The 72,089-nt window shown below is 41.8% G+C and overlaps 1 protein-coding gene across 2 annotated transcripts; it reads right to left on the minus strand.

Moving 5' to 3' along the window:
* Positions 1-2,602: 2,602 nt before the first annotated feature.
* Positions 2,603-28,349, minus strand: LOC147624404 (protein SHOU4-like). 2 transcript variants are annotated; one of them, XM_086819391.1, is made up of 5 exons: positions 28,094-28,344; positions 26,803-27,865; positions 4,208-4,363; positions 3,419-3,630; positions 2,603-3,285 (listed from the first exon to the last, which is right to left on the minus strand). In XM_086819391.1, the coding sequence occupies exons 2-5, from the start codon at positions 27,763-27,765 to the stop codon at positions 3,093-3,095; spliced, it is 1,524 nt and encodes a 507-aa protein (XP_086675517.1). In that variant the 5' UTR covers positions 27,766-27,865; positions 28,094-28,344; the 3' UTR covers positions 2,603-3,092. The 2 variants fall into 2 exon arrangements, with proteins under 2 accessions (XP_086675517.1, XP_086675516.1); XM_086819390.1 differs by having other exon boundaries at positions 26,803-28,349.
* Positions 28,350-72,089: the final 43,740 nt, after the last annotated feature.

Consider the following 72,089-nt stretch of genomic DNA (forward strand, 5'->3'; position numbering starts at 1 on the left):
AAGCGAGCAAGGTAGAATATACTACCTCATTGTCATGCAATTGGTGATGTTGGTGGCAATGATGGGAGCCTCCATGTAGTGGGGAGCATGGGTTGACACTTTACTTGATGGATTATCGAAGCGATATCCTACTTAGGGGAGGCTTTTGGAGGCTTTTGGGCTCGACAAGAAGAGAGTTGAAAAGTTTGAACTAAATCTTCATCTCATTTTTATGTGTTACCTCCAACTCTTTTGCTTTTTTCATTTCCTCTAGCACTTATGCTTTCTTTGACTCTTTTAAGATTTCTCTTTGGGCCTATTACAATAGTTGAAGAGTCACCTTAAAAGGTTGAAATCAGGATAGGGACCAGTGTTCACATAACCCCATTTGTAGTGTAATTTTAAATTCAGAAATCCCAGTTTAAATTCGACATCGCCTTTAATTCTAATGGATAAAAGTTGTACATTTTAGTTATAAATCCCAACATTTGTATAGTTTCTAGTGATTTTCAAGTCTACAACCGGTCAATTTTGAAGGGCTATAGTTATGTTCCATGACCAAGGAGATGAGGAGGAGGAGGAGGGGGGGGGAGGAAGGAGATGAGGAGGAGGAGGAGGGGGGGAGGGGGAGAGGGAGAGGAAGGGAGGGAGGGAGGTATTGGGGACTGGGGGAGAAGAAGTGGGGCCCTTCAATGCCTTCATTCTACAAGGTAAAAGGAGGGTTCTGAAATGTTGAGAATACACTTACACGCAAGAAAAGGGAAAGGTGCATTGGAAGGAGTGAGTGCATGTGCAGAAGTGAGTGAAAAAAGAATAGTGAATAGACTTACACACAAGAAAAGGGAAAGGTGCATTGCAAGGAGTGAGTGCATGGCAGCAATGATGTGACTCTACTAGGGTAGCCATGGTGAGGAAGGGGTAAAATTGACGGGTGTATAGACGCAAAAAGATCTCCATCACTCCCTTTCACTACCTACCATTTCCATCCTTAGTAGAGGCAGTTGAGCATTCAAGTCCTTTCCCTTATGGAAGGTTGGGAATTAAACATGAGGGGGAGATATTCGATTTATTTGGGAGAGGAGGAGGTCTCTTGGAGTCAAAAGGAGGAGGTCTCTTCTTAGAGCTAGAGATAATGGAATCAAAAGGGAAGTCAATTGATGGGGAGTGGATTTGGCTATTGCAATAAGGATGACACGAAAGTGATGGAAAGTGGCAAGGGAGAAAAGGAGATCCTTAGGTAATTTATTTAATCAAAACAAGGAAAGAAAAGAGCCTAGCTTATAGAGTACTGACACCAAAGAAGCTTTTAATCCTTAATTAAGGATGAACCATAAGGCATGGTCAATCCATAGGATGGAAGATGGAAGTTTTGCATTGCTTGTTTGAACCTTTAGAAGTACAAGAACATGAAAGTCTTTGGGATTAGACGGGGAGTCACTTCTCCCATCTCCTTTGGTTCAAAAGAAGACTACATTGAGTGACATCAATAAGCTTCAAAGTACGAGACTAAATGGCCTTAGTATCATGGAAAGAGACTAAATAAAGCCTGGAATTTAAGATCATTAATGTAAAGCTAGAATAGCTTGAGTGGCAATAGGAGGGGTTGAAGGGTTAGAGATTTTTTTGCAAAGCTAGAATTCATGTTCAAGGGCTACATTGTAAGCCAAGCAATGCTAAGTTGAGGACGGTGAAAAACAAGATCTACAGGAGGATCTTGAGCCTAAGCCAAACAGGGGGGAAAAAATATGTAGGGAAAAAAAAGATATGAAGAATTAGCAATAGCCAGGGAGTTGGTCCATTAAAAGAAGCCGACCTTTAAACTTTGGGTTTTTTGGCATTGGGCCAATGACCACTAGCTGAGAGTCTGCAACCTCAAGTAAATTTTGTTAAGTGATGAGCTTGAAGGCCAAGGTACCATGTAGGCCATCAGTTTTGAGGCCCAGGGCAGAGTTGCAAATTCTAGTCTTGCATTCTCCTACTTGCTAAGCATTTTGTAACATATTTTTAATCAGAGTAGATGTTTCATAAAGTTCAGCACATACTACGCCAGCTATTAAATTCTTGCCATGTATGTATTCGTTGAGTGCACCGGTTAGGGGTTACAAACCTTTATTGAATAAAACTGGTGAAAGACTGTGTGGGAATGGGAAATTTATGAGGCTGGAGTAAAAGAGAGAGAGGGAGGGAAGTATCAGAATTGTCCTTTTTTATTAAGTTAACAGTGAGTATAAGAGTGGACTAGCACGTGCTGTGTCGTATCTTGTGTACAATATTCGATTTATCATGTGATATCTGCATGAGAGTAGACACTCAAATTCAGATCATGTGTCGTATCCATAGCAAGCAAAAGTTGTGTATGTCAAGGCCTTGATTGCTACATGTTATCCCTGCCTTCCACCAGTTGTTTAAACGCTGCTCTTCACCTGACTAATGGGTGGCCACCACGTCTATAGCCAACAATGCTAGCAGCAACATCTAGATGCCCATGTGAGCAGCATTTAGCCTCCACAAGATTGACGAAAAGAAGACCGATCATGGTGAGATGCGCACACACACACACAGAGCAATCATAAGCAATCAAACAGCATCATATTGTACTCAAAGCTTTTTACCATCGTAATGTAGTCACAAAAAGTATACTCATTAACAAACCATTTTGCCAGTACATATATGTTACAACTATCTTTGCACATATGTTACAGTTATCTTTCCACATACAATGAGGTAGCCCATGCCTGTGGTATTTCCACCTATCATACAGCTCCAAGATGGTAAAATCATGGTTTTTACTCTCTCTCTGTACAACAATTATCACAGAGAATAAGCTTTCTTAGACTAGAAGCAATTCATGATTGTCTTCAGTTTTGTGTAATCTAGGACCCTCGCAAACCTGAAAAACTGTTGGCCCTGTTACAAGCTTATTTGGAGGAGCTGGGCAACTATCAAAAATCTGCCGAAGTTGCAGTTGATGATATGATGGTATGTCCACTCCACCAAATATACTGCAACCTACTAAGTAAGAATCCGTTAGTAGCACTGTGCTGAAGGAAACCATGGAGAAAAAGCTTAGACTAAACAATAAAATACGGTGGCGATCAGAAATTAGCTGCACTTCAAACTGGTATTACTTCAGCTTTTGAAGTATCTTCACAGCTCAAGACTATTCCCTCCATAGTAGCAGGCAGAAAGCATCTACCCCATTGATAACCAGTAGATACAGGCTCTGAAGGAGGCACAATCATCAACACATTCTCGTTTCTTTGCACAACCCCCATGACAGTTACTGTAAATCCTTCCTTGATATACCTGTCCTCCACCCATACCCATATAACGCATTAGTCTGCATTCTCAGAAGGCACAAACGCATTACTCTGCATTCTCGGAAGGCACAACAGCGGACAAACTGACATTTGAGACTAAGGGAAATTCAGGAGCATACCCTTCCTTAAGTCTCATCACTCGATCATCACTGGATAGATTACGGTCTGTGAGCCAGCGCAAGAAATGTGGAGGGATTTCTCTGTTTGTTTTGGTAATGTCCACAATTGTATTCTCCTCCACATAAGTTGTTACTGTAGCACCATAGCCAGCCTTAACCAATGCTCTCAATCCTGATTGAAAGTCCGAGATGTAGAAGTCAACTGCATGGCGCTGCATGAAAAAGAAATATCTTAGGTCTCATCTGCATTACTAAGGAGAATCAAAGAGAGATTCTACTCGTGTATGTACATACATATGCAAACATGTGTGTACAGAAGTACACATATATACACATATCTTAGTTCATCTGCATTACTAAGGAGAATCAAAGACAGATTCTACTCGTGTATGTACATACATATGCAAACATGTGTGTACAGAAGTACACATATATACACATATCTTAGTTCATCTGCATTACTAAGGAGAATCAAAGAGAGATTCTACTCGTGATGTACATACATATGTAAACATGCATGTACAGAAGTACACATATATACACATACGCATATACAGGAATGTATGTAAATACATGCATACATGCATATACACATACACGTATGTAGACGTGAACCCAAAATGGTGCATGTATGCACATGTGAGCCCAAATTGGTGGTTGTGAAGCCTATTGCCTGACTAAAAGAGAGAGGGGAGCTACAAATGATTGTTAAGTTTCATACAGAAACAAGCTTGGACCTCAAAACCAACTCTTTTAAGCTTTTATGGAAAGGCATAACAATGTACTTGCCTCTAAAAATCGCAATCCCCAAGTAAAGGTTCGATGTTTTGGTCTAGCAGGCTTTGCTTTGAAAGCTCTGTACTCATAGAGTCCAGAGGATGTATAGACGCATCTAGATACTCTCTGATAGGATGTTTCCAGAGGCACACTCCCACATGTGACAACCTGAAAAACAAGGACGAATGTATTATGCAAGATCGTTCAGGACATGCCTAGCAACACAACAATAGTTTCAACTAAAAAATCACCAACTCATCCAAAACAGACTAAGCATTCACACACCTGCATACAACTACTTAGCTAAAAAATTACTTGTAAAGCATGTTCATCCCAAATCGGTCAACCAAAGTTGACCCTTGTCAACAACAGAGTCAACAAGTCAAACCCTAATCTGCTCGGTTAAACTTCAAGATTGGTCAAACTCTGCTTGAAACTTCTCAAGAATGGTCAAAATGGTGAGACAGGACCAAGGCTAAAAAATAGGCAAAAACTGGTCAAACACCAATAAGGGAGTCTATGAACAATGTCAAGTAACAACCCATGTGGAGAGACAAACTAAAGAAACATTCAAAGGCACCAAACCAGGAACATTTCAAACTTTTTGGTAGATTTAACAATCACAACTCCAGAACACATTAAAAGTTGTTTGGATGAACACCGCGCTAAGATGAAAGTTATTGTTCATGGCCTGAGTCAAGCACATGGCAGGAGACTGGAAACACACAGCGGAGGACGGCAAATGCATGGGCTGTAAAATACGATTTGTGCTCTCACACAAACAGCAGAATCTTCTGCGAGACAAAAAACTTGATGCAAGAGAGGGAGAATAATACTGATTACTGTTGCAAACCAAATTACAAACTGATGGTGTCTGCCAGCCTGTGCGCTTTGGCAAAGATCTTTGATGGCAATCTCGGTGGACTTTGAGACTGAGGATGTCATGCACTCACGGATGCAGAATGTCATGAAGATAGACCTCAACTCAATGATCTCAACATGCATCAATATATAATACCCAAGATTGGTCGTATCATAGATCGGCCCATGTTTGGGCCACCCTACAACTGGTCTAGATGGACGCCGACCACATCACCTCACTAGCACACCTTCCAAACCCAGCCAAGATTGTCTGTGTCCATTCGAGCCCTGCAACCCAGGGACAAGATGTCCCGAGAAAATCTCCTTCTGCCCCAAGGTGTGGTTTATCAATCCACACTTACATGCATCCTACTTGGTATGGTGCCAAGTCTACAAAAACTGTCTCACACCCATCCGATCACCTCTGGCCAACCCTAGTGTCTAAACTGGGCACTGTCGGTGCCCAGGCATGCTCAACACAAAACGGCTGCTCCTTTGTAACGGAGGCTTTACAAAATAGACAACCCATCACCCGCACAGTCACAATGACAAGGGTGGAGCATTGATTTCCAACACCCCCCTCCAATGCCAAGTTTTCCCCAAATCTCTCCCAAGAGCCTTTGTGAAGATATACGCACAATTCTTCATTTTTTTGGTGGGCAATAGACCAGCTTGACCTCTCCATCCATGATCAACTCACACACAAAGTGATGCTATATCTCGTGCATACCCTTGGATCTATTCTCCAAGGTACGTATGGACATGTCACGGTGTCCTTTTGTATGGCTCATTGCCTAAACAACCTCCTCAAGGACATCGGGGCATTACCATGGATCAGCCCGCTCATTGAGGAGGCCAACACCATGGTCTCCTTTGTCCTCAACCACCAAAGACTTTGGCATGAGTTCAACAAAAGGTCCTGTCTCTCTCTCCTCAAATATTCCGACACCCGGTTTGCCTACAACTTTCTCATGTTGGGTTGGTTGAAGGATTGTAGCAGTGCTTTGAGGGGGCTTTTCCTTAGCAACGAGTTTGTCGCCATGCAAGAGTCCCGTACAAACACTGTCCAAGAGTGTGGCGGATGACGCCTCTTGGTGGGAGCGTGTGAAGACCACAGATGCTATGGTGAGGCCTATAGTCCACCTATTGAGGATTATAGACGCTATGCAACCATGCATAGGCAAGGTCTACGAGGCCATGGATCGCATGATAGAGAAGTTGAAAGACTTCATGCCTGACGAAGACAGATAAAAGGAGATCCATGCCTTGTGTCTAGAAAGGTGGAATTCCTACTACTCTCCATTGCATGCAGCAGCTTATGTGGTGGACCCAGAATTCCAAGGCAACAAGCAAGAGAGCGACTGGGAGGTGAGTGCTGGATGGAGGATCATCTTGGATCGTCTTGTGCCTGATGCATCGGTTAGGCACAAGATCAGGGACCGCTTTCTATGTACAGGTCATTTCATGGCTCCTATGGTTGTCATGATGCACAGGTTAACCGCTCCAAAGTTGGTGCTGCTCTATGGTGGGAGGACTTTGGTTCGGATGGACCGGAGCTGCAGCAGCTTGCCATCCGCATGCTTAGCCAGGCCGTCAGCTCCTCTTGCTTGGAGCAACTTTGGAGTACCTACAGCCACATTGCCTCTAGGAAGAGGAACCGACTCGGGGTAGAGCGTGCCAATGACCTTGTCTTCGTCAGCGCGAACTTGCAAATGCTTTGCAAGAGCGTGACCAAGAAGGCAGATTCCTTCACCGAGTGGGAGATGAGTCAACAAGAAGAGCAACAAGAGGATGAGGTGCAGGAGCAGCATGCCAGTGAGGATGAGACTGAGGATGAGCTTGATGCTTCTTTGGCACAAGCTACCCATGACCATGAGACGAGCACTTCACGTGGATGATCATTCATGGATCATGATTCATGGGCCTTACTACTTAGCTCTAGCCTCTAGTCTTTAGCACTTTTTTGTCATTGACTCATTTGAGTCCGTCCATGTATTCTGCCTCCTTAAGGCTTAGTCCTGACTCTTGAGGCATGACTCATTTTGTATCTACTTAATTATTAATATGACTCAAAAGCTCACCATTTTAGTGTAAATTTGTGCTCATTTTGATATATTTCCAAAGTAGAATAAGTGTAGAGTAGAATTTATTTTTTTTTTAAAGTATTTTTTGAGTGCCGTTCCCTCCCCCGTCCCCGTTTCCTTCTTATGGCCATCCCCCGTCCCCCGTCCCCGTCCCTCGTCCCTTGTGACTATGATAGTATGAAAGACCAATATGTCGACTCCCTTGAGTTTGGTACTCAATACAGTTTGGCCCTCAATTCTGAGCCAAGCCATTATTCAGTCCAGAACGGTTGGTTGTTCTTCAAGAACCGCCTCTGTGTCACTCGGGAAAAGCGTTCCGCTCTTCTCCATGATGCCCATGACTCCTTAGTTGGAGGACAAAGGGGTATCAACAGTACCCTCGAGAAATTAGAATGGTCCTTTTATTGACCAAAGATGAGGCGTGATGTCTATGCACATGTACAAACCTGTAAGATTTGTCAAAAAGTAAAGGTTCCACATACAAAGAAGACTAGTTTACTTCAGCCTTTGTCTATCCCCGAAACGGACCTTTCATCGACATATCTATGGACTTTGTAGGGCCTCTACCAGCATCCACTAGATCCCGTAACACTCAGTGTTTCACCATTGTGAATCGCTTTAGTAAATTCTACATGCTCATCCCATGCAAGCATACGGCCACAGCCGAGGACGTAGCCCATCTGTTTCTCAAGCATTGGTACCTAGTTTGTGGTTTGCCTAGCACCATTACATCAAATAGAGATTCCAAGTTTACCTCGCATTTCTGGAGGTTTGAAAACTTTGGAACCAAGTTGCAGTTGTCTAGTGCATTCCATCCACAGACAGATGGCCAAACAGAAATTTATAACCAGTTGGCCTTTGATGTTCTCAAGTCATATTGTCATGACCAACAGTCCAAATGGGAACATTATCTTCCATTGGTCCAGGCTATCTTGAACGACACTCATTCATCCAGTGTCGGACGGACTCCATATGAAGCAGCCTTTGGTCGCCGTTTCTCTTCTCTTTTGACGAGATTGGTGTCTCCATCTCTAGAGGCTAATAAAACCACGGACGCATTTTCCGAGATCATTGAGTCGGTCAAGGACCGCTTGACCAAAGCACAGGAAGCATATAGCAGACAGGCGAATAAGTCTAGACCAGAGGTCCACTTCAAGGAAGGGGATTGGGTCTATTTGCGTATCATGAAACAAAGATTAAAGTTGTCCCAAGCTTTCATTGGCGTCATGATCATGGCTGCCTACATGACCAGTCTGAAAGGTAGTGGCATCATCCTCTGGGCTCTGTTGTGTCTCCACCTGCTCATTTTCCTCCTCCTGCTCCATCTCCCACTGAGTAAAGGGATCTGCCTTTGGAGTCGCACCCTTGCAAAGCATTCGCAAGTTTGCGCTTACTAAGACAAGATCATTGGCCTTTTCTACACCAAGGCGGTTCCTCTTCTTTGATGCAATATGTCTGTAAGAACTCCAAAGCTGCTCCAAACAAGAGGAGCTTACAGCTTGGCTGAGAATGCGGACAGCCAAGTGTTGCAGCTCAGGCCCAGCTGGACCATAGTCTTCCCACAACAAAGCAGCCCCAACCTTCAACCTATCCTCCTGGGCATCCGCACAACCAAAAGCACTACGAAAGGACCTATATGCAGCAAGCTGGTCTCTGATTTTGCGCCTAATGCCTCCATCTGGCACTAGACGATCCAAGATACGCCTCCAACCACCACTGACCTCTCTGTCACCCTCCTGTCCATTACCCTCAAACTCAAGGTCCACCATATATGCAGCTGCATGCATAGGAAAGACATAGAAGTTCCACCTCGTCACACATAAGGAACGAATCTCCTCGTATCTGTCCTCATCGGGCTCTAACTCTTGCAACTTCTCTATCAGTCTATCCATTGCCTCATACACCTTCCCGATGCATGGCTGCATAGCATCTACAAGCCTCAACAAGTGGACAATAGGCCTCACCATAGCATCAATGTGTTTCACATCCTTCCAAAAGGAAGTGTTCTCTGCATGCTCCCTGCATAATATGCCTATGACTGTTGAAGCCAATGCAGAAGTGGTGAACTCGTTGCTGATGAAGAGCTGCCTCAATGCACCACTGCACTCCCTCAAGCGGGCCAGCATCAAGAAGTTGAAGGCAAATCGGATGTCTGAGTATTTGAGAAGTGAGAGCCTTGATTCTTGGAGAACTCGTGGCAGAGGAACTGGAGGTTCAAGACAAATGTGACGATTTGATTGGCCTCCTGAATGATTGGCTCAATCCATGACTGCTTTCCAATATCCTTTAAAAGATTGTTCAAACAATGTGCCATACAATATGACACAGTCATGTGTGGATACATGTCCTCAATAATAGCTCCAACTACCCTATTTGCAGCCTCGCCATCTGCAACAAAACCCACCACCCATTCCGGGCCCATGAGCTCAATGCCACTTGCCCACTCTGCTACAAGCACGTCTGCACTCTTCCCTATCCTTGAGGCATCATGTGAAGCAATAAAGTACATCTCGCCACGGGAATATGCAACAAGACCATGGATGGACCACGTTCGTGTGTCACTCCATCCATCTGCAATGAGTGACACTCCATTCTTTGCCCATAGCCGCTTTGTGTTCTCTGCAACTTGCTCGACAAGGCGCTTCTCCTTGTCGAGCAATGTGGTGCGCAGAGACTCTGATGATGGGGGGGTGTAATTTGGACCATACTCCCCAATCCTCTTCACCATAGCCTTGAAGTACTCGGATCTGATTACAAAAAGAAACAAGTGAACTTTCAAGAATGAAACTTAGAAAAATCATGTTAAGAGGGAAGAGTCAAGGCTTACCTAGCAGTATGGAAAGCAATATGGTCATGGAAGAAGAAACGAGCCACAGCTGTATCAACCTCTTCCTTCTTCTTAGGATCCCAACTTCCCTCAAGTGTACTCTGTCGCCGCGCGGGTGTGGGCATCGCAAAGGAACCTACACCATGTGGCCGTGGTGTAGATGTGGTAGGTGCACCCCCTGACCCTGAAACAGACCCCTCAAGTGGTGTCACAAATGCCGCAGGATCCACAGCCACACGTGCCGGCCTTGCAGCCCTCAAAGCCTCATGCCCGGCAATGCGCTCAAGAAGCTCCCTTCTCTTCTCCGATGTGATTCCCGTGCAAAATCGAACCTCGTGCCTGGACTCATGCATAAGGTGGGCTCTCACTTTGTCTGACCCACTCGTCCGCCTATAGGGACTAAGCTTGCAAGACCACGCGCGTGAACCTCCTCCACTCCCAGGGCGGTTGGCATTAACCTCTTCCCACCATGATCAACCATCGGCTCTTCTAGCACCACCACGACGTGCGGAGCCGAAGGTTGCTTGTGAAGAAGATGCCATGAAAGAGGGTGAAAGTTGAGAGAGAGAGAGAGAGAGAGAGAGAGTGGGAGAGCCTAGAGCCTAGAGAAAGCTTGCGGGTTGAGACGAGAGAGAGAGAGAGAGAGAGAGAGAGAGAGAGTGAGGGAGTGGGGGAGAGAGAGAGAGTGAGAGTGGCCCGTGGGAGAGGGTAAAACCGGTCTATGGACACATAAAGCGGTAGTTCATTCACAAATAACCTGGACTTACTCAGACACACAATCACAGAATCCTCGCTCCCTCGCTCAACAACACATTGGCCCCGAAGTCCGGCACCCCTTGCGGTATTTCTTTATTGTTAAAAGGTTGGAATTTACAAAGCACAAGTGCAACAAAGCACTCTACTTGCATCAGCAGAGTTTTACAAATTCTGGGAGAAATTTGCCAACATAACTGTACTAAAACTGTTCCATAACATCTCAGAATGAGTCCCAACTGACAGGCTCACTTCCATAGGCATCAAGCTACCCAATGGAGTCCAAAACATCACAATTCAGCTTGCTGTAATTTTCTGCACAGACCTGTTTTCAGCTCTGTTTTCAGCCCAAAATAACCCTTGCACTGTCCTGGAGGACTTTAGCAAAGTCCTACTGCATTTTGGCATCAACCGGGCAACATAACAGCCCAAAAACAGCACCTAAACAGTGCTGAAACAGCATTGTTTTGAAGAGGTTATTACCCTCTTCTATCCCTGCTTTGGTGTAGGAACTAACTACACCTGTTCCTGTTCAAGGAGGCAACTAGCCTTTGCATATAAGCATAAAATTCACACAACTGTACCTGATTTTATCTGATGAGAGCATTTCCATAGTCTGCAAGAGAGAGAAAGATAGAGAGAGGCTGTGGGGAGCAAGCTCAACCCTCAATTCATGAGTTGTAGAGCAAGGGAGTGCACCACAAATGCTGGCTTTCCTGCAACAAAACACCACGATTGCTGCAAATGAGCCTCTTTTCCCAAATTCCCACGCTTCCCTCTTCTCAATGAGGAAAATGTACCAAAATTTGACACTTGGCACATTTTTAAGCCTTTTCCACATGCAATCTTCCAGGCTAAAAATCTCCTGACTGGTTCACATTCTCACAACAGTCCTTTGTCGGCTTTTGGTCTCCTTGGCATTCCGCACAAACTGACGCGAACACTTTTCAATTCCGACACTGCCAAAAATAGCAGTTCCCTAGATTTTAGGGATGATGTCATCTGCATTCCTTCTGGTCTCCTGACCATCTTTGACCACTATGGTCACTTCAAAATTTGCTTAGAATTCAAGATACATTCACATTTCGGTGGCGGCCACTTAGTAGTGTAAACTGGCCTATACCCTCATTCAGTGGCCATGTCCTGGACACTGTCATTCATCTTTCAGTGTAGTTCTCAGGCTTAGCCAACCACTGGTTCAAAGTCCCACTAGTTGACCCATTCTGACATTGCAATGGCCCAAGCCCTTCCAAGAGATCCCGGGGGAAAGCAACAGCAACCAAAGAGAAAGAAAAGAAAAATATATATTTATAAAGAAATGTAAATAAGGAAAACAACTGCAAAAAGTTTCACCTCCTGGTGACATACCCCCCTCTTGAAAGAAGCAAGCGACCTCGATTGCAAGTCGACATGCAAACGGATGACACAGGACGATCACCAGATTCCCCAGGTGATTAGTGTCATCGCATGTATCTCCTGCCAACGGATGACACGGGGCGATGATAGGAATTCCCCACTACCATTTGTGCCATCACAGGTTCAAGCCTTTCAAATACATGTTTCCGGATGCAACACAGGGCGATAGCATATATCTTGTACTATTAGTGTCACAACATGTAAATCATTCATTTGAAGCGTAACAGATACAACTTCAAAACACTGAAAGTTCATTCATTGATTAAGTCATTGACAACAAATGTCAAAACTGTACATTGCCAAACATATAATACAAATGTACAGGTCATTTAGAATTCAGCTTCAAAAAGCATATTAAACCACTGCAGGTTCTAACAGGAAGGCTTCCTTGTAAAGTTGCATCAACTGAGGTGAATCAGCCAGTTCAACCTCATCCATCCATTTAGCATCCATTGGTGAATAATTTCTGAATTTCACCAAGTATCTTCTTGCAACTTGTCCTTTCACTTTTCTGTCTTTATGGGCTAGAATCTGCTCAGGAACTAGAATTTCATCCAATTCCTCCACTTCAGGCTGTTCCTCTGGCACTATATCTTCTGGCACATTGCCAATAAACGGTCTCAATAGGCTCACATGGAATGCATTGTGGATCTTCCAAGTGTCTGGCAATTTCAGCCTGTATGCCACATCACTGATCTTCTCTGAGACTTGGAAAGGACCATAATATCACATACTCAGCTTAGGAAACAGACGTTCCTTGCCCTTTCTTTTTCTCAGTCGTGCCTTTTCAAAGCGCAATAAGACCCAGTCATTCTCTTTAAACAAGAGCTCTCGACGATGCATGTCAGCAGCTCTTTTCTGCTTAGCTTGTGACTTTTCCAAGGCATATTTGACCTTCTTATACGCTTCTTGCCATCCCTCAACATACCGATCTGCTTCAAATATCTTATCCTTTGTCTACAGAATGGGAGGTACTTTCTTGCCACCTTCAACAATTTCAAAAGGCGCCTTGCCAGTAGAGGAATGCACTGTATTGTTGTAAGCATACTCTACTAATGGCAAATAATGTTCCCAAGCTGCCTTATGTTCTGACACATAACATTTCAGCAGATCCAAGACAGTAGAGTTAGCCTCTTCAGACTGCCCATCAGTTTGAGGATGAAAAGAAGATGAGAATTTCAAGGTCGTGCCCATATTCTCAAACAATGCTTTCCAAAACAAGCTAGTCATCCTTGGGTCTCTGTCACTGACAATAGACTGTGGCATACCATGGTATTTAAAGATATTCTGCATGAAAATCTTAACCATGTGCTCGGGCTTTATCTTCTTTCTAACAGGAATGAAGTGTGCTTGCTTACTGAATCTACATATTATAGTCCAGATTCCATCATTCCCTGTCATTGTCCTTGGAAGATCAAAAATAAAGTCCATGGCAATACTTTCCCATGGTCTCTCTGGAATAGGCAGTGGTTGCAATAACCCAGGTGCCTTCTGTCTGTCAAACTTGACCTTCTGGCATACTAGGCAAGATCTGACATAAGCATCAAGATCACGTCTCAAAGCTGGCCAATAAAAGAAAGTCTCAACCGCTTTCACTGTAGCATCAATGCCTCGATGTCCAGCATATGGTGGAGCATGACTTTCTAGCATTACTTTCGGCCTTAACTGCTTAGTTACACATAGCTTTCCATGCATCATGAGAAAGCCGTCTTTCAGAAAATAGTGATCATGATGTTGATTATTCATTAGCTGCTCATAGATTCTGGAAAAATCTTCATCACTGGCATACTGCTCTTCCATATCATCCAATTCCTGGTGATAAGAAATAGAAACAGCTGACACTTGTGGTTTGCGAGACAATGCATCTGCAACGACATTCTTCTTGCCTTCCACATGCACTATCTGAAAATGGAACATTGACAGAAAATTTGCCCAGCGCATGTGTTTCTCTGACAACTTTGCCTGTGTGAGAAAGTATCTGAGCGTCTGATGATCCGTTTGCACAACAAAATCAGCACCAAGCAAATAGTGTTTCCAACTGGTAAGTGCATGGATCACAGCTAACAGCTCTTTCTCATAAATCTGATAGTTCTTCTCAGTGTCAGAGAGTATTCTACTCTCAGATGCCACGACTCGGCCATTCTGCATCAAGACAGCACCAATGCTGTTCCCACATGCATCACACTGCACAACAAATGACTTAGACAAATCTGGCAATGTCAACACAGGATCTGTAGTCATTTTCTGTTTCAGGCATCTAAATGATGATTTCTCTTTATCTGTCCATTGCCATTTAATGGCCTTCTTTTCAAGCGCATGTAATGGTGAAGCAATCTCTGCAAAATGCCTTACAAATCTGCGGTAGTAAGAGCATAAGCCAAGAAAGCTACGAACATCATGCACAGTCTGTAAATCTGGCCATGAAACGATTGCTTCAATCTTAGCAGGATCCATTGTGACACCATCCTTTGATACAATGTGCCCAAGGAAGTGAATTTCTTCCAGAAAGAATTCACTCTTCTTGCCATTAATGAGCAATCTCTTGTGTTTCAGCTCATTAAAGATTGCTGTCAGATGGTCTCTGTGCTCCTCTTCACTCTTTGAATAGACTATCATGTCATCAAAGAATGTGCCTACAAAGCTTCTGTAAGGACGGAAAATTCTGTCCATCATTCTGTTAAATGTGGCAGGAGCATTTGTCAATCCAAAGGGCATGACTAAGAACTCATAGAGACCAAATGTAGTGCGAAATGCGGTCTTGTGCACATCCTCGGGTCTGATTCTAATCTGATGGTACCCACTCTTCAAATCTATCCTGCTAAACATTTCTGCTCCTTGCAAACGGTCAAGAATATCATCTATGCGCGGAATCAGAAATCTATTCTTGATCGTGTTCTTGTTCAAGGCTCTGTAGTCAATACACATTCGCCATGAACCGTCTTTCTTCTGTACTAGTAACACAGGTGAACAAAATGGGGAAGTACTGGGCTGAATTAGTCCCTTCTCTAACAGCTCATTAACCTGTGTCATAATCTCTTTCTGCTGGGCTGCACTAACCCTGTACGGTGGCCTATTGGGCGGACTAGACCCTGGAATAAGATCTATGGCATGATCCTCTGGCCTCTCAGGAGGTAACTCTCCTGGTAAAGACTCTGAAAAACAGTCTCTGAACGTATCCAAGAAAGCTTTTCTACCTTCGTCTAGTGTAGACAAATCAGTTTCAACTTCATTCACTTGCTTTGCAAAAACCAAGTACACAGAAAGATGATTTTTCATTACTGAAGTTATAGCAGAAGCAGAAATAACTGGGACTGACTCTCCTTTCAGCTTCACATCCAGAACATGAGTCTTGTCCCTATGTACAATTGTGATTTCCCTGTTCAAAGCATCCAACACTGCATGTTTCCTATGACACCATGGAATTCCCAACAGGACATCACATCCTTGCACAAGGGCATGATAAGAAAGTCCTCTGTGTCCACATAACTCTGTATATGCATGCGAAGTTTGCCAAGTATAGGAGTGACAGGAGCTGAATGCCCAGGGCATGCCAAATCAGCCTGTCCAACTGGTCCCATCTCTTCAGCACGAATTCCCAACTTGGCTGCCAATGCCGGTGAAATAAAGTTGGCTCGAGCACCAGGGTCAAAGAAAATCAGCACTATAGCATCTCTGATTTTACCCCATGCTGTGCACAATTCTGTAGCATTATCACATGGCTGGTCACCAACCATGTCAGGTACCAATCCTGCACTCGGCATTGTCTTCTTCTTGAGTGGCCCTTCTTTATCCTCGGCATCTTTTGCTGGCTGTTGTGGACATTTTGCAGCCATATGCCCTTTCTGTTCACAGATGAAACATTTCCCAGCTTGCATCAATGCCTTTCTCTCTTCAAATGACTTGCCATATAGTGGCCTCTTCTGTCCTTTGCCTTGACCAACACTTTTCTGAGGTTGTGACTGCCAAGTCTTCTTCTCAAATGGCTTCTTTCTATAGAATGGTATAGGTGGGAAATCCCTCTTCACAACTGGTTCCTGTTTGCCCTGAGGTTCCTTATTCACTGTGCTCTTAAAGCCACGTGAACCTCCCTGTAGCAATGCATTAGCCATGTTTGCATTCTCAATGAGCTGAGTCATATTAGAAACATTGGTCTTAATGCAATAATCCCTGATTTCTTTGGGCAAACCACAGCAATACTTTTCTATTTGCTCTGACAATGGCACTGTTCTGTAGGAAGTTACTGGCAAGAGTGCATCCCAAAACTTCTTATTATATTCTTCCAAATTTACACAGTTGGCTACATCAAGTTTGTGCCATGCTGTCATAACATCCACTTCAAAAGTATTTGTAAGCCAGGCAAAAGAGAACTGCTGCTTAAACTGAACCCATGTAGCAGGTGCTTGTCCTTGCATCAACAGTGAAGTCCACCACTGCAATGCATTACCTTTCAAGAAAGTAGTAGCCTTCCGCACCTTAGAAGACTCTGTAAAGTTACCCCCAGTGTATGCTGCATCAAACTGCTGAATGAAAGTCAGCGCTTTCAATTTGTCCTGCATCCCACTGAAAGTCTCAAACTTTACTACTTGACCTCCTTCTTTGTAATCCTTTTGCACCTTTTCTGCATCAGTCCTTACTACTCTTTCTCCACTAGGTTGAGAAAATTCAGCCACACTGACAGGTGCTGCGGGCCCCAAAGGTGGACTAAAATAAGTTTGAAATCCGGGCTGCACACCTATATTGGCATAAAGAGGGTTCACAACTTCCATAGGCATCATTCCTGGTGACCCTCTTGACATCAATCCTGGTAAAACTGTGGGAGGCCTAGCCATGGCCTGGAAAACAGACCCACCACCAAAATAGCCGGGTTGGAAAGCAACGAATGGAGGAATGGTCGGCATGACCCTTTGCACATTACTTTCCTGGCCATTAAATGCATGTACCTGTGCCTGTGTGACATGCTGCACTGGATCAGTTGCCACTGCTGGTGTCTGCTCTACATGCTGTGGCATCCTTGGCATTTGTTCCTGTGCCCTCTCAACTGCATGCTGAGATGATTCAGCCTGGGAATCCCCTGTCCTTGAGTGCAAATACCTGTTCATCCTGGGATTCTTCACCAACTGTTCAAAGGTACCAACCATGCTCAGGAGCTGCGCATGAAATAAATCCTCTTGTTCCTGTTCTTCCTCTAACAAGGCTGGCTGTACTACTGGCTCCATCCGAGCAGAGGCTGACACCTGGGCACCTGTCACCTCTATATGCTGTCTATGAGTAGAAGAGGAACTCTCTTCGGCAGGTGAAACCGATCCCGTCAAGTGGGAAAGACTCCGTTGGACACCCACACGCTTAATAGCACAACTTTAAAACCACAAATATGAAATGGACAACTTAAAACAACTTGAAATTTAAATGAAATGAAATGGAAAGATGGACACCAGCACTGGGGCCGGAACGGGCCGACCCCCCCCCCTCTATTGAGGGGGGGGGGTCGGCCCGTTCCGGCACCAGCACAGCACTGGGGCCGGAACGGGCCGACCCCCCCCCCCTCTATTGGGGGGGGGGGTCGGCCCGTTCCGGCCCCAGTGCTGGTGTCCATCTTTCCATTTCATTTCATTTAAATTTCAAGTTGTTTTAAGTTGTCCATTTCATATTTGTGGTTTTAAAGTTGTGCTATTAAGCGTGTGGGTGTCCAACGGAGTCTTTCCCACTTGACGGGATCGGTTTCAAGAACCAGATAATGTCCATGTACATATGAAAACAGTACCAAACAAGTAGGCTCGAATTTCGATGTAGAAGCTCGAAGCAAAACGACCACTAGTGTGGTCCAATCTCTACGGTCCTGTGCTTTCACTGGACTCCGCGGAGAGCGCCTCACTGGTGTTCCGAGACCACGCACAAACAGGCGCTCTCGTACTAACGCCTGGCTCTCCCGATCTCAGCACCTTTGGACCGAGGTTCTCCAATAAAGCTTGGACAACCCGGCACCGAACGGGTGTGGGCGTAGAGGGATGAATCCTTTAACAGATTTAAACATAAAATACTTCACTGGAATCTGAAATTCACTTACTTGTAGATGGTTGATAGAAAACCAATACTTGTGGTGTTTGTGTAGAATATGAAGCCACCCTTGTTGAAGAAAGAGTTGCCTCGTGTAGAACTATCAAGACAAGCACCACCACAAAGGGTACAGCCGCCTGCTGTGAGAGAAGAAGCATCCACTTGCAAGGGAGGAGATGCCTGTCTGCAGTGTGGAGGAGCTCAAGCAAAGTTGCCTGAGGGCAGTGTTCTACTGGCCGGAACACAAGCGCATAGCCATAGCCGCCTGTCGGGGCATGCGCAGCTTGGAGAGGTGCAGCCGGTAGAGAAGAGGCAGCCTGCAGGTACTGTCGCCAAGGAGAGTAGCTGCCTGTAGGAAAGGAGATGAAAAGGGATATTTTGCTGGTGAAGACGTGCAGCCTGCAGGAGAGCTCACGCACAGGAGAGGTGACCCACGATGGCCTGCAAAAAAGGAACAAGCAGCGCAGCCAGCAGTGATTTTGTCGCCTGTAGGAGCAGAGGCAGCACGCTGAGTAGAAACAGTCGCCTCTGTGCTGCTGTAATGGCCTGGCTGCAGTATACAGTCGCCTGTGGGAGCAGCTGCAGCACTTTAGTGTTGCCTGGAAGGGTTAGGCACAGCAGTACATCAGCCGCCTGGTAGGAGAGGGAGAAGCAATCGCTTGTGTGGGTGATGAAGCAGCCGCCTGGCGATGCAGATGATAGAACAGCCGGCCAAGGTGATCACCGGGTGATGAAAAAAAAACGCCAGGTAGAAGCGATGGATCCTCACGCTTGAAGAAGGGAGCTTTTTTTAATAAAATTAATGTGGAGTTACAACTAAAGATTTCCACGCATGCATGTGGGGGGAACTAGTGTGGGTAGGTGACCATGCCCACCCCCACACTCACTTAAAAGTGGGGCTCCCCACCTTGGCCCCTAAGTGGGTGCCCAAAGGGGGTGCCCACTTTTAAATGAATGTGAACACTTGACCTTATAAAACAAAGGTTAGGAATAAAATATTAAAAACAACAAGTGCGACATACTTACCACCTGTTCACATGCACCAAAACTCATCAGAATACAGAGCAGACTTCACGACTCACTGGCAGGCGTCCCCGCTCAGTAAGTAACACGTCAAGCAGGCAAACACACAAATACATGTCATGCGAAAACAATTTCAAACATGCAAAATATGGGTGCATGTGCAAATAGTAACATGGACATATCTCCCGTTCATGGAACAAGTACAAAATATCTGTCGGCACAAAACTGGCACGACATAAAACATAAAAACCTGGTCTTCCTATGGAGTGACAGTCCCATAGGTAAGACACAGTTCCAGGCACGAGTCTCCCTATGGTGTGACAGTCCCATAGGCAAAACACGGCACGAATACTGGCTCTTCCATGGCGTGACAATCCCATGGATCGAACACAGTCCAGGTCATACACGGGTGGCACTGGTCTGGCTCCCGTCCATACGACACCATCCTGCTAACACACGGGTGGCACCAGTCTGGCTCCCGTCCATGTCAGCAAAATACTGGCCTCTTCACACAAGACACTGGCCTGGCCTCAAGTGAACGAGACGCAAGAACTGGAGATGGACCAAATGGTCGGCCAATTGGTGACAGCAGGGAGCTTGCCTTTCCCTTTGTCTGTCATACTGTCAACTGAAAGTTTAAGGGAACCTGTATCCAAAGAAAGAGACCGTACTCTTTCCACCTGTAATCAGTTGTACCTCACTATGTGTGTCTCTTGTTCACCCAATCCAATCCGTGTCCGGGCTCTTGCAGAAAAGAGGACCCTATCCCGGCAATGAAACCATAAAACCGGTCTATGGACACATAAAGCAGTAGTTCATTCACAAATAACCTGGACTTACTCAGACACACAATCACAGAATCCTCGCTCCCTCACTCAACAACACATTGGCCCCAAAGTCCGGCGCCCCTCGCGGTATTTCTTTATTGTTAAAAGGTTGGAATTTACAAAGCACAAGTGCAACAAAGCACTCTACTTGCATCAGCAGAGTTTTACAAATTCTGGGAGAAATTTGCCAGCATAACTGCACTAAAACTGTTCCATAACATCTCAGAATGAGTCCCAACTGACAGGCTCACTTCCATAGGCATCAAGCTACCCAATGGAGTCCAAAACATCACAATTCAGCTTGCTGTAATTTTCTGCACAGACCTGTTTTCAGCTCTGTTTTCAGCCCAAAATAACCCTTGCACTGTCCTGGAGGACTTTAGCAAAGTCCTACTGCATTTTGGCATCAACCGGGCAACATAACAGCCCAAAAACAGCACCTAAACAGTGCTGAAACAGCATTGTTTTGAAGAGGTTATTACCCTCTTCTGTCCCTGCTTTGGTGTAGGAACTAACTACACCTGTTCCTGTTCAAGGATGCAACTAGCCTTTGCATATAAGCATAAAATTCACACAACTGTACCTAATTTTATTTGATGAGAGCATTTCCATAGTCTGCAAGAGAGAGAAAGATAGAGAGAGGCTGTGGGGAGCAAGCTCAACCCTCAATTCATGAGTTGTAGAGCAAGGGAGTGCACCACAAATGCTGGCTTTCCTGCAACAAAACACCACGATTGCTGCAAATGAGCCTCTTTTCCCAAATTCCCACGCTTCCCTCTTCTCAATGAGGAAAATGTACCAAAATTTGACACTTGACACTTGGCACATTTTTAAGCCTTTTCCACATGCAATCTTCCAGGCTAAAAATCTCCTGACTGGTTCACATTCTCACAACAGTCCTTTGTCAGCTTTTGGTCCCCTTGACATTCCGCACAAACTGACGCGAACACTTTTCAATTCCGACACTGCCAAAAATAGCAGTTTCCTAGATTTTAGGGATGATGTCATCTGCATTCCTTCTGGTCTCCTGACCATCTTTGACCACTATGGTCACTTCAAAATTTGCTTAGAATTCAAGATACATTCACATTTCGGTGGCGGCCACTTAGTAGTGTAAACTGGCCTATACCCTCATTCAGTGGCCATGTCCTGGACACTGTCATTCATCTTTCAGTGTAGTTCTCAGGCTTAGCCAACCACTGGTTCAAAGTCCCACTAGTTGACCCATTCTGACATTGCAATGGCCCAAGCCCTTCCAAGAGATCCCGGGGGAAAGCAACAGCAACCAAAGAGAAAGAAAAGAAAAATATATATTTATAAAGAAATGTAAATAAGGAAAACAACTACAAAAAGTTTCACCTCCTGGTGACAGAGGGAGTGGGAGAGAGAGAGTGAGGGAGTGGGGCCTGGCCCTGGACACTAGGAGAGAGAGAGAGAGAGAGAGAGAGAGAGGCTAGAGCGCTTGTTGCTTAAGCCTTAAGCTCTAGAGTGGGGCGGCTGGCCAAGAGTGAGTGGGAGAGAGAGAGAGAGGAGAGCACTCAGCACAAGCCTTATAGGCTCAGGTCACGGGTGATGGCAGCTAGGACAGCCAGCGTGAGGAAAGCAACGGGCAGCTGCCAGCCACCAACGGGAGGAAAGCAACGGGCAAAAGCCAAAAAAAAAAAAAAGTGGGGGAAAAATAGCGGAAAAATAAGTGAAAAAAAACGACGCAAAAAAACAGCGAAAAAAAAAACAGTGCCCCGCGGCCGTCCCGTTCCAGTCCCGTCCCCGACCTGCGTAGCCCGTTCCACTGTTCCCGGGACGGCGTCCCCTTGTGACGCATCTACCCAAGGCGTCCCCTCCGTCCCCAACCCGCGCCGTATCTCGATAACGGGATAGGGGGCCCCATACGGTGTTCAGATCTCTCTCTCTCTCTCTCTCTCTCTCTTATCTCTCTAAAGTTTGAAGGATTAAAGTGGATTGCTACACTCATGAAACTCAGGATACAGAAGACTGTGAGCATTTGTGTGATTCCAATACAAAGACTTCCGCTCCATGTTACAATATATGCCCAAATAGGGGCAACCGACCAACTCCTCACGACTAGGAATAAAACCTAATGACTCCATAAAATAGGAAAAAAGTGGAAATATGATGTGAGGGGTGACCAACCCCTCTAGCTAACATGGTCAGCCCTAAAGGCTAAAATAGGACACCACAAAGAAAGCTGGCAGCAAGGGGATGATGATGTCTTAACACCCCCTCTCAGCACACCGGATGCTGAGTGAACTCCACGAAGCCAGAGACATCGTCCTCAATCAAAGATGAAAGACTGCAGCAACAAGTACCAAGAAAGCTCCACAAGCAATCTCCTCAGCAACTCAGCTACAAAAGCAATAGAACAAGCTGCCAAGTACACCGCTCCTCTGGTTCCACTTCCAAGTGTAAGAACACTCCCCAAAGACGAATGTCATGTTTCCAACCTGGAGAAGGTCTATAAAACCTCATAACCAACCAAGATCAGATCCTGTAGTTAATCAATCCAGGGAGAAGCAGGCTGCTCCTCACTGGAACCCTCTGAGTCCATCTCCTCAAACTCTGTAAACAAGAGTTACCAAACGCTGAAAAGAAGCATCCTCGAGAAAGGTCGGCATCACAAGATGTAAAGACTGAAGAAAAGATGGGGTCCATCTGCTCAAACTCCGTACCATGAGTTGCCCAATGCTATACATAAGCACACTCCACTGAGGTGGGCATCGCCATATGAAAGGACTCCACATCCCCCTTTGAAAAATGATGTCGTCGGACTCGTACAAGCCCAACCTGATTCTGATCCAAATCCAAAGAACTCTAGAAGTACCACTGTGTCCAAGGCACGGCTAGCAACAACAGATCCAAAGCATCCCACCGGGTCCAAAAGTCCATCCTCCAGCACGCCGCATCAAACCAAATGCAAAACTAGCAGGTGGAGAGGCATCCTCAAAAGCATCACAAAGACAGGCAGAGGTACAATGAGGAAGGGAAGCAGGAATATAAACTACAGTGGTAACTAAGTCCTCAAAAGCATCATTGAGAGCAGAAGACTCTTTCCATAGAATCAGATCCCAAGAATCAGCAACAAACAAATGATCTTCTTATGTTAGGCTGCCACAAGGTGAAAGACCCATGTGTGAGCATGCTTTGAGGGAAAACAAGCATTCAAAAGGATATTTGTTGGATTTGGTATTTTTGTTATGGTTTTTTCTTGATTGTTTTAGTATTAATTAGTGTATGTTTGTGATTAATTATGTGTGTTTGAGAGTAAGTTAGTCTATTAGTTAGGTAGTGCATTAATGTTTAATTAATTGTTGACGTTAGTGCATTATTAAGCTAATTGTATTAAATTTTCTAGTACTAATTAGTGTTTTTAGTCTAGTGTCAATTAGTAGTATTTATTTGTTAGTTAGCTTACCTTCGCATTAGTTAGCATTAACCTAATTATAGGACTAGATTAACTAATTCAATAAAGTGCATTAGGTAAACATTAGTCTAGGTTAGGCTAGGTTAGAGTTTAATCATAGAGCTTTAGTTTTAGTTGTAATTAGTATTAGGATCGATTAGTTAGTAAATTGGTAACTATGTGAAAGGATCACACCTCACAGGCAAAACACCCTCCTTTCTCTGCAAACACTCCAAAGAACATAGGCTCGGATAAAATAAACTATGCTCAAGATCTTTGAAAAGATCACTACTCTCATCAAGAAAGAACTACTCTCCTCCAAGATCAGCAAACTCCAACCACAGAAGAAAGTCTCCACAGATACAAAACAGCTCCCGAAACTGATCCTCAAGTGAAATAGTTGGAGATGGGCCCCCTCTGGGTGTAGAAAACTCCTTTGGGAAGCAAAACACAGCCAAAACACTGCTTTCTAGCAAAAAACAGCACTCACTCCACCGCCAACTAAAGGCAAGGAACGTGAAGAAACCAGGGAACTGTGTAGGCCAGGAACAAAACACAGGTATAGATGCTCCAAAATCAGCAAAACGCTGACTGAAATCAGAAAATTCAGTGTCCTCAAGTACCAAACTGTCACCAAAGCCACAATCCACACAAAACCCCCTCTGCAAGTGATATGTGTCCACTGGAGAAGAAGACGCAGCCAACAGAGAGGCTGCAAACCTGAAAATACAGGCCAACCAGCTTCCACACCTCAAATGAGGAAATAACACTGAAGAGACGGTACCTTCAGGTCCAAATGATGAAACCCAGGTGAAGGTAGAGCTACCAGAGCAAGAACAGTCCAGAAAATGCGGCAAAACATGGCTGCAAATCTGAAAACGCAGAACTGAAAGGGGCAGTAGATAAGGCAGAATCTGAAAACGCAGATCCTAGAAGGTACCACCAAGCCTCACATCAACCAACCAACATCAGCAAACAAGCCTGTAGGAGAAAAAATGCAGCAAATACACTGCTGCTGCCCTGCACACAGCAGGCAGCACTACATGAGTCCCAGGGACAGATGCTGATGAAGATCGACCACAAAACTGCAACAGTTACATGCCTAGAAGAGGCCAAACTGACCAGTAGCATATCTGAGAAAAAAAAACGCAAGAAAGAGAAGGGAGCAACTAATGCTACAAGTTTCCAGCGCTCTGATACAATGAAGGAATGCAAAGCGGAAGATGGGAAAGTGGAAACATAGGAGAGAGAGAGAGAGAGAGAGAGAGAGAGAGAGAAACGCAAGTGGATACCTGCCCTCAATATCAACCAAACAAGAAACACATGCTGGTACAAGTCCCGAGCAAGAGGGGAAGATGACCTCGTATGTGAGGGACTGCAGCAAGCCAATATGCAGAGGCACTAAGGCATGCAAGAGGCACGAAGCAATGAATGTGAGAGAGGGAAGGCCCAGCTATATATATGCCCAAATAGGGGCAGCTGACCAGCTCCTCATGACTAGGAATAAAACCTAATGACTCCATAAAATAGGGAAAAAGTGGGAATATGATGTGAGGGGTGACCAACCCCTCTAGCTAACATGGTCAGCCCTAAAGGCTAAAATAGGACACCACAAAGAAAGATGTCTTAACACTTCTTGCATCGTTGGGATCTTGTGAAGGCCAGCATTCATGTGGGTAAGTTCTCTCCTAGCGAGGCTAGCCGATGGCCTCATCCACCTTATCCCCAAAGAGGGTGGGGATTGGACGGAGATTTGCAAGTAAAACCCCATCACGGTTCTCAGCACAGAGATTTGCAAGTAAAACCCCATCACGCTTCTCAGCACAGCTTACAAAATCCCTGCCAAGGCGATCAGCTTGCACCATAAGCCCCACCTCCCCGCTCTCATCCATGCACACAAACAGGTTTCATCCGGATTAGGAGCATCTTGGATAACCTCTTTCACTTTTTGGGAGGCGACCACCTCTTCGCAGTTGAGCATGGAGGATAAAGCTATTCTCCTTCTTAACTTTGAGAACACCAATGACAGGGTGGACTCACCTTTCTTGGAGGGTACCATGGTGCACATGGGATTCTCAGCCTCTTGGGTTCAACAGGTCTCCGACCTCTACTCCTCCGCTCATAGCCAATTCTCATTTCGGAGGCATGAGGAGATTGCTTCCCGATCGCTTTATCAGTTTGTCACGGCTGCCCCCTAGCCCACTTTATCTTTCAGGAGGCGCAAGGAGATTGCTTCCCGATCTCTTGATCCGTTTGACAGGGCTTCCCTCTAGCCCCCTTTCTCTTCCTCTTCCTTGCAAAGGCGGTGAGATGTTTCCGCAAGGCACGCCCGGCATCAGCCTACCCATTCACACCTTGGAGGAGCTTTTGGATGTAGAGTTTGCCGATGACACAGCAACCTATCTTGGAAACCTCCAGCCCTTCGCTATCACCAGAGAGGAATTTTGCCTCACCTCGAGTGCCCGCATCAATTAGAACAAGTCATGTAGTTTCTGGGCTGGCACATCTCCCACCCAGATTTGGAGTCCAATTGAGGCCTTTCAGTGGATTTCCAAGGGATATAGATGTTTCAGCTCGACTCTCTTTGGTTGGATGAGTGGTGCTTAGCTAACCAGGTTCTCCTAGCCACCATGTGGTACATCACTTCATGATGGGCGTTCTCTCATTGGACAGATCCAGTGACTCATTCGAAACTTCCTGTGGGTGGCAGAAACGAGCAGGCAACTCACGCCAAGGTGGCATGGCGGGTCATCCTTCGGCCTCCTTACAAGGTGGCATGGCTGATCATCCTTCAGCCTCCTTACAAGGGAGGCCTTGGCATCACTGACCCGGCAACGACCAAGAGCCAAGCCCTTTTGGGGAAGCTCATTGTCCGTGGTCTCTTCAAATGAAATTTTTACCCCTAACCAAGTGGTATGGGCATCTCGTTATGATTTTTCTCTAAGGAAATCACAAATATTAAATAAAGTTGTTTACTTTTTAAGTTTTTCTCCTGGCTTTAAGAATTTAGAGAGATCGCCCAAGTTGGTTCTCATTTTTACATAGTGGTTTGAAAAAAAACACACACACACACAGAGGGGCAGGGAAAACGAACATTCCATACCATTACCAACCCTGATGGAGGCACTTTCCTCGCTCACATTGACCTCACCATCTCATGAGACTTTTCAAAAAACATCCATGCATTATTTCATACGCATGCAACTTGACCACATGAGAAAGTTGAGCAAAAGCCCCAAAAAACTATACATGAACAGTTGCAGTCTTTCCTAGAGAAAACCTATATACACAAACTGCTCTTCTTTAGGTGCAGAAATCAGGCATACACAACATGCGGCACTTACCCCTGTAACTTTGACATATTGGCCATCCTTAGCCTGGCTCAAACTGACATAGGGATACTTGGCAACAAATCCAGTTACGGCCCCTTTTCCAACACAAGTGTTCCATGTAAGCAGCATCAGAATGGCACAGAGAAGGCACACAACCACGATCAACAAGATTGCATTCTGGACAGCGCCCAGAATGAAGCCACCAGCAATAAAGCCAACCACAAAGAGTGGAATGACAGTCCACAGAATCACTGGAGGAAAAGTCCTTCTGAAGGAATAGCTTTCACCATTGCTGAGGTTGTTGATGGCATGGTTGTTGATGCTGCTTGCCAGCTTGGCAGCAGAAGCATGACCATCCAAGGGGCCTGAATACTTTCTAGAAGCAGAAAGGGGGGCCGACGTGATAGGGCCAGATGTTATGAGCCCTGTGGCTGGGAGATTTGGAGCCAGAGGGCCGGAATTCTGGCGCACCATGCCCGGGGTTGCCCCATCAGAAGAGAGAGGACCGGAGTTCTTCAAATTTGCTCCTGCCAAAACCCCTTTAGGATTAGGGTTTGCAGGTACCCCACTCTTGGCATTTGCAGGATCCAAATTTCTAAAAAGTGGCCCTGAATGTGAGCCCTGCCGTGCTCTGCCTCCTGCTTGTGATGGCACTGATAAACCCTGCGGGTCAGAGCTCGAATAGGATGATCTCATAGGGAGGTTGCCATGGTTTGATAAGGGACCAGACTTCGAAGAAGCAGCTGGGAAAGAGCCTGCTAGGAGAGCTCCTTCAGATCTGGGGCCAGATTTCTTCGACCTTGGGGCCTCCACCACAATATCAAACATCTTGCCAAGCTCTCCAGACTTTTTAATATCACCTCCTGTGTATGGCATGGCCGTGGAGGTCATGGTAGGTATTCGGTCTTTGTATTTATCAGGTGCACCGGAGATGTAGAGGCCATTGCTGAGCTGATGGACTCTGTTGCTAGTCATCGCGGAGGGCAAGAATGGACCACAGTTAGGGTTAAGGTGAAGGCTCAGGTTGGGGTTAGGGTGTAGCAACTTCAAGGAAGGAGTATTGCTCTGATTTTATCTGCACAGAGGTGATGCTCTCAGAATTTGCAGCCTTGAGATATGCATTCAGGGTTTGCAGAGAAGGGAAGGGCTAATAGGGAGGGTCATAAGAAAATGTGGGAGCAGACACTGACAACTACCACCACCATCAACAGCAACAAGAGAACAAACACCACCACCACGAACAGGAGCAAAAACAACAACAATTACAGCAGCTAGCTTTGCTATGGAGATAGGGAAATCAAACCTGGGGCAGGGCCATGTAAAGGGTCGACAACTTAGGGTTTCCTCTGCAACGTTACGGCTTTTCCTCTGTTTCTGTTTCTGTCTGCACCTTTCCTTCTTCTAGAGCTGCTACTGGTGGCGGGCTAGGGCGGCTGTAGCCATACACGGAGACAGCGTCAAGGGAGTTAGGGTTTCTGTTTCTGTCTGCACCTTTCCTTCTTCTAGAGCTGCTGCTAGGGCGGGCCCTCGCAAACACCCTACTGTGTGCCGACAGTACGGTTTACTTCCGCCCGTTCGTTATAGGAACAAAATGGGCCCATAGTTATTTATATTCATATATAATTGATTTATAACATATATATATATATATATAATATTTTAATAACTATTTATTGTTGATTTATAGTTAATAATAATTCTATTTAAATGTTATATATATAATATTTAGGTATTTAATTACATGCATTTATATAATTTATTTATTTATATAAAGTATACTTAACTATAATTATGTATGTCATAATTTCACACTTCTAAGTTCTTAGTTTCTTATTTTTGCGTCCATCTCTCTCTCTCTCTCTCTCTCTCTCTCTCTCTCTCTCTCTCTCGCTCATGGAGTTGTTATTCAACAAGTCTTGTGTTCGAATCTCACTCCCGTCGGATAGATCATATTTGGTCTCTTGGGATTGTTCCTACGACGTTAAAAGAGCTTCTTCTTCTTCTTCTTCTTCTTCTTCTTCTCTCTCTCTCTCTCTCTCTCTCTCTCTCTCTCCCTCTCTCTCTCTCTCTCTCTCACACACACACACACACACACAATAAGAAACAACATAACCGAATAAGAAACAATATCCAAAGAAACATGCAAAAGAACGTCCTTGCTTTGTAGTGACTAGTACTCAACCCGTGCGTTGTTGCAGTATGTAAAAGACATTAAGAAGTGAACCGCAAGAATGGAAGCCGGAATACAACGGGTCAATTGGAATACAAAAGAACGTCCTTGCTTTGTAGTGACTAGTACTCAACCCGTGCGTTGTTGCAGTATGTAAAAGACATTAAGAAGTGAACCGCAAGAATGGAAGCCGGAATACAAAGGATCAATTGGAATACAAAGGGTCAATCGGAATACAAAAGATCAATCAAAGGGATTTTTTCCTCTTATTTTTTAGAAATCCAAAATTTCTTTTTCTCTCTTCTTCTTGTGCCTTGGTCATCCATGGTTAATACGTACTAGATAAAAAGAATCAATATCCAGAAAACAAAATAGTGGGAATCAACGGATCGATCTAGCTATCAGGAAAAAAATGAAGCTTGCACTTCTAGCATGGGCGATGTATCACACCCAACATGGTAGGATGGTGATGCATCTCCATTACATTCATTTAGTGTGCATAACTTTTTCTTTCATGGACCTACACACAAAAGAGATAAATATTAATAAAACGTCATTTTTTAAAAAAAAATCCATTATAGTTAGCCTTACCAGACACAAACGAAGACCCAAACAAAGCTGCACGCACCATCATGCACTACCAAGAATTCGTGCCGAAAAGAGTAACTTGTATATGAGACTGAGCCCTCTGTTACTAAAGAGGTAAAATATGTCATTACGTCGTTGACAATGTTAGAAATGCACTCTTTCATAAATAAGTATACCCCCTAGCTCCTCATCGGGACCACTAATCCCGCATCTCTCCAAGCCCTCATCCATAACTCTGACCATGGAAAAGTCCACTATCAAAACGATAAAACAACAAAACGGATGAAATGTTTCTTGTGACTATCGAAGGGATCAAGCTCTCGCTCCAAAAAATAGAAGTGACATAAAGAAACATGCAAATTTTGAATGTTAACACTTGTAATGATTTGCTATAATTTACATACCCATCCTTGTGGCCATCGAGCATACAAGCATCCAAGATCTCCTTATAAACAATGTTGGTTGTTGTCATAAGCTGATGACTTTCAGATGGAGTAGAAGAACTCGTATGACAATCAACAAGTAAACCTTCACCGCATGAGAAGATCGTGCTCAAGACAATGAAACATATAGCTGCCCATGTGAAAAAACAGGTGTGACCAAGTATAAACCCAACACACTTAGGATTTGCCCATGTGTAAAACAGGTGTGACCAAGTATAAACCCAACACACTTAGAGTTTGTCCTTGTGATTTGTTTATTATCATTCCAAATGCCAATCACATAGGAAATTGTCTCCATCCCACACAATGAATGGTAATTGTATCTCAGTACATACGATAAAAACTCTTTCCCCAACTTTGGTGCCACTAATGATTTTAGCCTCCAACACTTTTGAGTGGAATGCCTCACATCAATCGTGTACCATTACAAAGGCCTCATCTTGGATCCAAGCTACGTAGCAACACAATAGCGGCTTCTAGTTTTCAAACCAAGCAACACAATGAGATGGATATCCTCCCCCGAGATTAGGTCCATTTAAAAACTCAGTGGTGTATTAAAAAGAACTAATCTCATCCTCAACAATAGAATCTGCACAAATACTATCTAGCCTTGCCAGGCATTGCATCCAATGTATTTATGTTCACAATATCAACTTCATTGTTTTTTGGAGCATGGACAGCACACTCACTAAAGTGTACAACATAGGCCATAGTAGTAGTAGTAGTCAACTTTGAGTAGAGCCAATTGATTAAATCTCTTAGATGTGATTTTTGTAAAACCATGTTTGTTAGTAGTTCCACTATCCGATCATCATTGATGCAATCCATTCCATTTCCAACATTCATGATCCACTCTTTAAACTCATTGCCCTCGTAAGAGTTTGTTAACACAATCTGCATATTTTCAGTCAACTTGAGAACTTTGACGTAATTCCACAAAAAGGAACGACATAATGTCTCACCCACAATATCCTCTCTCGCCTCTGCCCTTCGCAAACAACATGAAAATCATGTCTGAAGTCCCCCCCCCCAATAATATGACCTTTCTACCAAATGGCTTATGAGAAGACATTATATGTTATAAGGTCCTGTCCAATGCTTCAAAAGCATTGGATGGATCCATCGTTATGCTTTTGGAGCATAACGATGGATCATGGTCGTTCATCCCAAATAATCAGCTTTACAAAGTCTCAATACCTCAACAAGTTGTCCATGCACAGTGATTTTGTACAGTGCTTGCATGTGGAGGTCAAATTGTTCTCTTTTGATACGATGATAATATTGTCGATGCTGTTAGGAGGCAAAATACTACTCTTTACCTATAGTGAACAACATCTTGAAGCAAATGATACATTATATATTGATTTTCCTCAGTCAACTTTAAAAAATTGGAGAAAATGAAAGTGAGGGAACACTATGGTATGCATGTATTTCATAGCGCCTTCCTGCTCTGGTGATCAATATTATGTTCATCTACTTCTCAGTATATGCAACAGATGCAAAGTCATTTGAAGAGTTGTGTACCTTCAATGGTTGTGTCTTTCCTACATTTAAGGCAACTTGCATTACTAGAGGGATATTGGAAGATGATAGTGAATGGGTTGCACGTATGGAGGAAGCATCATCATCACAAACTAATTTGTAGTTGAGACACCTTTTCATAATGATATTGATGTTTTGCGAGCCATCTTCTCCACAAATGTTGTGGAGAGGTTTCGAGAGGTAATGGTAGAAGATTTTGTATACACTTTGTCATCATGCATGAGTCAAATTAATGGGATTTAACAATTAGCTTGAAACGCATGTTCTTATGCATCTAGAAGAGATTCTTCGTCGAGCAAAGATGATCATTAGATAATTTCCCTGGGATGCCTCAATTTGACATGATGCATTCTGAGCTTCTACCTGGAAACAAATTGCTTTGTGAAGGTAGAACTTTTAATATGGTTGAACAATTGAACCTATCCCGTACAAGGGTGTCAACATTAAACCATTGCCAATGTATTGCTTATGATACTATATTGTAAGTAGTGGCCATGGAGGTAGGTGAGGTTTTCTTTCTTGATGGGCCAGGGGGATCCAAAGCTTATATTCAAAGAGACTCCAGCAAGCCACTGATGCAGAGGCATACTGTGCATCCAAGTACCTTTATATTTCATCAAGGACTACTTGACCAAGGACATTATCATTGTGTTGTATAGCCTAGAATCTTATGGTTGCTCTATCATGCCCCTTATATATGTACTTATAAGGATACTTAACTGTTGATATTGTAGAGCATATTTCTACATTTATATGTGCATCACACCTCACTGGTAGATCATAGTTCTTCACTCTTATAGATGTTCCATCATTATGATGCATATACACAGGATAATCACTCTTATCCACATAAGTCTCTTGTGTAAAACTACCTTAAGCATTTCCCTTTATCCATACAAATAGCATTGGATTAAATCCTCCACAAGGCCCATGGATATTACAACGTACTATAACCTCATGCAAAGTAGGGAACATATGCTTATCAGGCAATTCAGCACATACCAATCTATCAGTCCTAGGTGGTCTTAGGTTTATAGTGACTATCCAATATCCATAATGAGTGTAAATGTGGCAATCATCTTTTTTGAAACTCTGACTAATATATATCTAATAACCTTGCCAAAAAGCTCACTTTTAATGATACATCTCATTATATCTGAATGCTTTTGATAGAATACTCATGTTGTTAAATTTGGTCAATCAGTTTGCACTCTAACTTGGAAGCAAAGTATTCAAAACCTCTTGCCACTTGGGATTGCAAGTAATGTTGTTAGTTAACAGCCATAGCCATAGCATAAACTTGGCAAATAAACAAGCAAGAAGAACATAAAAAGCAAGATATGCACGATAAAAGAGTGGGTTCACTATTGACCGACCCTCTAATTGGGATCAACATTTTCTTACAACAAATACCCCCCATTCGGCTAATGGTCGAGCTCCCTTTGAAATTGTCTATGGCAAGAAACTTCCCATTCCTGTCTCTACCATAACTAGTGATGTTCCAGCTGCTGCTAACACTTTAGCTCATGACCATGCTGCTATTCTAGCTGAAGTCACTAAATCTGTTAAGCGAGCACAATTGAAATACACCGTTCAAGCCAACAAGAAATGACAACCAATGAAATTCAAAGAAAATGATCTAGTTTGGCTTTGCATAGAGAAAAGACGCTAAAAGAATATTGCCAAGCATCCTAAGATCAAGTTGGCTCCTAGATTTTATGGACCATTCACAATTATCCAACAAATCAATGAAAATGCATTCCGCTTGGACATTCCCACTCACTAGAAGATACATAACTCATTCCACATTAGTTTATTGAGACCCTCCTCCTCTCTTTAAGGATGATTCTAAAGTTCTAGTACCTAAAAGTATTATTGACCAATGACCAAACAACCACCATACTGGCACTGTGTATCATCATTACTTGGTGAAGTAAAAGAATCATTCTATTGAGAAATTAGAGTGGATTCCTGAAACATCGCTTACCCCACACTACCGACGCTTGATTCTAGCATACCACTCACATTCACGTTGATTCTTTTATGGACACCAATTCACCAACTGAGGCAGTGTCATAGTTCTTCCACATGTTTTGGTGCCAATTCGCTGATTGAGGCAGCACATTCATTTAGTGTCAATTCGCTGATTGAGGCAGCACGTTAGTTTAGTGCCGATTCGCTGATTGAGGCAGCACATTCATTTAGTGTCAATTCGCTGATTGAGGCAGCACGTTAGTTTAGTGTGTCGCGAGACTGAGGTAGCACGTTGATTTAGTGCCGATTCGCTGATTGAGGCAGCACTATAGCATGAGGCTGGCCGCCCTTGCTTTTGTTTATTTCACACAACTGACGACAATTGCTTTGTAACCCCGGGATATGTTATGGAAATGTGAATTGTGGAATTATTTAATATTTTATGTGGTATTTATGGTACGCTCATTTATCGCACGGTTGGACTGACGCACGAGAGCGTGGAGTAGTGGTTGCATTGTGATGGGTGGATAAGAGAGATTTATTATGTCTTGTGTTTTTGGTGAGCAGATCAGTGCACGGAGTATCGTGGGTGCAATGGATTTTGGCCAGTGCGCGTTTTGGTGTGTGCCAAGGTGTGTGCCAATGGTCACTCGCCCATAGTTTCATTTACAATTTGAATGTAAATAGCCAAGCTTGGAGACCAAGTTACCTTTTTGATATTAATAGCCCAAATTCGAATGTATCAAGCTATTCTTGAGCACTTAAGAACATCCATAATAGTGTTATTGGTAGCTTTCGTCTGGCCGTTGCTTTCTGGATGGAAAGTGGATGTAAAATCCATTTTAGAACCTAAGTTCTTGAATAGAGCAACCCAAAAATGATTGCAAAAGCGGCCATCTCGGTCAAAGAGAATGACTTTTGGAAAGCCATGGTGATGAAAGATAGACTTAATGAATAGCTTAGTAGCTTGAGGGGCAGATAGGGTCTTCTTGCAAGGTATAAAGTATGCTAAATCTATCAACTATGGTCCATATCATGTCATTATGAGAGAACATAGTCAACAAACCAGTAACAAAGTCCATTGAAATCTCTTCCCATGGACGACCTTTGGGAATAGGTAGGGGAATTAAAAGACCAAAAGATTTACCATGATGGCGTTTAATTCTTTGACAAACAATACATTCAGACACAAATTTTGCAATGTTATGTTTTATGTCAGACCAAAAGAAATATTCTTTACATGCAGCTAATGTGGATTGAATTCCTCTATGTCCCATATATGTAGGAGCATGCATCTCAGTTATGGCTGGTTCTCTAAATGGTGCAGTGATGCAAAGTCGCTTTTGAAAGAACAAAAATCCATTTGCATAAGAGTAATCATTTAGTTGCAAAGAATTGTTACCATGTATGGCATTCCATGTAGGTGAAAAATCAGGATCATCAGCATATGAGTCAATCATGGCATCAAAAGATTGCACTTGAATAGCAGACACAATATTCAAATAAGCATGTTTAAGCGCATCAAATGAATTAGAATTGCAAACAGAAATTTGGTTATCATTAAGAGGTTTACGACTTAGAGCATCTACAACTACATTAACGCGGCCTGGTTGATATTGGATCATAGGGTGAAATTTTTGGATAAAAGAAACCCATTTGATATGGCAATCTGATATTAAAGATTGGGTCAACAAGTTCTTGATAGCATGTTGATCCGTCTTTATTAGTACCTCAGATCCCATGAGATAATGCTTCGATATGTTAAGGGCATGGACAACACCCAAAACTTCTTTGTCTCAATAGGTACTATACTTGGCCTCATTGGATTTGAGCTTGCGACTCTCGTAAGCTATGAAATGGTCATCCTTGCATGAGGATTGCACCTATGCCAGATCCACTAGCATATGTGACGACTAAAAAGAAAGGACGATCAAAGTCTGGAAGTTGTAGGACAAGTGCATGGGTCAATAAGTACTTCAAGGCAACAAAGGACTTCTCTATTGACTGTCACCCCATCAAAAAATTATCTTCGTGCAAAGCAAGATAGTCAATGGGAGAGCAATGAGCGAGAAATTATTTATGAACTTGCAGTAAAAACCTGCTAAACCTAGAAAAGATCTAACTTCATGGGAATTTTTAGGAGTAGGCCAGTCTTGAATGGTCTGGACATTCTTAGGGTCTACTCGAATACCATTGGCCGAAACAATATGGCCTAGATATTCTATCTTAGTTTGAAAGAAATAACTTTTGTCAGGGTTAGCATATAATTTATTTTCCCTTAATAAATCAAAGACAATACTTAAGTGATCCTTGTGTTCTTTTTCAGAGTGACTGTAAACGAGAATATCATCAAAGAAAACAATCACAAAGTTTTGATAATCTATAAAAAAATTGTTCATCATGCATGCAAATGTGGCAGGAGCATTAGTGAGACCAAAGGGCATGACAACGAACTCATCATGTCCTAATTGTGTACGAAAAGCAGTCTTGAAGATATCAGCAGGATCCATATGGATTTGATGATACCCAAACTTTAAGTCAATTTCACTAAGTACACTTGCACCTTTCAATTTATCTAATAGGTCATCAATTATAGGGATTGGGTAGAGGTTCTTAACAATCACTTTATTTAGTGCTCTATAGTCTATGCACATCCTAAAGATTTTATTCTTTTTCTGCACAAGCAAGACAGGCGCACGAAATGAAGAGCTACTAGGGAAAATGAGACCTTGTCAAGCAATCAATTCTAGGGATTGGGTAGAGGTTCTTAACAATCACTTTATTTAGTGCTCTATAGTCTATGCACATCCTAAAGATTTTATTCTTTTTCTGCACAAGCAAGACAGGCGCACAAAACAGAGAGCTACTAGGGAAAATGAGACCTTTGTCAAGCAATTCAACTACTTGGCATTGCACTTCTTGTTGGTGCAAAGGGACACGTCTATATGGTGCTTTGCGAGGTGGTAAAATGCCTGGAAGAAGTTCTATCTTATGGTCTAAATCACCACGAGAAGGGGGTAGATGGGGAGGATAGTCATCAGCAAAACAAAATTTTTGTTGTTCGGTGAGAGAGAAGATTCTTTCTTTTCCACTTCATTAACATAAATCATGCTTTCTCACGTTTCCTTAATGCACGATGTGCTTGTGTGTGAGACATGAGTGGAAACATTTCAAGAGAAGAGTGACTAGATAAAGAGATAGATTGATTATTGAAATTGAAAGACATAGTGTGTGTATGATAATCAATGTGTGGAATATGTTGGTGTCTAAATGGCATACCAAGAATGACATATGTGGAGTGCAGAGGTGCAATAAGAAAATTTCATTTTTCCTTATAAGGACTAATAGAAATTTTGAGATCTTTTATTTCACATGTGCCATTGTACCTAGTTCCTTGAAAAGCAGATTTAACTTAAGCAGAAGGAGAAGTTTCAAATTGGAGTTTCTTAACAAGTTTTTCAAAGATGAAGTCATGTGAACTACCATCTTCATGTGAACTACCATCTTCATGTAAAACACATACTTCAGAACCATTTATATGACCTTTCATTCGCAATAAAGCATGTAGCGAGGGAGGCATACCTAGATCAATAGATTCTGTGTTGTTCACCTCGAATTGAAGAGCATATTCACTCCAATCTGGAGCGAAATCGAGATCATCAATAGTGCTATCCTCTTCAATATAGTGGAGTTTTGCCGATGAAGGGTTGTCCATTGGAAGCTTAAAAGGGCATTGAGACTGTTTATGGCCCTTTTTATGGCATTTATAACAAAAGATGGGATATTTGGGCTGTGAATCAACACGTGGTGTGTGTACGCTAGGGTGGGGCTTTGAATTTACATCGTTTGGATTGGAGTCAGCCACATTAGATACATTTTTATTTGAAAAATTGGGTGCACGAGTGTTTTAAAAGTGCCAATGCATGGAGTAACAAAAGGTTTATGAAAGTTACGATTGTTTGTTACCTAAGATGATTGTTGATTTTGAGTTGTTGCTTGTGGTTGGCAAAATTGAGTAGCCTTTTGAGAAGAGCGAACCATCTAGGCAATAGATTGAAACTCTTTCTCCGTGTCATGAGCGAAAGAAATTGCTTCGTAAAGCAAAGATGGCTTCAAAGTGTTGATTTTTGCTTGTATACCATGTTGAAGACCGTCTTTATATTTGCGTTGAAGTGAATCTTCAGACACATCTTTGAGCATGCGAAGGAGTAAGAGGCATTGCCAAAAATGCTCAGTATATTGACTCACGTTTTCACCTTCAATCCATGAGAAATTTGACCATGTGTAGTGCGCGTAAAGATGAAACTGAGGTGGTAAGAATGATTCTTTGACCTTCTCTTGGAACGAGCCCAAGTGGTAGGGCGATCAGTGCTATTGCGGAGCACGTTCCACCATAAAGCAGCTTTATCATTCATGTGGTTGGTGGCGCACTTGATTTTGTCATGCTCGAAAATTTTTTCTCCGGCAAAGTAGTCATCAAATTGACTCAACTATGACAAAACAATTTTTCCATCTTTATGACCATCAAAGTGAGAAAAAGTAAAGGAGCGATGACTTATATTTTGTTCTTTGTGGGTTTGTTTAGCGTCGAACGCGGCTCACAAAATTTTAGCAATTCAGTCATCCTCAGCGTCCATGTCCCCGCAGTTGCTTGTCACGGTCTTGTAATGGGCGTCGTTCAACATCATGAAGTTATTGTTGCAACAAATAAATTTGTTGTTCTAGAGTAGCATTAGGCAAAGGGGTACCCATGTCAGAGTTGTTTCACACAAGTTTTCGCTTGATGTGACGACATGATGGAGAAAATTGAAAACCGAGAGTGGAAGTTACTCGAGCACCGATGAATTAAGCTTGTGAATTATCCTCTTCAAAATTGATGACTTGATGAGATCACAATCAATATACATATATTTATATACTAAAAAGTGTTTAATTAAAGGCTTTAGAAGCCTTTAATTAAAAATCTTCATTGAATCGCGCACGCCTGCCGTGGGCCGTCAACGAGGGGAAGGAGATGATTATGCCTATAGATGGAGAAGGAGAGCACCCAAGGGGGTTTTCAGCCATGTTGATCAGATATGTGCACTCCAATCGGGTTGAATCTGAAGAGATATGGAAGCTACCCTAGTGAGAGAAGTCGCCAGCTGCATGGAAGAGAAGAAGAGAGAAAAGCTTCTCTTAAAAGAAAACCAAAAAAAGAGCAATAAATCCAAGCTTTCAAGGAGAAAGGGACATGCAATTGTAATTGCTGGTGCGTTTCGGTCCTCTGGTGGTGATCGCACTAGAGCCGTCCAATGCCACCATAAACATCCCAGCTTTTAAGGCCCTCAAAACCATAAGCCGCTTTGAAAAAAAAATATTTCTTGAAAATAATTCAAGCCTTTTGAAATCCTGAAGCTCTTGACGCGATGCAGTACTATTGTCTTCTCCCTTATCATCCTCTTCAAAATTATAGCTTGAATTAATTAACCTCCAAAGCTCTGATAGCAATGCTGTTAATTAACCTCCATAGCTATAGCATAAACTTGGCAAATAAACAAGAAGAACATAAAAAGCAAGATATGTACGACAAAAGAGTGGGTTCAATCTCACCGCATGTATGATTTATCACGCTTCCTCATGCATGTATTTATATATTAGCAAAAAGCAAGTGCTCAAGAATAGCTTGATACATTCCACTTTGGGCTATTAATATCAAAAAGAAACTTGGTCTTCAAGCTTGGCTATTTACATTCAAATTGTAGCAATTTAATCAAATGAAACTATGGGCAGGGGACCATCGACGCACACCAAAACCCGATGGCCGCACACCAGCCAAAATTCATCGCACCCATGCTACTCCGTGCACTGATCTCCTCACCAAAAACACAAGACACACTAAATCTCACTTATCCACCCATCATGATGCGACCACTGCTCCACGCTCTCACGCATAGCTAGTCACAACTGTGTGGCAAATGAGTGGACCATAAATACCACATAAAATATCAAATAATTCCACAATTCACATTTCTATAACAAGTAAAAGTAAAATGAACAAATCTGCTAGCTTGCCCTTGGTATGGAAAATTTCCATTGCAGCTCGATTAGTTGGTACATTTGTCGTGGCCCACAATTAAATTGGATGGCAATACTATTCTACATCCAGTTGAGCTAGTTACAATATCATTTGTGCCCTCTTGTGCATTAACCATGTTTGCTAAACTGCCATAAACTTCGGAACGCAAAGTTCTTTGATTATTATGGATCCATGATAAGCGTGACTCCTCAGCACTACAATAAGTATCCACAATGAACTGTTGCAACACGCCCACCACCACACAACAAGCATGCATTTGTATCCATGTGAACTTGCAACCAATACGCAAAATATTGTCTCTAAGTCACACATTGACTAGTTTTTAGTGCATTGATAGGCACATCAACATAAAGAATTTTCAAATGTCATCCATCCTCCCCTCGAGGAAATAGAAGTACGTATAAAAACATGTAAGACCTATGCAAATTCAATATATCCTTGCAAGTCCCTTCTCGAGTATGCAACAAAACATCACAAATAGTAAGAGTGTACCTTGTCCAGGCGTGATTCCAACAACCTTGGTAGTTGTTAGTATCAAATATTGCCTTGATGTAGACCTGCCTTCACATATTATCTTTTTTTTCCCCCTAAACTTGGACTATCTCTTAGTATTCTCCCCATAAATTGAAATGCTTTTGCATATGGATTAAACACATGCATCATGAGTTGAAGTGGTTCTAAATTAGAGACCATCCATAAATTGAAATGCTTATGTATATGGATTAAAACATATGCATCATGAGTTAAAGTGGTTATAAATTAGAAACCATCCATAACACCCAATCAATTTTGCAATTCATGCTCTATATTAAATACACACAATTGTGCACATTATGGGGCATGATTACGTATACCATCAGAAACCAATTTACCAATAAGGTGATAAACATTGCCATGCACCCTAAAATTGTACACATCACTGTTGCAAGACATAGCTTCATCCATCCTTGCACCCAATGATGCAAGAGCTAGCACACTGTTGTAAGCTCTATTTTCCCAAAACTTCTTACTTACAGTGTCATCAACACATAACAAAGACCTCAATGGCTTAGGTGGTTCGCCGAGTGGATGTAGAGACACATGTCCACCTCTATAATAATATTTTCCAACAACTTTCCTTCTACCCTTCTTCATTTCACACTACCACAATTGTGTTTTACAAAATCCACACTCATATGTGAAGCCTCCTAATGAGTGTATTATGGCACTTGAATATACCAAAGCCAACATGGCAACATGTATACCTGGTAGAGGTGGAAACCATCAAGGATAGATAGAATACCTTCCTTTTCTTCATCAAAGACACAAGATGAAACTCTTTGAATATTCTCCCTTGTCATTGTGCTACTTCTCTCTCATTACATGGCAAAGAGGAAGACACTATAGTTACTGCATCCTCATTAAGTCTCAAAGAGGAAGATCCTATAGTTGCTTCATCCTTGTTGTTAGCTCCATTAATTCATGCCGCTCCTCTTCCATCAATTCATGCCGCTACTATAGTTGCTTCATCCTTGTTGCTCCATTAATTCATGCTGCTACTCTTCCATCATGGGCCAAAGATGAAGAAGTAGTATCCCCATTAGCTCCATCTACTAAAGCAATACCCGCATTAGCTCCATTTACTTATGCTACTATTCTCTTAATGTGTACCTTGTTAGATTCATTTATTGTTCCCCTTCTTATTATTTTTATGTGCATCGTAATCTGACAATGTTTAGTTTTACTAAGTTTCAATCGTAGTGCTAGTGGCATAGCCTTGTTAGCTCCTCCTACCATTTTCCTCCTTATTATCACTTTCAAAGAAGTTCTATTTGTGGGAAGTTTTTGTCTTACTGCTAGTGGCTGCATATCCTCATTAGCTACCACTCTCTTATTATGTGGCAAAGATGAAGATAATGTAATACCCTCTTATTAAGTTTTTGTCTTACTGCTAGTGGCTGCATATCCTCATTAGCTACCACTCTTTTATTATGTGGCAAATATGAAGATAATGTAATACCCTCATTATCTCCATTTACTATTGCCCTTCTTATAAATCCTCATTAGCTCCATCTAATGTTGCACCCTCATCATCTTCATATACCGTTGCCCTTATTTTATTGCTCTTAAAAAAGTTCTCTTCCTAATAATTTGGTGATGTTTACTTCTACTAAGTTTCAATTTTTTAGTTAGTGACATAGTGTTGTGCCCTTTCCCTTGTCTATATGTATGCAAGCTCTTGTTAGCTCCATTCACTATTACACCCTCATTAGCTCTATCTACCATTGCATCCTCATCAACTATGTCTACTATTACCCTCATTATCGCTCTCAAAGGAGTTCTATTCCTAGAAACTTAGTAATGTTGCTTCTACTAAGTTTTAATCTTTCAAGTATTGACATAGTGTTGTGCCCTTTCCCATGTGTATATGCATGCAAGATAACTCCTAGATGATGATTAAGTTCTCCTTTTCATCCCATGTGTATATGCATGCAAGATAACTCCTGGATGATGATTAAGTTCTCCTTTTCATCCTAATCAACACAATGTCTATGCATTCTTTGTAGTATGAATCTCTTCATAATGTCTTTATGCATTCTCTGTAGTATGAATCTTTTCACAATGTCTTTATGCATTCTTTGTAGTATGAGTCTCTTGCATTGACATATCATCATTGTTTTTGGGCAAAATTATGCAGCCTTGCATTAAAGCAATTAGAAATATTTTCCACACTAACATGGCATGCAGACTTGACTTTTTATGATTATTCTCCCGTTCATTGTTACATTCAATGAAATTTGTTGGAGAGAATGCATCAAAGTACTTAACCTTACCATTGTCACCAAAACTTATATCCAACCAAGTTTCAAATTGAAACCACTTTCCTAAAAAACTTTTCCTTAATTTATCTATGTAGATGTATGTATATACACATCTCTCTCTCTCTCTCTCTCTCTCTCTCTCTCTCTCTCTCTCTCTCTCTCTCTCTCTCTCGCACGCGTGCACACACACACACACACACACAAAGACACTCATTACATACAACTCTACAAAAAATTTAATGACATATAGTTAACTTAAAAGAACTCTTACACAAACATGTATGACACATAAAATATGCACAAAAGACATATATGGAACTTTAAAAAACATATAACATAAATTAAACTTAGAAAAACTCTCTCACAAAATATAAAAAGTATCGTACCTAGAATTTACTCTTATTACGTAACTTTGATAGATCCTCAACACTCAATCCACGCTTACACTCCAAAATACCTTAATAACGAAATAACAAGATTTTTTGCAGTGCATCACATACATATATGTACGTGTGTTACAAATATATCATCAAAGCATAAGTTGCATGCAAATATGTATATATGTTATACATGTGTATCCATGTATCCATAGTCATGTGCTTGTTATGTATGTAGGTACATGTGATGTGCATGTATCCATAGTCATGTGCTTGTTATGTATGTAGGTACATGTGATGTGCCTATTTGTACATGCCAAGTTTGATATTCTCTATCAAATTCTTATATATATATTCTCCTCTCTCTCTCTCTCTCTCTCTCTCTCTCACACACACACACACACACACACACACACACACACACACACACTAAGAGATCGAAAACAAACATCATCATCATTTTGGTACTTAGAGCCCAAAGTTACAAAAGAGATAACATTAACACCCGATATTTAAAAAAAGATCAAACCAATGACGTGTTTGTAATGTATGATTCATTTTGGTCACTAAAGCCCCAAACCTATTCAAAGCTACTATAAGACTTGATATTTACCTTGCAAGCATATCAACATGCGCATTAAGCTTTGTTGCTTCTTTATAACATCAATTATCTTTCAACAACCAACATCACAAAGACCTGCTGCTCTAAGAGCCATAACACATAACATGTGGATGTAGATTTCTTCCACGATCTTGATTTCATGGTTTGCCAGTCACAATGGTCCCGGTTGATTCTCTTGTGGAACTACTTTCACCATGTTCATTACTGAAGCACTGACCCATGCCATGAATCATGCTCTCCACATTGGGAGTTGGTGCTATCGATCAAGTGAAGTAGCATTTCTAAAGCTCAATTGACCACCTTATTCCCCCATGAATGACCACCTTCTTCCCACGTAGCACCCACTTTGCATACCTTTGGTCTTTCCATCTATATCACTTAACAGCATGCATGATTCTTTGCGTATATAGCTACTTGCCACCACTATCTCCCCTCGCCTCATGTTCTTGAGGTTCCAAAGACTTAGCACCAAGGCTTTTATCCTTAGAACACCTCACAACAATTTCTTTGTTGTCCATATTGCTCATCACATATAAGAGTAATAAACAACTCACACTTCAAAATGAAAGAACAAACTTATAAACTTTTAATTCATGTTTAAGTTTTTATTTAATACTCAAATACAATGTACAAATGTTTATTGTGTGTGCACATGTTTGGCTATAGATAATTGTTGTTTAATGCAAACATTTTCTTAAGTATGGGTAATTCTAAGGGGAGATCTCTCTGCAGTAGAATAAAAGATGCCTATAGCCCCTATATTCTTTTTATCTAAGGGGAGAGCTCTATGTAGTAGAGTAGAAGATTCTTATACCCCCTTTATTCTTTTTTATCTAAGATTTTTACTTTAAGAACACTCCAAGTCATGTTGCTAAAGGTGGTGCTAAGACACTCTAAGGTTTTTTAGTAATAAGATGCTAAATTTGCATGCCACATGGTTGAAAGGCATTATCTTCTCCCTCCACATGGTAGGGGAGACCTCTTTGTAAAATAATAGAAAACCCCTAGTTATGGTCTCCCCCCACCTCTCTCTCTCTCTCTCTCTCTCTCTCTCTCTCTCTCTCTCTCTTTCTCCTTAGGGGGTCATTGTAGACTATTAAAGAGTTAACATTTTTGTCTGCCTATCTCAAAAATCATGGTAGTGTGTCTTCCTCATAGTTTGGCCATGAAGAGTCATCAAATAAAATGCACTTTGGTTCATGGCCTTCTCAACATACATCTTTCCCTCATGCCTACTATGGCTTCTCTCTTCCCTCTAGTTTTCCTCTAGTTCATCATCTCCTCAATGTACAACCTTTCCTCATGCCTACTACGGGTTCTTTCTTCCCTCTATTTTTCCTTCATGATGTAACTAGTACGCTCTACTTTGTGCATTCTACTTGCCTTAGAAAATGAGTAGATTATTTCACTTAGAAGCTCGTATTTGAGTGCCATTGACCCATGAGTAGTGTGTTCCACTTTGTGGGCACATCAAATGATTGCTTGGGTGCCGTCGACCCATGATTGAGCACCAACCCTTACATTGGTGGTTTGTGCCTATTTATTTACCCAATAATATTAAGCTAAGGTAGAGTTTTATCAAAATAATATTAAGCTAAGGTGTAGATGTAGGAGAGAGATTCATCCTGAGGACTGAAGTAAATGAGAAAGCTATGCTAGACAGCAGGCGTCTTACGGCTACTAGTGCTACTAGTGGTGTTGGCGTTATTTAATGTATAGCGGAAACGCTATCCTCTAACAGCACCATAAATAATAATAAAAGTGCTATGAATAATAATAATATTACTATTATTATTTACATATTAATAATATCTTGTATAATATAACCATCATTTAATGCAAAAAATTTCTAAAATATGAGCAATTAACATTTTATAAATATGGGCTACACTAAATATTAGCATTACGAATTTTTAACACCTTTTCGTTGAATATTTAAAAATTAAACCTTATGTTTAATCGAACAATTTTAGCACTTTATTCGAGTCATAGAAAATAATGTACTTTTCAATGATACTAAAAGCCTAAATTTATTATAGAAAGATTTCAAAATCTTTAAGGCTTCTACTCTCTCTCTCTCTTTCTCTCTCTCTCTCTCTCTCTCTCAACTTTAAAATGACCTCTCTTGCTCTCTTAAACGATCTCCTCAGGCTTCTCGGTCCAAGCTTTCAGCTAGTCACTAAAAGTGGTTGCCCTTTGCTTTTAATTACTCCACACTACTCGCTCCAAGCTCAAGCTTTCTGCTGGTTGCTAAGTGGTTACCCCGCCCCTGCTTTTAGTTGCTCCATGCTACTCGCTCCAAGCTCAAAGTCTCTTTGGGCTTCTTGCTCCCCTCATGCTTTTAGCTTCTCCATATGCTACTTGCTCCAAGATTTCAGCTAGATTCCCATGCTTCCCTTTAGCTTGCTCTAAGCTTCTCTTTAAGTTGCTTGAGGCTTCTCCATGCTGATTTTCACCCTCCACTTTGCACGCTCACTCTTGCAAGCTCTTTCAACCGTGTTATGGGCTACCGCACCTCCCAAGAGAAACTCTACCCATTCACAATTGGAAGAAGAAATAGACAACAACTATCATTAGGTACTTACCAATGCTTTGAGCTCATGTCCCTTGAGGCTCCCCAAGCTCACTTTTGGAAGCTCCTTTTATACATTTGGCCCGTATTCACACTTGGGTGCCCAAAACTTTCTAACTAAGGCCTTGGGTGGCCAGTATTTCAAAATGTACAACTTTTATAGTGCCTTTACATAACACTTATTAATGTCCTCAAGCGGAGGAGCATCTTTGTTAACCCAAAAGGGGATTAACATCCCCCCTACCTGATGTAGGTTCTATCCTCATCAGAACCTTTACCTAGGTCGAAAGACCTGGTCGCCAAACTCGTGTCTGTAGAAGTTTCGACGGGATTGAAGATTTTTAAGGGTTCTCTAGAATGCTGAGTGAGACGTCCAGAACCTGGTGTCTACCATGACTTTGAACGCGACATGCATGTAACCTGAAAGACACTTGAGGGGATGATAATAAATCATCATACCTCTTTCAGTTGGGCCTTTGTTCATGTCAAAGCAAACTCCTCTACCTTAAATCCATCATACCTTTCTTTTGGTTGATCGATAAAGACTAAAATCAACTCCATGAATCTTACGGTAACTAGTATGTCTAGATCTAGAATTCTGCGCTATGCTCATATCCATGTGAGTAATTATTGTCGTTGACTTGTTATATTATGGAATATGGATGGCAAGAAGTGAGGGAAGTTGTAACACACATGAGAGTCTTGTTGCTTTGCTTCATAGAATTTGAGTGGAGTGAGTTGTCTTTTGATTGGCATGAATACTGGATCCACTCCTTATGTTGGTAGGGAGCACTGGTACTAAAAATTGTATTCTGGGACTATCAGATACTCCTTGCGCCAATCCGATTGTATGCCAAAATCCGCTAGGTTGGGGTTGGTATCATCTGTTTGGATTTCCGTATAGGTCCTTGTATACACTGGTGGGTGTTGTTTACCATCTGCAGAAACATTAGCCGATCATGAATGTGACAATTCAGATCTCTAACAGATCATCCAAGTGCGGATTGGCTAGCTTGGTGTGACGAGCCACATTCTCCCACAAGCTCCCCTCTCCTCTCATTAGTAAAAGCTCTTCTAATTCTGGCATTGGGGCTCGGAGAGGGTATGGTACATAAGGCCACCGCCATGACTCCATGTTAGAGTATTCGTCTGGCAAGATCCTTTTAGTAGGCTCAAATGGTGTGATTTGCATCATCACCTTAAACATGAGTTTAGGTTTCTAGAGTGGGTTGCTTGCATGGATGAAGCCCTCGTATTTCGTAGCTCACAAAGATTCAAGAACATTTACATTAGTAAAAGCTTAGATATCATCTTGAGGGTGATGGTCACATACCTCATCGATCGGCCTTGGTGGAGATAGAGTTGGTGCTGGCATCTCCTTTTAGGGGCGAGAGTGTTAGTGGGAAAATCAACGGGTATAGAAGAGAAGCGAGAGAAGATACAATCAGCCTTAGTTTTGTTAGCAGGAGATACACTAGGAAAGGGATTTAATAACTTATTGGAGATGGAAGAGAACATTTGATAAGTAAAAGAAATGGAGGTTCCTGGTGTTTCTTCTGGACCCTCTGTGGAACTTGGGGGCGGTAGGCTGGGCTTGTTAGTTTTCATAAATTCTTGGAGGTCAAGTATATCAGTTGTGGTTATATTAGGATATTCTATATGCTCCTTATCAAAATTATAAACCACGTTAGTGAGCATAGCCTCAAAATGCTTATGGATATTTTGATAAAGTTTTATAATACCAAAAGGATGATATAATGTGGATTTTGATAGGTTTAGATGCTGATGGGTATTATAAACTTCAGTCTAGCCATGGCTAATAACCCATTGGTAGCTACGTGCAACAACCTCGTAGTTGGCCGGTGTCATTGGAAAATCATCTAGTAGAAACAGGTTGACTTTATCGACACTGTCATCCAGGATGTCTGACTGTTGCAGCACGTGACACCAACTATGGGATGTAAGGGGAAAAAGAAAATATCAGCTCGGTCAGTTAGAATTATATCCCCCCTAGGATTCCCATTATTATGGTTGGGTCTGCATCCCTTTCCGTGTTTTGATGAATTAGGGTCAGGTCTCCTAAACTGAGGTCTTCAATTAGGTTAATTTCATATTGAAGAAGAGAGACGGTTAGTGTAGATAGAAACAATGCTAGAGTCTAAGGAGAGGCCTGAGGAGTTATTGGCAAACGAACCTATCTCCAAGGCGCGTTTCGATGAGTTGGCACAATTCATCCAATTGATTAGCTCTTTGAGATCTTTGTTGGAGGGCGAGATGGCATTCTAGATCCTATATTCTGGATTCTTTGGTGGTGGTAGTGTGGAGATGGCTGCTTCTCGCGCATCTTGAGCAGCGGCCAACTCTTCATATCTTCTTGTAGCTTCCTCCATTGCAATCCTAGAAGCGGTGGCTTGAACATTAGCCTCTTCAATCTACTTTAGCTGCTCCTCTGCCAAGCTTTGGCTGCTAGTTAATTACTATTGTACATGCTCAAGCACTTGTTGATGGTGGCTGACCAACATCTGATCTATCTTCATTGACTTTGTAGTGATCACCTTATTGAGGGCTTTTAGTTTCTCAGCATGTGCTTTGTTCAGTTGTTCTCATTTTTTTGGAAGCTTACCACTTTCTGTTCTGCTTTAGTAATGGCTTCATTAAGTGCATTGAGCTGCCTTGCATATCCTTCTTCCTTAACTTGGAACATGGCATGGGTGTGATTTTTGTTCATGTCTAATGCTTTCTCATTTCTCCTCTTCCACTCATCCTTCCCATGCTCCTCTGGACATTCCCTCAACTAGCCCCCACAGATTCTTCTTCATGAGCAAATACATGGTCTTTGTTTGCCATGTATGGAACTACTCGTTAAATTTAGCTATTTCTTGTGCACCTCTTGATCCATTTCAAGATTCAAGGGCAGTGTCTACCCTTTTACAACTCCAATTTGGTGTTAAATGATGATTACAACAAATTTACAAGCATGAATACACCAAAATTTGCATAAAGCTAAGGGACACTGATTTTGGGTACTGAATGGTTGGGATATCAAACCATCTCCAAATTGTAATCTAAAGTGATAAAGATCTGTATTATCAGATACCCAATGGTAAATTTGAACCAACAATTGCACCAAAATGCAGTGATTAGTGCTACTTAATCATTGATTAGTGAAATAATCCCTTATTTTGTGTGCAAAAAATAGAGTGTGGTGCGGGGGGGGGCACATCTCGTGCCTTAGAGTTCAAATGAGCTCATATCCTTTCTAGTTCATCAATAAAAGTTACTCTAGTAGAGGATCAAGCTAAAAAATAAAAGATTTGACCAAACATTGAATGCTTAATCTATGTTTTACCAAAGTCACTTGTTCAGATTTGATACAGAGCTTGATGCCACTTCTCCTTGAAGAATTTCTCAAATCTGAGATCACCAGCATGTTCAGCACACCCAAAAACCCATTGGGCTAGCTCCATTGCTCCCAATTCCAAGGCATGATGGTGAATTTGGAGTTTTTCTCATAAAATAAGGTGCTAGACTTCACGATTTTTTGCAGATCCTGATGGCGGTTTGACGCATTGATGCGCTGGTTTGAAGCGTAGGGGTTGTAGCTAAATGTGGCTAAGAGCTTTTAGCCTAATGTTAAGGTTGAAGGATGAAGCCCCTCTCCACTAGTTGGGGGTGCAAAGTATAGTTGAAAAGAGCTAAAAAAATGGATTAACTCCTAATGATTAGTAGGGTAGCTTAAAAAATTAGATGGATTCCTAGGCTATGGCTCTGAAACCAAGTTGAAATGCAAGCAAGAGTGGGCTATGGTGGGTCAAATGCAAAGATCAACATGATTAGAAGGTGATTAGAAGATGATTAATACAAGATTAGTGCACAATTAATCTAATGGCTTCATGTAGGCATGGATACTCAAAAACCAACAATTTCTCATTAGGCCAATGCCTCAATCTATAGGTTTTACATCCACAAGGTGCCAAGCATCTAATCCCACTGATTTCTCCTTGATTTGCACCACCTCCCCTACATCTGAGGGCACCTTTTCCTAGAATCTTTCCACACCCCTATATTCACTCATGCTACACTTGATTCTCTCATCAGTAGATTCTTCTCACCTTTTCACTACTACCCACTTAATTACAGACTCCCTTTTACAGTCTCTTGTGCTGAGGGCTTGTTCCCATACACACCCATTCACTTGCATCATATTTCAACAAACTAGGGTGAAGCCACATCTCGTAGTAGTGGGCGATGGCCCCAGGCAGCAAGCAACGATATGCCTCATTGCCCCAAGAGTGGCCAATCACCAAAGCCCGAGGGTGATAGTCTATGTAGAAGGAACGCAAATTGCAAGGGCCATTATTGTGGATGGTGGTTCTGGTGTTAACATCATGCCTGAAGCTACTAGGCAAGTATTGGGTCTCCGAATTACTGAGCCAGCTCCCTTCGCCATCTGAGTGGCAGACCAGAGGGAAGTGATGCCCTTGGGACTAGTCAAGCAAGTTCCGATCACTTTTGAGGTATTAATATTTGAAATGAATTTTGTGGTGTTAGACCTCCAACCAGCTCGAGGGGCCTACAGCTTGCTCATTGGAAGACCTTGATTGAGGGTAGCTCAGGTGATCCATGATTGGGGCCGAGACAACTTGCATATGCCTACCCTGGTGGGAAGGAACCAGTGACAAGGAAGAGCAGGAGGAATGGCAAGGATTACCAGTGGATGAGGCTTGGGATCCATTCGGCTCAGAAGGAGAGGTGCCATAACCTCTATGGAATTGGTTAAATTCCTATGAGGGGTTCCAATGCAATATGGTGGACATAGTAGAGTTGGACCCATACCCCATTCAAGAGGTGTCTTAAGAAGAAGAGCTTTGAGAAGACACAGTAGTTCGGATTAGATAGAATTCTTGCTCACTATGTCCTCTTCCTCTGCATTAGTATCCCAACATGAAGCAATAGAGATTATAGGTCTAGGGAAACCAAATTTTTCTCGACAACCTAGAAAGAAGGTCTCTCAAGAGGAGTCATCAGAGGTGCCTATAACCCCTCCTAGATGCACTTCCAAGGAGAGGTGGGTAGAGCACCTCAAGACTAGGGAGGAAGCCTTGCTCGTAGAAGAGATACCCACCACTGGGGCTGGACGGAGGAACGTATTGGTGACTTCCCTCTCTAGACATCACCCCAACCCATGACCCCTTATCTCTCCATAAGAAGCACTTGGCACCACTCCTCTTCCACCCACCACTAACCGCGAGGAGGTGAGAGAGATGAACCTACGCACGGCAGAGGATCCATGACCCATCTTGGTGTGGCAGCTTGGGTCTGGGCGAACCCTTCCACTCTTCAGAGAATCACCAACTTTTTCAAATAGCACCAAGATGTGTTTGCATGGACTTATAAGGATCTTCCAGGGATAGACCCAACCATTTGCACTCACAAAATTCCACTAAAAGAAGGCAGTCGGCTAGTCATCATCAGGAAGGGCACTTACCGCATGAACCCAAAATATTTAGAAGTAGTTAAGAAAGAGCTAGACAAGATGGAAGAGGCCGGTATCATTGTTCCCATTGAGCACTCGGAGTGGTTGTCACCTATAGTGGTGATTCCCAAAAAGAAGACCAACAAGGTTAGGATATGTGTAGACTTCAGACCCCTCGTGCACAATCAAAGATGGGTTTCCCTTGCCCTTTATAGAGTGGGTTCTGAAAGATGTGGTTGGCCATGTTCTCTATTCCTTCATGGATGGGTTCAGTGCTACAACCAGGTAGTGATCAATGAGAAGGATCATCTCAAGACAACATGTCACACAGTGGGGAACATATGCCTACAGGATGATGCCCTTTAGTCTTTGCAATGCCCCAGCCTCCTTCCAGAGGACTACCACCAAGATTTTCCAAGAGTATTTGAATGATTTCTTATGCATATTTTTGGATGACTTCTTTAACTTTAGTGGGAAAAAAGGCATGCTAAGGGTGGTGGTTCTAGAGGAACACCTGCCTCAACTCACTTTAGTGTTCATGAAGTGCAAGGTATCCGGTCTCTGCCTTAACCCCTTCAAGTGCCACTTCCTTGTATTTAAAGCATTAAACATTTAAACAAAGGCTTAACAAATAAGCCTTGGAAAGTTTAAGAAAAGGCTTAATAAAAGACTTACAAGAGGCAAAAGGCTTGAAAAAAAAGCTGTTGAATTAATGAACATCTTGCATCTAAACCTCTATCAAGTTTCAATAATAATTCATCCTCATCACTATTTATGGTAGACTTCCGAGGTCCTTTTCACTTCCATAAATACCGCCGCCGGCAACTTTCTTCTAATCCTCCACCACTTGGACTAGAAGGACATAAGAAATGATGCCATATGCTTATTGTATACCATAGCCTAACATGACCAACCCATATCAGTATAACCACATTGGGGGAGACCTCCATGGCCCAACACTACTAACTAGCAAGATCATGTAACTTTAAATAGTACTGGTGTCCCACATGGAACGTGAGTCATGGAGATGGCCATGCCATTGATTGCCAACACACAAGAAGACTTATTGATATTTTCCATGGATTTTGTATTCAATGTCTCATGTATGGAAGTGACTTTTATCAATATCTCATGTGTGATTGCAATGTGTTAGTGTGTGCATGAGTCGAAAACCCGAGAGAGAGAGAGAGAGAGAGAGAGAGAGAGAGAGAGAGAGAGAGAGAGAGAGAGAGAGAGAGTAATGTTAGGACCAGAGATAGTTTAAGAGAGTAATGTTAGAGCTATCTATGTGGTATGATTTTAACCGCTTGCCAATTTCACAAAATCGCTCGCACGAAATTGCTCGCCAAAAAATGCACCCATGTATATGTATATGCATATGCATATATACATACATACATACATACATACATACATACATACATACATACATATATATATATATATATATATATATATATATATATATAGAGAGAGAGAGAGAGAGAGAGAGAGAGAGAGAGAGAGAGAGAGTGGGAGGGAGGGAGGGAGGGAGATTTCCATAGAAAAGGAAAAAAGAGAGCCACACATCCAACCTGGCAAGATGAGAGATTGTCTCTCCCCTTTTAACCTATATATATATATATATATATATAGAGAGAGAGAGAGAGAGAGAGAGAGAGAGAGGAGGGGGGGGAGGGAGGGAGGGAGAGAGGGAGAGAGAGATTTCCATAGAAAATGAAAAAAGAGAGCCACACATCCAACCTGGCAAGATGAGAGATTGTCTCTCCCCTTTTAACCATGTGGGAGCGGTTTGTTAATCCCATTTTGGATTAACAAAGATGCTCCTCCAATTGAGGACATTAATAAGTGTTATGTAAATGCACTATAAAAGTTATACATTTTGAGATACTAGCCACCCAAGGCCTTAGTTAGTAAGTTTTGGGCACCCAAGTGTGAATAAGGGCCAGATGTATAAAAGGTAATTTCTCATAATGAAAGAACACAATCTCCCTTTGCGCTATGAGAGCTCTTGCTTTGTCTTGTGTGTGTGTGTGTGTGTGAGAGAGAGAGAGAGAGAGAGAGAGAGAGAGAGAGAGAGTGAGAGTGTACTCTAGTAAATGTTCCTCTTCAATGCATGTGTGTGGGAGAGTGAGAGGTAGATTGCCTTGCATTGTGGTGAGAGCGACTCCTCAGTGTGACAACGTGGACATGGAGATTGGAGGAGTGGAGCTTCCAAAAGCAAGCTTGGGGAGCCTCAAAGGACATTAGCTCAAAGCATTGGTAAGTACCCAATGATAATTGTTATCTATTACTTCTTTCGATTGTGAATGGGTAGAGTTCTCTCTTGGAAGGTGCAGTAGCCCCCCATAACATTTTTGGCACCGCTATCGGGGAAACACCATTGTTTCTTCCATCCTCTTAGAGCTCCAACTCCCATTATGCAAGATTCACTATTGCCTTTACATTTGGAAGGTGCATTATGAAGAAATTGTGTAGTTAAGGTTTGAGTGGTAGAGAAGGAATTACAGTAGTTCTGGAAAATCATGTTGGAAGTGTGGGTGAGTGATTGGTAGTACCTAGAGGAAAGCTACACTTAGTTTTATATTCAATTTTATTGTTTTTCGTCACCAATTCCTATAGCATAAGCTAGTAGTTGGTGACACGCATTGTATTGTTTTTTCTAAAAATTATGAAATCTATAAAAATAAGGAGCCATTGGTTGTGTTCATGACTTGCATTACGTTCCTAATCCTTGGCACAACCTTTCTGGATCATTTGGATAGGCAGATCACCCTCTAACCATCTTCTATCGACGTGGCTGTAAACACGTGAAAGTGCAGGAAATCGTTCACGACATGAACCATAACCTGCTACTTCACAGCGTGAAACACTTTTCGTAATAAGTGCCGGGAATCTCATGATTACTTTACTAAAATTAGGCGTCTTATCCTAACACATCTGACACAACAAAACAAAAAAATCTTATCTTGTGAAATAGTAGAGTGAAGCATTTCATGACATGAATAACACTCTATTTCAAGGCGTGAAGCATAGTCTACTTCACGATGTGAACCATAACCTACTACTTCACGGGTTAACACTTCATGATTTAACCCTTTACGTACTAACACTTCACGTGTTAGCAGTTCACGAAATAACCTTTCACACACTGCTAGTTCACGAATTAAGGATTGTCATATTAGCAATAAGAGAGTACCCTAATTGCACCATTGGAGTCTATCTGATTCGAATTAAAGTAATTATCAATTGAAATTTTGAAACGTGAAACACAGTTCACGGTGTGAACTACAGTCTGCTACTTCATGACGTGAACCATTGTATGCTGTTTCACGAAGATCTGCTATTTCATGACCAAAAAAGATAGTTCGGTAGAAAACCAGGTGAAATGGTTGGAGTGGTGATTTAGCTTGTTGAAACACATTTTCATGCACTTGAGGTCTCAGAAACTAATTGGAGACAACCTCAACCCCAACGACAGTTCCTACAAAAAAAAAGTGTTGGCTCAGGCCACTCAAGAAGCATTCCGAATTGAGTGTTTCAGCTTGGAGGAATCTGACCACCATAGAAACAAGTAGTGAGGAATCCATGGAAGAAGGGCTAAGATTCTCTGGCCTTGGAGAGGAAGAAAAACCCTCTTCTCTTGCGTGAGATTCAATGTAATCTTTGATATGGCCAATGGATTTTTTGGTCTCTAGCATAGCACGAAAGATAAAACGTAATTTGTGGGCACACGCCCGTCAACAAGCGCAGGTCATAGTCTAAGATCGGATTTACCAACCCAACCTTCTGGCCCCAGGAATACTAACACAGTGAGGATTAGTGGGATGACCCCCAGGGTTAGAAGGGATAAGGAAAGCGTCGCCAGGACAAGTCAAGTCTTCTTACCCACATCGGAGGAATGGGATACAAACCTGAAAAGGGCTGAGGTAGAGCATCAATTACAGCTATTGAGCTTAAGAAAACAAGAGCTCGATACACGAAGAATGAGGGAGGAACAGAGGGAAATGGAGCATTTGAATCCATTTCGACCACGTGGCAAAGAACTAGAAACATCTAGAAATGCCACTAATAGCATGTGGATGGGAATAGCAAAAGGAGGGATACCAACTCTAGAACCCATCAATGAGGATCCAAGGACTGAAGAAAATCTTAAAACACAAGAAGAGGAGGACAACCTACTAGGGCACCTACATGAAGTGAGGATCATCTATATATAAGAGAGGATATACAAGAAATGATCAATGATCCCACATTCTTGCAGAGCATGAAACTCCTAATCTAACAAAGGTGGGCTGAGGTTGCTAACAATGAGCCAAGCAATGAGGAATTACCCAAACCTAGCCAAAGAGTTGAATTGAATAGAAGAACCTATCCAAGAAGAGGACATGGTCTAGGTAGGGGGTAGCTCCTCGAAGGCCAATTGTGGATCCCAACACATATCTAAATGCAGTCACAAGAGCGGATCTGCTGAATATGGCCGCAGAAATGGGCCGAGGTATGGTTAGGGAGCTAGGCACTGCCTTGGAATCAAGACCTTTCTAGATCAAGCCACATATCATTTCAAAGCTTGCGCAAAAATTCTCTAGAGATGGAGACCCGATCCAACATGTAGAGGTCTTTGAGTCTATCTGTGAAACTTGTCAAGCGATGTAACCATAATACATGCTTTTTCTCTGATCCTAGAAGGGAAGGCTCACCGATGGTATCAAACCTTAAAGCCTGAGACATTACCTTATCCTCCACCATTCTTTTGATCTCCTGAGATGTTCCCTCAATACAAGGGTGACCATGGCTCTCCAAATGGATGGCGCATCTTGTAGTGAAGTCATGATCTCTTGGAATGTAGTAATAAATAACTTTAGCACCAAGGCATTGGGATACACTCTCCGGTGTTTGCTTGTAATGCATGCACACTAGTGTTTCGATTTCAAATCCAATAACCATGGTTGTGAAAAGATGCAGGGGGGAAGAGAGCTTGAGCTCTTGCAAGCACACACACACACACTCACAAAACCCTAATAGAGAACACACAAGGTGAGAGGCTGAAAATCTTCTTCTTCTCTACTCAACACTCAACACTCCATATACAAGAATAAGAGTACTCACAATATGAAAGGTACTCAACCAAATACATACACGGGTTCTCTATAATGTGAACCCGACTGAATGAGCTGGCGCTATAACTATGCCAGTCTCTAGAATGGCTGTCACACAGCCTGTCATCCCACTGGCCGCATATCTCCCATGATCTCACCAACCATGCCAGTGGTGTAAGTGTGGGGCCTATCCCCCAGGCAGGTCATCAGTGGCCACCGCCTCACTAGACGAGCTCGATATCTCAACACTCCCCCTCGAGCTCAACTCCATCTCATGTACACCAAGCGAAGCCCTGAATCTGCGGAGCTTCTCTGTACCCAATGCTTTGGTGAAGATGTCAGCTATCTGATCCTCTGTGCTGACATAAACAAGGTCAAGATCTCCTGCCAAGACCTTCTCTCTGACGAAGTGGTAGTGGACCTCTATGTGCTTCGTACGAGCATGAAAGACTGGGTTCCTGGCCAACTGTATACTGCTAATGTTGTCACAGAAAATGACAACTTGTCTATCCACTGATAGACCCAAATCTGCAAGTAGCTTTCTCAACCAAGCTACCTCACATGCTGCCATAGCAGCTCCTCTGTACTCGGCCTCTGTACTCGATAGAGTGACCGTAGGCTGCTTCTTGCTGCTCCAAGTCACAGCAACACTCCCCAAAGAAAACATGAATCCACTGGTAGATCTTCTATCTGAGATACTACCAGCCCAATCAGCATCTGTGTACCCATGTACACATATCTCTGTCCCAGTCTCATAGAATAGTCCACAATGCAAAGTAGACTTCACATACCTCAGTATGCGTCTCACTGCATCCAAATGCGGTTTCCGTGGAACCTACATAAACTGACTCACCAACCCAACAGCATAGCTCAAATCTGGTCTGGTGATCATCATGTAGATCAAACTTCCTACTATGCGTCTGTACATAGTAGGATCCTCCAAGATCTCTCTTGAATCTGCACTCAACTTGCCATTCTAATCCAATGGCACAAAAATAGGCTTACAACCTGTCATACCATACTTGGACAACATGTCTAAGCCATACTGTCTCTGCAGTAATCCAATACCATGTGGTGACCTAATCACCTCAATGCCCAAGAAATATCTGAGCTCCCCCAGATCCTTCATCTCGAACTTCTGTCTAAGCAAGATCTTTACATCAAAGATCTCTGCATCATGGTCCCCCGTAATGATCAAGTCATCTACATAGATGACAACAAGCACAACTCCTCTATCACCATGTCTCACATACAATGAGAAATTTGCATTGGCTACATGAAAGCCAATAGTGACAAGATATTCAGAAATCTTGTCAGACCATGCTCTTGGTGCTTGCTTTAAGCTATACAAGGCTTTCTTTAACCTGCAAACATGCTCGGGTGACCCACATCCTCATATCCAAGCGGCTGCAACATATACACCTCTTCTTGCAAATCCCCATGCAAGAATGCATTCTTTACATCCATTTGATGTAAAGACCATTGCTTTGACGCAGCCACTGCTATGACAACTCTCACCATTGCCATCTTGGCAACTGGGCTGAAAGTTTCCTCATAATCAATCCCATATGTCTGTGCATATCCTTTGGCTACCAATCTAGCCTTGTACCTATTTATGCTTCCATCACTGTTATGTTTAACTTTGTACACCCACTTGCATCCAATGGCTTTCTTGCCTTCAGGCAACTACACTAAATCCCAAGTCTCATTTCCATATAGTGCATCCATCTCCTCATCCATAGCTTTCTCCCAACACACATTTCCAATAGCCTCATCAATGCATGTGGGCTCAACAACCTGCACAACCTTTGCCATATATGCATAGTGATGTGCCACATAACCATCATATGTAAATCTCTGCACAGGGTTCTTCACTCTCCCTGATCTTCGCAGCTTTTCATTCATGGCCTCCATAGCCTTCTTTACACCAGGTGTTCTCATAGCTGGGATCCCAAGCTCCTCATCAAGGCTTATATCTGAGCCACTAGACTCTCCATCAACATGAGAATGCCCTGCAGAAATGTCAGGCATACCAAGGGGCTCAACCACTTTCTCTTTTCCTTTACGTGATGTAGTAATCACATTTGCAGGACTGGTATTATGACGCAGCCTGCCACTCCATGGTCTATCAATAGACCCACTAGATGAGGACTCTCCTGGTCCACTCAAAGACTGTGACTGCTGACCTGCATTCTGTGCAACCACACTTCCACTCACATCAGCCCCAACAGCTTCTTTTTCAGCAACATACCAGCTGCTCATCTCATCAAACACAACATCCCTGCTTACCCTCAGCTCACGTGTAGCAGGGTTATAACACCTGTATCCCTTTTGCTCAAGGGAATATCCAATAAACACACATTTTTCAGCTTTCGGGTCCAGCTTAGTTCTCAGCTCATCTGGCACATGCACATATGCAATGCATCCAAAGACTTTCAAATGAGACAAATCTGGTTTTCTGCCAGTAAACCTCTCCTCTGGAGTTACATCATGTATGGCTGCAGTTGGAGTCCTGTTCATGATGTATACTGCTGTAGAAACAGCCTCAGCCCAATAGCAATGCGGCATATTCTTCTCTTCCATCAATGCTCGCGCAATCTCAGCAATGTGCCTGTTTTTCCGCTCAGCAACTCCATTTTGCTGCGGAGTGTATCTGCATGTATACTATCTCCGAATACCATTCTTCTTCAAATATTCAGAGAACTCATTGGAGAAGTATTCTCCCCCTCCATTTGACCTTAGGCACTTTACATATTTCCCTGTTTGCTTTTCAACCAAAACTCTGAAATTCTGAAAGTGAGTAAACACCTCACTCTTCTCCTTCATGAAATATACCTACACTTTCCTTGTGTGGTCATCAATGAAAGTCACATAATACCTGCAGCCTCCCATAGATATGGTCTTCGTAGGATCCCATACATCTGAATGCACAACATCTAGTGCATTTCTGCTCACCTATCTGTTACGTAGAAACACATGCTTTGTTTGCTTCCCAAATTGGCATGCTTCACAGATTTTATGCATACCTTCCACTTTAAATTTTGGCAGCCCTGTCACAATTCCTTTTGTCTGCATAGACTTCAATCTCTGCACATTCACATGTCCAATTCTTTTATGCCATATGTATGTGTCTACAACAATTCCTAAACCATTTGCAAACATCGCAGCACTCATCTCAGGCATGTCTACATCCAACGTAAACATTCTGCCCACTCTGTTGCCTTTTGCAACCAACCTGCACTTGTCTTTAAAATCTTCAACATAACATCCATCAGGGTTAAATCGAACCTGCAAACCCTGCTCAATCATCTGGCCAACTGAAACCAGATTCTTTGTTATGTTCGGTACATGAAGTACATCTGCAAGGTACTTCACTTTGCCATCCTGCATAGACAATGGCACATCTCCAATGTGGGCAATTGGATGAGCAGTGTCATCCCCTGTTTCCACAAAACCTGGTCTTTCCGGGTTTTTCATCTCCTTGAACCACTCCCCATGACTCGTCGTGTGGTTCGAAGCGCCTGAATCCACATACCATACATTATCTTTTTGTGCTGCATCAACATTTTTAGACATGGCATTCACAACATGCTGCATAACAAACAACCTTTCATTATCCTCATTATTTCTGCTTGAGGATGCATAGTTGTTTTGCTGCACTTTCCCATTTTGCATGTTAGCCTGCTTCTTATAACATTCTGACTGCACATGTCCAGGCTTACCACAATAATAGCATTCACGTGCATCATTATATTGCCTTTGCCAATTTCCATGGCCTCTTTGACTCCCCCTGCCTCTGAATTTGCCTCTTCCACCTGCGTGTTATTGTTGTTGTTGTTGATTCTGGGATTGTTGTTGTTGTTGCTGCTGCTGGCCATAATTCTGATTACCTGTTCGGCCACCTCCTTGACCGCGTCCACGGCCTCCTCTACCTCGTCCTCTTCCTGAACTCGTGTAGAAGGCCTGTTGCTCTGAACTGTTTTTGCTTTGTGAAGACTGTTGGTCTTCACCCAAGTTCTTCTCTTCGATAATCAGCATAGACACCAAATCTGTAAAGTTGGGAATGTTTTCCCAAGTCTGAATAGACGTCTTAAACGCCTTGCATTGTGGCCCGAGACCACGTAGACAGACTTCCACCTTGTCATCATCATCTACTGACACACCAATAGATGCAAGGGATTCCACAATACCCTTTATCTTCAACGCATAGTCATTCACAGACATGCTCTTTTTCTCCACAGTATGAAGTTCATTCTTCAACTGTATCTTACGTGCCTTGGTATTTGTTTCAAAAAGCTTTACCAAGGTGTCCCACGCCTCCTTGGGGGACTTGGCATCCTGAATGTGCCCAATCATGGTGTCTTGTATACTAATGGAAAGCCAATACATTACTTTCCTGGCTCCTTGGTTCCAGTCTTTAAACTCTTTCACATCTGCAGCAGTCGAATTTATATCCGGTATCTCCGGTGCCTCTTCATGCTCACCTTCTATGTAGTCCCAATAGCCTTTTCCCATCAGGAAATTCGTTAACCTGAACCTCCAAGCATGGAAGTTATTCTTATCCAGCTTCTCAGCGACAATCTGTGTTATGCCATCATTAGACATCTTACCAAACACACAATTTTACCAGAAACTGCACTCTGGTTTTTTCTGCACAAACTGCTGTATTTTCTGCACAGCGGTACTGTAGTACTCTCAAATGTCACAACCAGTGACTTCAATGTGCATACATACACCCAATGGCAACTGTAGACCTCTTTGCAGCACCCACAGTGTCTGCATAGTCAATCTGTCTTCCTGCAGTTCTTAAAACAGAGTTCTGCAGAGAATCGATGACTTACCCGTAGTGCTCGAAATCGACTGCTTTCTGAAAAACGGAGGTCCAGATGCGCCCGAAACGCGTTTTCGGCCCGAAAATTTAGTCCGATAGGACTGTTTAGTTGCCCACTAGCTTTAATCCCGCGAAGAAAGCTCCTCAGAGACCGTTTGCCGGTGCCTCCCGTAGAGCTCCCGACAAGGGTGTAGTCACCAACACAATAGGGAAGAGTAGTTGAAGCTCTTACCCTCGTACCGCTTCCTGTGGTTCTCTTGCTTGCAGCTCAGCCCTTAGCACGAACCAAGCTCTGATACCATGAAAAGATGCAGGGGGGAAGAGAGCTTGAGCTCTTGCAAGCACACACACACACACTCACAAAACCCTAATAGAGAACACACAAGGTGAGAGGCTGAAAATCTTCTTCTTCTCTACTCAACACTCAACACTCCATATACAAGAATAAGAGTACTCACAATATGAAAGGTACTCAACCAAATACATACACGGGTTCTCTATAATGTGAACCCGACTGAATGAGCTGGCGCTATAACTATGCCAGTCTCTAGAATGGCTGTCACACAGCCTGTCATCCCACTGGCCGCATATCTCCCATGATCTCACCAACCATGCCAGTGGTGTAAGTGTGGGGCCTATCCCCCAGGCGGGTCATCAGTGGCCACCACCTCACTAGACGAGCTCGATATCTCAACAGGTTGGTGGTTGTTTTCTCAATTTTCCAACCCATTGTTTCTCATTTATCAAGGAGACATGACTGAAGTAAATGAGAAACTATGGGTTAGCAAATGTGGTGGTCATTCAAGATTATAACATCTCAAATGACCACCACAATTGCTAAGATACACTATTCCTGGAAAGCAATCAGAGAAGAGTAAGTAACATAATCAACCCATACATGACCATCATTCTTGTGCTCCATTCCTAGCATTGTGGACACACCCCTACAAGGAGGGAGCTCAAAAGCAACCTAGCCATCATAGGTTGTGGGGAGCTCCTCAATCTTTGTTATCTGTTGAACATCATTTGCTAGAGTTGTGTGTAGGCTACTGTTCAATGGTGGTAACCCTTTAATCATGTTAATCACATTGGACATATTATTCTTGCTATCTGTTCTCTTAGCCATAATCATAGGACATGCAGTTTGCTTCCTTACTCATAGCATACCTTGTAGAAAGTATTAATGTTAGAGTCCAATATGAACCCATCGTCCCCATTTGAAAGGACTTGCAACTCAATCTTCACTATCTCACACCCCAATGTTAGTGGTCTTAAGACAATTTTCCGCCCTTGCAAGACAAAGTGTTCAAGAACATCTCTTAATACCAACTCATAGTATCTTGACTCATGAATAACAACCAGTTTTGTCCCCTTGGCTAATTATCCAAAGATTATGATACTCCTTGCCATTTTATAAACCCATAATAGACAAGTAAACGAGAAGAAAAAGGAAGAGACCTACTCTGAAATGAGACACCCAATGCAATACCCAATGTGTGCTTCATGGGAGATACCCAATGTAATATTTACAAAGTAATCGTTAATTATTTTATAAATTTAAAAATATAACTCATGCATTAAAGATAAGAGCTGGATCTAATTATTCTTCATCATGGTCCATGATAATAGACTTTAATGATTGTATTATAGGGGTATACTATTATCTTTATTATTATGGCCATCTTTTTAATTTCCTACAATGAAGTTCATTTTGAAATTAAATGCACAATATTAACTATCAATTCTACTGACTTGCTTTTGAATTATATCACCAAAAATATTTATTTTTCATAGCCTTATCGTAAGAAAGAGCATTCCCTAAGAGAGAGAGAGCATAGTCTGGCTACCTGCTCTCTCTCTCTCTCTCTCTCTCTCTCTCTCTCTCTCTCTCTCTCTCTAGCCTTATTACTTGGCACTTAGTTGTTTTTTTCCTTCTACATTTTCATAATAAAGGTCTAAATTGATTCTCTTAAAATTTTAATTTTTATGCTTTAAAATTTGTTAGTAGTTTAATAAAGCTTATGCAATATTTTAAGTTTTTGGAGCCTTAAGAAAGAGTTAGTCTTTGTTGTGTAAAAAGTGAGTCTTAGTTTACAGAGAGTAAGGGTTTTCAAGGTGTGAGGGTTTCCTAGTGGTGAGGGCTTTCTGAGGGAGACGAGTGGAGTGGAATAGAGGGGTGGTGATTGGAGGAGCTATGGCACCCAAATTGAGAAGGCATGCCTCTTCACCCTCCTTAATGTTTTCATTCTTGTAAATATCTTGCTCATCTAGGAGAAGAAAAATAGCGTGGGCTACTTTGCCTCATTTGTTTCTTTTGCAAGAAAGGTCACCCCATTGCTATGATGGGGATGATGTAAAAAAAGGGGGGCAAAGTAGCCCGTGCTAGTGCGGGTTGTTTTGCCCCATGTTTTTTTCTTTCTCCGTCAATCCTCAAGCACAAGCTTGTAATATGGTAGCTATTGCCAATCCATAAGCAGAACCTTGTTGTAAAGGCCCATTAGTACCAGTAGAGCCCAAAAAGACCATGGCCATGGGGTGGAGATAAAAAAGGGGCCCAAAAGTAGCCCACACCAATGCAAGCTACGTTGGGCCCCTTTTTTTCTTCTCCACCCCATGACCTTGAGGGCTACCATTCGAGGTGCACTACATGCCCAAGATTGTCAATCATGCAAGTGTAAGCCTCTAAATCTAGCTTCACACCATATTTGGTGCTCATATTCATAAAAAGCATATGGTTGTCCTGTACATGATCAATAAAAAGAATATGGCACTCATTTTGTAAGGCCATTGGGTTTAGTAGGGCCCAAAGTGGCCATGGCCATGGATAGAAGATGGAAAACGAGGAGAGAGCCTCTTATGCTACATCCATTCAAATAGTTTAGTGTGCTTTCTCATCTTGGTCATTTTTGGCATATCTTGTGATTCAAGAGTGACCCAAGAGATCCACCTTATCCACACATCAGTCCACATCATCCATACATCCATTCATGTCAATCCACATTACTCAATACTAAAAAAAGACACACCGATAATAATTTGGATATGCATATATACATGTATGGAAATTTTTCTTTTATGAAAGGATTGTTTTTCCTAGGAGTGCAGTATGGTGTGTGAACTTATCTCAAGTGTGGTGTGTGTGAGTAAAGTGGCCATTTCAATTATGGGTGTGTTCACACCACCTCCATAGGTCCAATGGAATGTAGAAGGCTAGACCCATGGGATTGGATAGGGCTAGGCTAAGCGTATGGATTTGATTTAAGTAGAAAAAGGATTAAACACTGAAAAGTGGGTGATCGGGTGGACCCACTTATAGGTACTTCTTAAAACAAAATAAACTTAGTTTTTAGAGCGATCAAAACTTAGGATGAGTATTTTAGTTTGGCAATCATAAACAGGAATAGAAGAATTACCCATACCATCGACGAAAAATTAGCTCAAATTTTAGCCCAAAGATTAGCCTATTGATGAGGCAATTATAAATGATGCAATGGTGGATGAGAAAAAAGTATCCATTCATGCATCTAAGAGTATGCCATAATGGCCGATGCAACATAGAAAATTAGCTACTTCTTTACCTAAAGAGATACATGTTCCCATCCTGCATCTTATTCTTTTATGGATCATGCTCTCATTGCCACTATATTCAATGAAGAGGAACCTATTTCCTTTGAGAAAGTATGGGAGGAAAATAATCATTAAATGTAGGCCATGCAGGATGAGTACACCTCAATCTTCAAAAATGATACTTCGTATTTTAAATATTTGCCTTATGGTAAAAAGGCCATTGGTACAAAGCTTAAACGTAAAGCTGATGGTAGTGTTATCGCCACCAAGGCAAGGCTTGTTGTTGCAAAGAGTTATACTGAGGAGAAGGGCATATCTTATAATGAGACCTTTACCCCCATGTCTCTCATGATGACTACAATGTGGTATTATTACATTTGGCAACCCATCATGGATGGAACATACATTAGTTGGATATTAAGATTGCTTTCTTGAATGGTGATTTGTATGAGGAGATTTATGTATCACAGCCTTGTGGTTTTTTTCCAGAAGGGCCAAGAGTCTAAATTATGTACTTTAAGAAAAGCTTTATATGAACTTAAGTAAGCTCCCAAAGCGTGGTATGAGAAATGCATACTTGGTCAGAAATGGTTTTTATAATATTGATAGTACCCTCTATGTAAAGAGAAGTTAGAATTGTCTTTTGTTTTATCGTTTTATACGTTGATGATGTGCTTCTCATAGGCACTAATGAGGAGAAGATTTTAGCTTTCAAGGCTAAATTACATGTGACATTTGAGATGACAGATCTGGGCTCATTACATTATTATTTGGGCATATAGTTTTCATAGTATGATAATGCGATTATGATGTTGCAATCAAAGTGCATATAGAGACTGCTTACATAGTTGTAGTCAACATCATAATAGCATCATAATGTTACTATGATGTTGTAGTCAAAGTACATATGGAGAGTGCTTACATAGTTTGATCTTGAAGACCGTAAGCCTAGGTGCTACTAAGGCTTATTCTCTAGGATGTAGGTGAACCATTTGATGCGTCACTTTATCACCAGGATAGTAGGTGAGTTGAATTTCATACCTAGAGAGGATTAGGGTGTTTAGCATCAATAATTTGACATAATAAACAAAAGTGGGAACTGAGAATTTCCCAAACTCCCTAATATTATATTGCACCCATTTGGGGTCTTTTTTCACCTTCTTCTAGGCACATTCTTTCGGCCTCCCTTGAAGTTAGCACCCACTTGGGCCTTTTCTCACTTTCTTCTTGGTGCCTTCTTTTGGCCGCCCTTTAGGCTACACTCCTTCACATTTTGGCCTCCTCTTTGAGCCTTTGAACCTTAGTCCTATGACTAGTATAACTCTTGCTTCATTTGAGGGTCACATAGCACTCCCCCTTGCTCTCCCAACATCACGTGCTATTTTTAACACTTTCCAAGTGATGAAATCCTACCACCATACATACACTAGATCTACACTCGTACCACCATACATACACTAGATCTACACTCGTACCACCATACATACAGTGGTTGTTCTACACTCTTTAAAGTCATTTGCTAGAGTATATATCACAAGTGCCTCATAGGCTATAATGTTGGCTTAGGGTTTGAAGTTTTACACAAGAGTAGGTATACAATGAGTGGGTTTAAACACAAGGTGGGAGAGGTGCACTTTTCTATCATTTAGAAGAGATTTTTCGATGATTTACCTCCATATTGGGAAGCCCCTTCATTTGGTTCTTCTTTGATCATTATGTTTCCTTGAGTGTTTGCTTGAGTCTTCTTTTTCTTCCAACAATATTTCTTCATGTGGCCTAATTTGCCACAAAATTTGAACTTTACTATGGCTCTTGGTCCTTTGGTGAAGAATCTTTCCCCTTTATAATGTGATGAAGGTCCACCCACTTTGAATTTGAGTCTTTTGTCTTGTTCATTCAAGTCTGCTTCAATGCCGATGAAGGAGGTCGAGTCACGAAGAATTTTCAAGGTGTCCACCAATGGGGTAAATGCTTCCAAGGTCTTGCTCTTGAGAAGAATTGCTATGGCATCCTCCTTATCCACTGGATCTCCAACACATGCAAGTTGTTACATGAAATTTTTCATTTTGTTTAAGTGAGCTTTAAGTGATTCACTTTCTTTGATGTCCAATCCAAAAAACTAAAATTTCAAACTAATTTTTGAGCTTTTTTGTTTGGTACCAAACAATTTTTTCTAGTTCATCCCATGCTCCTTTTTAATTTTCTTCCCATGCAATATGATGGATGAAACTATCTCCTGGTTCTAATGCAATGATGGAGAGCTTTCTCATCTTTTTCAAGATAAAACCTTTTCTACTTCCAATCTAGGATAATCTCTCTTCCACTCACAATCCCCCAAAGTCCATCCTTCACTCTCATGAGTACAAATTTAAGCTTTACTTTCCATGTATGAAAACCATCACCATTAATTTTTCAACTGTGAGTGGAGTTGTCATGATTTATTTATGAGGATAGGAAGGTTGTAGTAATAGAGTGACCCAAGACCAGTGTTTGGTCCCTTACAAAGAATGAGAGATGTAATAGGAAGCAATTTTATATAATTGACTCTTCCAAATTTTAAAGATTGTCAAACCAAAGAAAACCGTGTTTTGGGAGAGACAATTAGAGCACCAAACCAACCTGGGGGGAAATAGATTTGATGATGCACAAGGCTTTAGTTAGAGTTGAACTCTTCATGGCTCAAAAAATTAAAGATGATTAGCACTAATCATAATTAACATAGTTGAACCTTTAATGGCTTATAAAGTTAAATATGATTAGCACTAATCATAATGTTAATAGAGATAAACTTTGCTAACAAACTTGAGAATGATTTAAAGATTAAAGTTCAAATACTTGCTGTTTGTGCTCAACAAATAAATATGTAAATCCTCCACATGATATATGATGAAGTCATGGCTCAAACCTTTGCAAAATTTGATGAAAATTATGGTGATTTTATGCTTTGCTCACTAAAATTTTATTGCACCTATTGGGGGTTTTTTTGAGCCTCGAGCTTCCCTCCTTTTTAATGTCTTAAAGTCTTTAGAGTTGATGTAGATGCTCCAAACAGTCATATTACATTAGATTAACCCAAACACTTTGATTCTTGATTATTTTGGAGCTTGGGTAAAGAGGGGAAAATAGGTTTAATGACTAATTGGTGATGCTAATGATTTTGCTAACTAGAGTTGTCTTAAGATGCATGATGATCAAGGGATAAGGGATGATGGTTGCAACGCTCTCTAATACCAAGTTTAGTTTCATACCTAGAGAGGATTAGGGGGGGTAGAAATGGTTTAGCATCAACATTTCAACATAATAAGAATGCAAGAAAATGATTAGGGCTAATGACAAAACTATGGCATAATGACAAAAGATATTTAGAAAAAAGCTCATATGACATTCTATTAGATAAAGGGTCTTTATATAGGCTTGATTACATCTCTATTAGCTACTAATTATGACATAAACTTGATAAAGATATCCCTTATCCTACTAGATTTGAGGACCACCTCCCTTGAAGTGAGCACCCACTTGGGGTCTTTTTTCACCTTCTTCTAGGTGCCTACTTTTTGGCCACCTTTTGGGTTGGACATTTCACATTCTCCTTCACATTTGGGCCTCCTTTGAGACTTTGAGCCTTAGTCCTATGACTGGTACAACCCTTACTTCATTTTAGCTCCAAACATTCACCCAACATCACGTGCTATTTTCCATAGGTGCCTCATCTATCTATGCAATGCAAGGAAAAAAATTCAATTTGGGGTTTCCCAATTGAGTAAGTAAGCATTGGCAAGCTATCAAGTAAGTAGTACTGACAAGGCACCCAATCCCTTGGGTTATTCTCTATGCTAAGGGGGATGATGTTCATCTACATGCTTTCAATGGCTCCGATTGGGCTAGATGTTATGGCAGGTGAGTGTCAACTAGTGGCTTTTGCTTTCATCTTGGTGATTCATGTATATCGTGGCTCAACAAAAAGCAGTCATCCCAGCACTGGCCACTTTGACTTGTGTATAAGGCAACTTTTATAGTAGTGATTATGGATTGTGTATGGATCAAACACCTTTTGACATATCTTGGTGTTGGACACAGTAGTCTTCCACCTTTATCTTCACTGATAGTAGCCATAGTGGCCATTGTTTTGTGAGGAATGCTCGCACAAAGCATCTTAAGGTGTGTTATCATTATGTCAGGGAGAGGCTCATTGCATGAGAGTTTAGACTAGGTTATGTCTTTACACATGACAGTGGCATATATGTTCACGAAGGCTCTCTCATGAGAGAAAAGTTTGGAGCTTTTCACAAAGCTTTGGACTTATTGCTATTTTGGGGATTTATTAGCCCACATGATCCCTATTGTACATGTTCACATCATCATTATAAGAGGGATTTATAGCCATTTATATAGTGTAGTGATGTGCGAACATAGGCTAATAATGGGTCGTAAGACTTTTTCCCTCCTTAGGATGTTTTTTCCCCTCGAACGTGTGTACACACTGTTATGAGTGAGTGTGTAAGTGACCTTATTATATTACTTCACTTGTACTTTACTTATTCTCATCAATCTACTTTGAGTGATGTGCTTCTCTCTCTATCTTGCCTTGCTCGCTTGCTTGTGTTGCTACACCTTTGTCTCACTCCAATAGAAAAGTGGCATGTGTATCAAATGAAATTTGAAATTATCCTTCTTAAATGGTGACCTCAAGGAGGAGCTGTATATGGAGTAGCCCTCCCTCACCCCACCCCACCCCCAGTAGATTTTTACTCTCCAATTCAAAAGGCAAAGGAAAAGTGGCTTAAAACATGCTCCCCAAAAGCTTGGAACTATGTAAACTTTTATGTTTTTCTTGTTAAGGATAAGTGCATGGTTATTGTATTATATGTGGATGTTGTCATCATAACAGTTCATGCAAGGTTATTATCTTATATATGGATGATCTAATCATAACACCAAGGAGAATATTTCTCACACCAACGAGATGTTAAGCCAAGAGTTTGAGATGATAAAAACCAAGTACTCTCATACATTATTGCTTAGGCATTGAAACCTTGCATGAGTCAAGAAAGAGAAAGCTCTTTATCTCTTAGCATTGTAGAGATACTTAAAAGCATTTGGTTGACTGTAAGGCATTTGTGACACCTATAGAGACCTTATATAGGAGACTCATGGGAAATCTCATCTTCTTGTGTAGCACTAGGCCAACAGACATCAACTTTACTTTTGGTTTTTTAAGTAGGTTCTCCAACAAATTACGAGAGAACCATTGCAAAGCAAGGATGCGGATGTTATACACTGTTCTTCTGTGAGAAAGTTTTTAGTTTTGATGGAGATTTTGTGGATGTTACAGTATGTCTATTAGCTTATGGTGTTAGTTTTGAGTTTTGATGGAGATTTTGGTGTGATTTTGCATGGCTTTGCTCTCTTTTTAGGCATAAGATAATGCATAAAAGAATGCCTTTTTGCTTAGTTTTTAGATTGATTTGTTGTTTAAATGGTGTTTAGATTGATTGTTTTCTTGTGTCCATATAGCATGCACATAAGAGGCTTAGATTGTAATATTTGCATCATATTATGCATTAGGAATGCATTTGTCATTTTAGCTCTCTTTTATGGTTACATAGCATAGATTAGCTTAATTCCTTCATGGAATTTTTTTAAATATATATTTGTTTGCATTGCTAACAATAGTTTTAGTAAGCTTAATCATCTGAAAAATCCTAAAAAAGCTATAAGAAACCACTCATTTTTCTAATTTTTTTAATGGAGATATTTTTTCCATTAAGAGAGTGATTAGGAAAGCTTAGTGTGTCTTGGGTTATAGTTTGCTTGAAAATGATGATTTACAATGTGTAAGGAGTGATTTGATGCATCAATTCACCAAATTAATCCAAGAAACTTATCAAATTAAGGATTTTTATTTTTTCTCTCTTTCACCTCATTTCACATGAGAGAAAGAGCAATAATTAGAGGCTTAATTAATCTTGATTTTATAAATATACTACACAATGGATAATGCACATAGCTTAGCAAATTAATGGGGAACCAAATTGTGTGCTTTATTATGTAAATTAATGATAAATCAAGAGTCAATTAGAGCCACTAAGTTAGCCCAAAAGAGGGAAACATTAGTATATTTTTACATAACTCATTAAGGGCTAAGTGTAACTTGTTGGAGAGGAGAAAAAGTATAGAGATGCAACAAGCAAGCAAAGATAGACAAAAACACAACACATAAAGTAGATTGATGAGAATGATTGAAGTACAAGTGAAGTGACATGATAAGGTCACTTACACATACTCATAAGAGTGTACACATGCTTGGGGGATAAAACCTCCTAAGGAGGGAAAATGTGTACCGGCCTATTATAAGCCGCTAAGTCCACACATCACTACCATGTAAATCGCTACAAATCCCCTCTGTCGTGATGATGTAAACATGTACAGGGATCATGTGGCTGATCAATCCCAAAATGGCAATAAGCCCAAAGTTTTGTAAAAATATTCAAACTTCTCTCGTGAGAGAGACTTCGTGAACATATCTACCACATTGTCATGTGTAGATACATAAGCTAGGTTAATCTCTTCCTCTCCTTGACATCATGATAATGCACCTCAATGTTCTTTGTGCGATCATGAAACACTAAGCTCCTCACAACGGCTAATGAACTCTGGCTCAATGAAGATGGAGGTGGGGACTGATGTCTACCACCAACACCAAGATTTGCCAAAAGGTATATGAACCATATACACTCCACAGTCTTGCTGTAAAAGCTACCATGTACTCAACTTCATAGCTCGAAGAAGTGGCAACTATTGGCAATTTCTTTGTTGAGACATGATATACATAAATCACCAAGATAAAAGCAAAAGACACTAGTGGACACTCGTATGTCATAGCATCTAACCCAAATAGAGTCATTGAAACCATGCATCTGAATTTCACCCCCCCTAGCATAGAATAGGCCAAATAGTGGATACTTGTGTGTCATAGCATCTAGCCCAAACAATCTCATTGAAACCACACTTTAATTTCAACCCCCTTAGCATAGAATAGGCCACTAATGGACACTCGTGTGTCATAGCATCTAGCCCAAATAGAGTCACTAAAAGCATGTAGCTGAATTTCACCCTCCTTTACATAGAATAGGCCAGTAGTAGACACTTCTGTGTCAT

The sequence above is a fragment of the Cibotium barometz genome, chromosome 25 (assembly GCF_041138505.1).
Source record: "Cibotium barometz isolate CiBa-2024 chromosome 25, ASM4113850v1, whole genome shotgun sequence".
Taxonomy (NCBI): domain Eukaryota; kingdom Viridiplantae; phylum Streptophyta; class Polypodiopsida; order Cyatheales; family Cibotiaceae; genus Cibotium; species Cibotium barometz.

What these genes read in the sequence shown, in the direction of transcription:
- LOC147624404 (XM_086819390.1), bottom strand. Translation starts at nt 27,765, where the DNA reads ATGACTAGCAACAGAGTCCATCAGCTCAGCAATGGCCTCTACATCTCC. An exon ending in AATATGTCAAAGTTACAGGG is followed by an intron (nt 4,364 to 26,802) that starts GTAAGTGCCGCA and finishes CTTGTTTTTCAG; the next exon opens with GTTGTCACATGTGGGAGTGT. An exon ending in GGGGATTGCGATTTTTAGAG is followed by an intron (nt 3,631 to 4,207) that starts GCAAGTACATTG and finishes TTTTTCATGCAG; the next exon opens with CGCCATGCAGTTGACTTCTA.